At 41.6% G+C, this 52,332-nt stretch overlaps 5 protein-coding genes and 1 pseudogene across 5 annotated transcripts; all 6 read left to right on the forward strand.

Moving 5' to 3' along the window:
- Positions 1–2,387: 2,387 nt before the first annotated feature.
- LOC140934109 (uncharacterized) lies at positions 2,388–3,628 on the forward strand (annotated as a pseudogene).
- Positions 3,629–6,890: 3,262 nt separating this feature from the next.
- LOC140935594 (2-Hydroxyacid oxidase 1-like) lies at positions 6,891–14,568 on the forward strand. Its single transcript, XM_073385159.1, has 6 exons — positions 6,891–7,161; positions 8,645–8,796; positions 12,520–13,025; positions 13,294–13,455; positions 13,768–13,837; positions 14,284–14,568. Exons 1-6 carry the CDS (start codon positions 7,019–7,021, stop codon positions 14,346–14,348), a joined length of 1,098 nt encoding a protein of 365 aa, XP_073241260.1. The 5' UTR covers positions 6,891–7,018; the 3' UTR covers positions 14,349–14,568.
- A 2,259-nt stretch (positions 14,569–16,827) lies between these two features.
- LOC140935595 (uncharacterized) lies at positions 16,828–23,116 on the forward strand. The gene is made up of 6 exons (XM_073385161.1): positions 16,828–17,409; positions 18,083–18,288; positions 18,933–19,133; positions 19,905–20,149; positions 21,473–21,651; positions 22,714–23,116. Exons 1-6 carry the CDS (start codon positions 16,830–16,832, stop codon positions 23,049–23,051), a joined length of 1,749 nt encoding a protein of 582 aa, XP_073241262.1. The 5' UTR covers positions 16,828–16,829; the 3' UTR covers positions 23,052–23,116.
- A 1,875-nt stretch (positions 23,117–24,991) lies between these two features.
- On the forward strand, positions 24,992–30,594 carry LOC140935596 (uncharacterized). Its single transcript, XM_073385162.1, has 6 exons — positions 24,992–25,580; positions 26,750–26,952; positions 27,072–27,269; positions 27,608–27,849; positions 28,296–28,474; positions 30,001–30,594. Exons 1-6 carry the CDS (start codon positions 25,019–25,021, stop codon positions 30,351–30,353), a joined length of 1,737 nt encoding a protein of 578 aa, XP_073241263.1. The 5' UTR covers positions 24,992–25,018; the 3' UTR covers positions 30,354–30,594.
- A 2,586-nt stretch (positions 30,595–33,180) lies between these two features.
- LOC140934932 (uncharacterized) lies at positions 33,181–40,136 on the forward strand. Its single transcript, XM_073384487.1, has 6 exons — positions 33,181–33,744; positions 34,767–34,972; positions 35,799–35,996; positions 36,978–37,219; positions 38,018–38,196; positions 39,754–40,136. The coding sequence occupies exons 1-6, from the start codon at positions 33,183–33,185 to the stop codon at positions 40,104–40,106; spliced, it is 1,740 nt and encodes a 579-aa protein (XP_073240588.1). The 5' UTR covers positions 33,181–33,182; the 3' UTR covers positions 40,107–40,136.
- A 1,282-nt stretch (positions 40,137–41,418) lies between these two features.
- Positions 41,419–48,844, forward strand: LOC140934879 (uncharacterized). The gene is made up of 6 exons (XM_073384441.1): positions 41,419–41,980; positions 42,881–43,086; positions 43,361–43,558; positions 45,091–45,332; positions 46,134–46,312; positions 48,362–48,844. Exons 1-6 carry the CDS (start codon positions 41,419–41,421, stop codon positions 48,712–48,714), a joined length of 1,740 nt encoding a protein of 579 aa, XP_073240542.1. The 3' UTR covers positions 48,715–48,844.
- The last annotated feature ends 3,488 nt before the right edge of the window (positions 48,845–52,332 follow it).

Consider the following 52,332-nt stretch of genomic DNA (forward strand, 5'->3'; position numbering starts at 1 on the left):
TTTAGCGACTGTTGCGTGAAAATCTCATGTCGCAAGGACGCGCAACAGGCATGTTCACGCGTGTTTCACTCGCAGGAACATCCCTTGTCATTGTGACATATCGGGTATCAATTTGAAACAATGGTCACATTATAACGTGACAGAATCCCAGGGACACCCTTTCGACCTTTTTCCCCGTTGCGCTTTTGGAGTCGGAGGTTTAGATTCTTTTCCTGTTTGGGCGCAATTGGAACTAATTTTTGGATTTCAGGTAACGTCAAAAGAATAATAATATAAAGTATCCTTATTCTTGGCCGTAGTATCAGTAGTCGCGGTGGTTACAGTTACTGGCTTCTTTCAGGCACATGTCATCAGTGTCACTCAAAGAATGACATGCTGCACGTGGTGTCGACGTGGTGTCTTTCATTCAGTCCAGATTCAATCAGTCGAAATCAGACATCTCGAGAGATCACTTTGAATTTTTTTCTCAATCGATCGTTATCAATCTTTGTCAGCATGGGGAAGCACAAGAAAAAGCATGAGTCGGAAAGGTACGTACGTCTATAAATTCGGTGTTTGTGACTTTGTGATGGAAATGTTTTGGCGGCGTGGTTTTGAATAGATCAGAATGTGTGAAACAGTAATCTAAAACTTCGAGCAGCTATATCTGTCTGTTTCTATCATGTTCAGAATTATGAGCTAACTATCTTGCAAATTTATGTACAGGAGTCCAAAAAAGAAAGAGAGAAAAGCGGAGAAAGAAAAGATTAGTTCAAGGTCTGTGGAGTTGTCGTTGTTTGTTCTATTCGTGTTTTCTGCTCAAAAAGTGGTGGTTGTGCGAACACTTACTGAAGCGTTTCTGTGATCAAAATTATATTCGAAGGTGACAGCGTTTCCATACCATTTACAGACATGCTAATTAAATAGAGCGTTTGATTAATGAAACGAACATACCAAAGTGAATCCAAAGTAAATTATCGAATTTACTTCACCGTAGAGCTCCGGAAATTGCTTGAAAAGGTCTTCTTCGCCCTTGTAGTTTGTGCATGAGAGAAGATAAAGTATGCACAAGACTGTTCCTATTGGTTTGGGCCACTGACTGCGATCCCAAGCAAAATAGCTTTATGAATTCCATGCTAGCAGACAGGGCGAAGTACCCCTACCAAGTCCCTATTCCTGACTGCCCACACAACATCAAGTCAGTACGTTCTGCAGAGTTTTGGCATTGGATTGACATTGATGGATACCTAGTGAATGTAAGGCTGCTTTTGGTGCTACGTAGAGAATACGAAGACATCAAGAAATCAGTTTCATTGAAAGCAGTTCGAAACAAAGATCGGATGGATGTAGAAACAGCAGTGGAGATTCACCGGAAAGCGATTCAAGATTCCATTCCAGATGAAAGAGTGAGCACAATATTAGTTCCAGAACTGGAATTCAAGGACTGGAAAAAGAACGGGGCCTCTCTTTTAAGCTACCCGGTAGGATTGGCATTCTCCCCAAAGCATAGCAGGCTGTTTATTACCGATAGACGTCTCCATGCAGTCTTCATGGTTGACATGCACTGTCCAGCAAATGTCACATTAATCGCTGTTGGTGGTGGTGAGCCCGGGCACACTAATGGATATGGCAACAAGACCAGATTTAGAAACCCAGCTGGTATTGCGGTGAAAGAGAGCGGGAAGCTGTACGTTTGTGACCAAGGAAACGGAAGAGTTAGAGTAGTCAATTTGCGAACGCTTTTCTGTCACGCTTCCCAGATTGTACAAGGGAGCGCCGAAGAAAGCCAAAGTGAGGAAGAAGATTGCGCCGGTAGACGTATCCGTAAAGTCCATGTACACGATATTTCCCTTATTTCTGAAGGTAATGTACCGGATCTGGTGTCACCATTTGCCATATGTGCGTCTGCAAAGGGTAGCGTTGAACTGTTTGTGTCAGACGTTGGTCTTGGCAAAATTTTTTCAATTTCTGGTGTTGTAGACGATGAGGAAACTAACTGCGTCGGCCAGTTAAATGAATTGTTTTGTTTTGATCGATCTAGTTTATTAACTTCATTAGCCTTAACACGTGACGAGCAATACTTGTTAGTTGGAGACGGGAATGGTTCATGTATTCATCTTTGTCAAGTGAGAGGACGCTTGAAACTGAGAACAATTTCGAATATTCCAGGCCTCATGGGTATTGCAGTGACAGATGGTGGAACCGTGTTCTTGTCCTCCAGCAAAGAACACGCACTGTTCAGTTTGAAGGAAGAAGAGATGCTTGGGGATAAAGAAACCCTAACAAAAGTGTGTGGAGAAACTGCAGGCCATCGTGATGGTGTCCAAAGTCGATGGAACAAGCCTACTGCTTTATGCGTAAAGCGAAACACTGTTTTCGTATGCGATACCGGTAACGTAGCAATAAGAATGTTGACGTCAGCAAAGGGACTGATCCCCCTGCAAAGTAAGATGGCCCAATATGCAAACATGTTCCGACTCGACAAGAAAGCCAAAGAAGAAGACCTACCACGTACATTTGAAGATCGTGTGAAATCTGTCGAGGAGTTGGTTGCATTTCTCTCTAACTACGAACAGGAAGCCCTGGAGAGGACGGGCAAGCGAAATACCAACGGTCCCGACATGACCATACCTCGATGCACCCGACAGTCCTTCCTCATAGTGCTAGAATCGCTGACCAGCCTTACCAACACGCTAACGGAGATTGGGCATAGTCACCTTCTGGACAGGATCTGTTTCGAAAGTATGACAACTTTGGGCGTGGAATGCTATTTCAAAGGAATGCGAGCAGACCACGACATGCCTACAGTGGCTAACTACGCTTACAGAAGAGCGCGCTGCGTGGAAGACGATATGCTGCGCATTTACCAGAAGGATTTCTCATATTTCACTGAGCCCAATTCATATTATCCGGAGAAAATTATCAAAGGTGAACCCCCAAACATCAAGACGCGACCAAACAAGCTGTCAGCAATCACTGAATGAACAGGTAGCAAAGAAGAAGACACAAGGCGAGAAACTGTGATGCGAGAATTTGCTAAGGAGTATGGAAGAGGCGTAAGACAGGAAAATGTCCGCTCAAAAATGCCCTTAGTATGTGTCCCACTACCATCACAGCCTCATTAGAGGAAAGCGAAGACGTAACAACAGCCTGCCAAGTTGTGGATGCTAATGTGGCATTGCGGAGTACGGCTGTACGGGTGCAAACCATTTACCAGAAAGACGACATATTGGCAGTAAGACACAACCGTAGAAGAGAGATCTCACCCTTCTGGTTAGCAGTTCTTCTGGAGGATGTACAAATAGAAGTGAATGGTGGAAATTTTGTGCAGCAAAGAGTATCCCTAAAGTGGCTAAACCAAACAAGTGATTCACTAACATACACCTCCGGTGATGTCTGTAATGGGAATTCCCCCAAGTGCATTCTAACCCGAGTACTCGACTTTTCTTCCGATGGATCAGACATTTTAACAACAGAGGAGGATAACAGGCTCTGTCGAATTGCTAATGGGGACTACGGTGACGATGATGACAATGAGAATGAAACTGCACCACCAACTGCAGAGGATGAGGGAGAAGTATCCCTCCCGATAAGACTGCTGGGAGTTAGTTTATCAGGACGGAGAACGACACGGTTTATTCTGAGATAAACGTTTCCGTTGCCTGCGTAGCTTGTAGTATAGTAATTGGACTATCTTCACGCTATTTGTTGGTAAGCTGTAACTGAAGTTTTACATTTCTGTGTGGCAATTAAACAATTCGGAGACGAATTATGTTTGAACCTGAAAAGCACTGATTTTGGCAATGTGTACCTCTTTTGTTATTGTTGACGCCGTTGTTATTATTAAAATAAGAATAGCCCTTCCTCGTTAGTATTTCTTCAACGATGTGGACTCAGTGGACTTCAGAAACCGCTCCTATATTCATAATCCTCTCGGGTAAGGCCAAGAATTATATTTTATACTTATATTTTATATAAGACAATGTACACTTCGGGTAAAAAAAGAACAAGCTTTTTGGGTGAAAACAAAGTACAAAAGAAACGTTGAAAACCAGAAAATAGAATTTTGAAATCTGGAATCCAGCCACTTATGGAATCCGGAATCCACGGATGTGGAATCCGGAATCCACAGGCATGGAATCCGGAATCCACAGCGTGGAATCCGGAATCCAAGACTCTCTTGGATTACCTTACATGGGGCGACTTGTAACTCAGGTAAGCGTGGCACGTTTTGAGCACTTCATTCTATGACAAAAGGTGTAGTTTTTAAATCATTTACGAAATGTTTTAATTTTTTTAAGACTGCTATTCCACATAAATGTAAGCGAAACTGCTTAATAAAACGTCAATTTACAATATTTAAACAGAGTAACGCAGTAACGAGAAAACGAGTAACGGGATAAAAATCCAAGAGATTAAAAAAATCAAAAAATAACTCCTAATGAAAGAAAAAACATAAAACTGGTTGTAATATCCTAATAATGACCTTTACTAATCTCGAAAAATATGTGTATTCTAAAAAGTGCTTTAAAAAACGACGTCAACCTCCCCCACCCCTCCCCCCAGCAAAGTCAAAGGTATTTTTACGCTGAAAAGTCACCTGACTATCGAGGAGCAATCGTCAGAGGAAGGTAAGCTACAGATTTTCTTTATTATTGCCAGAGTTATTTCATTTCTTATAATAATAATAATAATAAGAAGAAGAAGAAGAAGAAGAAAGTTCTTTTCACAGATGACCTATGTCACATAATGTGGTTTTCAATAGGGCATTGCATAAAAACCAAAAACTACAGTACTAAGAATGACAAAATATTAAAATAGATGAACTAAAAAATGTCACACTAAACGAACTTATTGAGATTTAAAATTCTTAAGTAATGAAATTTTAAAAGCATTATGAGGTAGACATCTCATGTCTTCTGGAAGGGAATTCCAGTCTGTCAATGCACTATTAAAGGATCCGAGTAGACCCCAGTTCGTGTTTGATTTATGTATCGGTCAAATCGAAGCTTCAACATGCCCCCCCCGGGCAACCCCCCGGGCATTTGACTTTTTTGAAAATTATTGTTCAAATTCCCCCCTACCCGGGCTAAAATGCCGTTCAAATGCCCCACACTAGGGTCCATTCAAGTGATCAAATGCCCCCACCCCGGGGACATTTCACAGGCACAAAAATGACAGAAGGACGGCGGAAACACCTTCAGTTGTCGAACAAAATATTTATAAATATAACAAAAACTGAGAAACACTGTTAGCGTATTTACTACGAACAAAAGTCTCGTGCAAAGCGGCGGAAATCGCTGCTACAAGGTCACTGAATGCTCAGCTTTTCTTCGTCATGCAACATACAAAGCGTTCTATAAAAAAGATCCCACCTATTGAGATTACTACATCATGACCATTTCACTGACATGCATCATCGTTCACCTTATTAATTAACATACTTGCAGTAGGTCAAAGTAGTTCACTTGAGCTTTTTATCTTATTTTATTTTATGTTGTTGTATTGAATCGCCGATATAGGTATTGTATTTCATTGTAAACACAACAATAAAATACATTTATACATTCAAAGCCTGAATCCAATATTAAAAACTTTAAAATTTAAATACTTCAAATACGGCACAAAGCTTGTTTAAGCCCTTTCCTCGCAACCAATTGGCCACAAAGGCACAATCTTTTCCACCAAAATCCTCTAACACCGCGTCCCCCAAAGATTTTACATGAAATCGAGGGTGCAGTTCAAATTCCCCACCCCTAAAGCATGGGGATCAAATTCCCCACCCCCTGGAAGACTCTGATAATCAAATTCCCTCCTCCCCGGGACGGCAAAGGTGTCAAATGCCCGGGGTATGCCCGGGGGGGGCATGTTGAAGCTTCGACTTGACCGATACATTAATAGATCTAATAGTTTCCTTGGAGCGGATTTTTTGGAATACACATATTTTTCGAGATTGGTAAAGGTCATTATTAGGATATTACAACCATTTTTTATGTTTTTTCTTTCATTAGGAGTTATTTTTTAAATTTTTTTGAATTTTTATCCCGTTACTCGTTTTCTCGTTACTCCATTACTCGTTACTCGTTACTGCGTTACTCTGTTTAGTAACATCCTGCACTAGGGTGTGCATTACCTTAATTTGTCGCAAATCGTATAGTACACGGCGTTTATTTGTGCTATAAAAAAACTGGGTTTTTTCAAGCTGCTCTATATTTTTTTCTTACCTAAACGAACGCCCTCTATTTCAGTTCGCAGTGATTTCTCTCGTTCGTAATGAAGTGATTTGTTTTTCTACGTTCTTTCATACCTTTAAAAACTTTTACAGCCCAGGTTGTTGAACTTTTTGTGGTTTTCGCCTCTGCATGCGTCTGCCAACTTGTTCACTCAGGCACGTACAAACCTCGCTTGTTATTTTTAGTTGAAATTTTATCCAACTGTCAATCACTCTTTTCGTCTTTTTCAACATTTAGGAACTGAAAGCCAAGGTCAAAGCACGGAAGATCTTCAGCCTTAATGGCGCACAGGCAAAATATAAACTTCCGTGTTTGGCAGAGAGTGTAAAGTAGCTCGCGTGCATATGTTGTACTATAATGCACGCTTGACGAGGCTGCGAGCTTTATAGAGATACAATGAACTGGTCTCGACCAATCAGAATCCAATTTTAATCTTGGCTATTTTATAATAGTTTTGGAAAGGTTATCTGAGAATCCTAGTAGTTTGTTATGTTAATATGAATACAAAAAGTAAAACATTTTCGAGGTTGAAGAATTTATGTTAAACACCGTAAAAATGGCAGTTAAAATCAGTAGTTCCTTAGTGGTGCGGTTACGCTGCGGGGCATCGGGATCCGCCCCTGAGGTTCCCCTGAGGTATGGATAGGTGGTCAGCGGCTTATACCTGGCCAGTAATTTGCATCTTGTGGAATATTATTGTGTTTATGCATTTGTTTATGCCGTTTATAGTTCGTTCTGCAAGGAGTTCAGCAACAAGTGGCGGGGTATTCTGACATTGCTGTCCGTATTAGCGGAGCTAGTAAACAATGGCAAGTATCACGGACCCTGTGACAATTGATGAATTGGAGAAATACGCTTCCAACCATTTGGACAAGAACGCCTTTGATTATTATTCAACAGGAGCAGAAAATGATGTAACACTGCGTGAAAATCGCTTGGCATTTAACAGGTATCCGAAACGTTGAGCAAAAACGTAGAGTATTTAACTGGTTAGAATAAGCTGACGCTAAGACACGTTAAGGGTGGGCTTGTCTATATTATTCCGAGCAAGGCGAGGCACCTTGCTGCAAGGTTTTTAGCCCGTTCTAGGCTCTTAGATAGTGGGGAAGACACGAAAGAAAAAGGCACGCGAAACGTTGGCAGGGCGGGTAAAAGCAAAAAGTAAGAGACCTGACTATCTCGGAGCCTGGGACTGGCTATGAGGTTTTATAATCTTGTCGCTCGCGAAGCGTGCGTGCTTCCCACGAGCATCGCAAGGCCAGTGTGATTTTCTCTTTGCTATAAATCTATCAAGTTTGGTTGATGTTCGCTTTGACGTCATCAAGAGTAGTGACGTCAAAGTGCATTATGGGTTTCCAGGCAACCGATTGCCATCGATAACAAAATGGTGAGTGACAAGTGCAGGCAACTGACTGTCACGTTTTATTCAAGAAAAGCTGACGGGTTCTTTCATCTGTAAATTTGAATTCAACAAGTGGCTAGAAATCCTCGCCGGGGAAGAATTACCAACGAAACCCTGTAAGTGCGAGAACGAACGTCGACTTGAAATTCAGCGTGAGCAATGGCACAGCGAAGTCAACGCTGTCAACAAGAGACCGACGCTACCGCAACTTACAGCAACCACAAATGTGTACAGAGGCAGCAACAAAATACTGCAATTACATACTGCAATAGCCTGAATTTCATCCGATTACTTCGAGTCGTTATTACTCCCTTTCGTTCGTAATTCATGTTTAACGTTCAAAATATCAACTGTTTGCAGTACAACTCTGAACAGGTTGTAGTTCTATAGTCAAACTCGGTCGCAATCACGCAATGAAATAAACACACACACGGAACACTTAGTTTTTAATTGAAAAGAAGCTATTTGGTCCTTAACGAAGAAAAAAAAACAAGGAAACAAGAAAGAAAAGCTAACAGAATCATTACACTTGACGGTGAAAATAGCAAGAGGGTCGAATTATAACATTGATCTCAGAAAATTTCGCATAAACAAAATCACCGGCCGCCGAAACTCCGCATTGATTCTTCATTCGCAGTTCAATTTAGCATTTCAGTTTCGAAGACAAGGGCAATTTTGCTGTTTCAGATAAAGATTAAGCTTATCGAAATGTTTGAACTACAGGAAAGAATGCCAGGGATGCGATCCGCTGAATATCAAGCGACAATCCCGCTAAAATTGTTCATAATTTTGCGTAATTATGCGAACGTTTAGGCAATCAACCAATCAAAATCACTACCCGGTTTTCGGGTAGTGAGTGACGTCACTGGACGACATCAACGGCCAGTCCATCCAGACGTTACTGAGGGAGTAAAAACGACTCGAAGTAGTCAGATGAAATTCAGGCTACATCATAATTCCACGTAGCGGGTTTTTAGCCTTCTCATGTAGAATACAAAAAAATAAATATGATATCTGTTTTTATTTGTAGGATTAAACTGCGCCCGCGAATGCTACGCGATGTATCCCATCAAGACATTTCCGTTACAGTCCTTGGCCATAAATTAAACATGCCTATCTGTGTTTCACCGAGTGCATTTCAAGCAATGGCTCACCCTGACGGTGAACTTGCGACTGTTAAGGGTAACCTAATTTAAAGCGTGAGAAAATAGCTGACATTTCGTGACATCACCGCTGGTTTCCCCGCGAAATGACGTCTGAGAAATGAGCGCAGAATTCCATACTGATGACGAGCCACTACCCAGATCTGGGTAGGCTTCTGATTGGTCGTGCCGCGGTAGGAAACTTGCTTCAACCAATCAGAAGCGCAACCCAGATCTGGGTGGTGATGCGTCATCAGTATGGAATTTCTCCGCTCATTTCTCACATGTCATGATTTGGCGGGGAAACAAGTGGTGGCGCCGCCAAATGTCGGCTGTTTTCTCAGGCTACTTAACTCAGTGTTAACACTAGTAATAGTTGACACTACAGCTGCCCCTGCTCCGTATGTTGTCGGTCAATTGTAGCTTTGGTCTTTGTGTAGCTCTTTGAAATATACTGATTCAAAGTAGTACTGAAGATTTTCGCACATATAACATACAACAGGTGAGATAAAAGCAAGAAACGCAAGATTCCGTGCACTGAGTTAGGTCGATTTACGCAGCTTTGATCAAAACACTCAGTCTGAGTTGCAAGAATTTTTCACACTCGCGTTCTACAGTCAAATGACTTTTGAGACAATACTTTGCTATAAAAAAAAGCGCTATTCTCATTCGTATAAAAGCCGCCGCGTGACGATTTAATCAACTAGATTACTGCGTGCTCCCTCGGGAAGCAGTCTATTGGTCCTTTACGGTCCCCAGGGAAATTCTCTAGGGCTTTTTATACGCCCTAGCAAACAAATTCACCGTCTTCTCGCAAGTCTACTCTACAACGGGCAAGCAAGTTTCATTCTTCCGAAACGCGACCAGCGCCGCTGAAGCTCTTTCATGGCTCTTGTCCCTGTTTAACAATGCAGACCCAGCTGATGCGGTAGCTATTGCTTCGACAGACCCTCATCCAGCACCAACACCATCCACCTAAGTATCATGTTTTAATTTCTCGCTTCCCCCTTTTCTTGTCAATTTGTCACATACGTGGCGTTTATCTTTTTCACCTTTCTGTTCTGGAGTTTGTTTACGTTAGCGCTTTTAGGCGTCTGTGCAACGTACCAGAGGTAAGGCGACCCTTATTTGATTATTGTCGCGTCTTTTGCGTCTGTTACAGTAGAACGAAAACGAGCCGGAACATCAGCGCCGTAGCTAGTATGAGGCCAACCGAGGCACTCGCCTCGGTAAAATTTTGACGAATTTCGCCGATCATTTTTATTTTACATAAGCGATCATCGGATATTTTTAACGCATCATGATATTACAAAGAATTCAGCAATTCAGTCAATATACTATGAAAAAATTACCATATCATCGATCTCAAGGGGCTACGTACGTTAACTCAAAGTTTTTTTGAACAAATACTGATCAAAACCATTGGCGAGGTTAACGGTCACCCAGATTATGTAGCTTGTTTCTGATTATTGCTTTTTAAATTCCACTTAAATTAACTCGAAAAAAAGTTACCGAAAGGCCCAGAAAACGCTGCAAATCGCATTTCCGAGAGACTAAAGTTCAAAATTTCTCGGGGGGGGGGGGGGGGGGGGCATGCCCCCGAACCCCCCTAGCAACTCCCGCCTGCCTCGGTTGGCCGTTTGGTCTGGCTACGGCACTGAACATATTTACGTTGGCGCTTCGTGGCGTCTGTGAAACGTAAAGGAGAATCTCAACAGTGCGGTTCAGTGGAATGTATTTAATTACGTTGGCGCCCTTCGGCGTCTGTGAAACGTATAATGAAGAGAAAGACATTACGTTGACGCTTCTTAGCGTTTGTGAAACGTAAAGGAGGATCCCAGCAGCTCTACTCAGTGGCATGTTTTTAATCAGTTACGTTGGCGCCTTTTGGCGTCTGTGAAACGTACAATCAAGGGATAGACATTACGCTGACGCTTCTTAGCGTTTGTGAAACGTAAACGAAGATCTCACCAACGCAGTTCGGTGGCATGTTTTTAATTTCGTTGGTGCCCTTTAACGTCTGTGAAACGTACAATGACGAACAGACATCTTTGGCTTTACTTCGCGACCGTCCATCGTACATTTGGTCTACAGTCTTTGATGCTTTATGGCATTTTACGTGTATGTATTGAAAGATTTTAGAATAAGGTGGCCAGTTTTTTATTTTTCCCGTTCGTTTCCTACTCATTGTATTGTCAACATTTTGTATAATTTCTGCACATTGCATTGTCAGCATACTCCGTGCCCCCTCGCAGCTGTTCCCTTGAGACGTCTCACTTTTTATATTGTGTTTATTCTTCCTCACCTATTACACTTGTGATCTTAGAGGTCACATAGCAGAAACAGAAGGTGACGTAGCTCCTAGATATCAGTAACCACATTCTCTTTACTCTAGCGTACAACCTTAATAAATTTGCACGAGTTTCCTTGTATATTACATTTTTCTTTGGCTTTTGCTTCCTATATTTCCTTACCCCACACTTGAGTCGTGCTCAGGGGGGTTTCTAAACACACCCCTTATCCAGTCCTCGGACGGTGTTCTGACTCGACTCAACTGAGGGGTTCCCTCCCAGCCTCCCTCTTTCGCAGGGTCTTTCCTTCTTTTTATCTCCTCCCATTCGGATTTCTCTAACCGGGTTACACATGCTGCAAGTCACCCTTCAGCTTTCCTTTAGCGTATCCGGGAGGGAAAGCCCCACAGTTGGGCTGGACCACTCCCCTCCATTGAATCCGTCACATCTGGGAGGCATTACGCCAACACTGCCCATCTCTCTAAGGGAGTTTTTCTGGGTTTTTCTGAGTTTCGGGGAGATTTGGCTGTACTGCAAGTTAATGAGGTATTCTGCAATAATTTACCGTCTTTTGGATGAGTCTATAGCACCCCTGGTGTCGGGCAAAATTTTTCACCCATAACTTATCCATCAAAAGGCATAAGGTGGCTTTTATGCGAATGTGAATTAGTTACTATTCTCATTCGTATAAAAGCCGCCGCGTGACGATTTAATCAACTAGATTACTGCGTGCTCCCTCGGGAAGCAGTCTATTGGTCCTTTACGGTCCCCAGGGAAATTCTCTAGGCCTTTTATACGCCCTAGCAAACAAATTCACCGTCTTCTCGCAAGTCTACTCTACAACGGGCAAGCAAGTTTCCCCACCCTCCTCCCCTTCAGCGGCGCTGGCAAATTTTCTCTATCAGCCCACCCTATGCCTTATGCAAAATTTTTCACCCGTAACGTATCCATCAAAAGGCATAAGGTGGCTTTTATGCGAATGTGAATTAGTTACTATCTGGCAAAAGGAAATAGATCAGCACAGAATTTTACAGAATTTAATTGTCTGGGAATTTCTGTAATTGTCTACCCTGCGAGCAGTCTACATCTTCGCGTTGTGAGCTGGCGTGCGCAAAGTACTGCTACGCATTTCACACACACACACACTACAAAAATTTAGCCTCTGCTCGTGGCGCATAGTAATGTTCCATCTTTCTGCTGATAAGCTAGCTTGATTTACTCGTTCGCTTACGGCCCCAAAGTGATTTGTGTCTGGCAAATTTAAATAGTTTCCTATCAAAGATTTGCTAATACCTCTATAAGACGGACATCTACAGTTGGTTCCTTCCTTTCTTCACTCTATTTTGTTGACTCTCTATAAGATGGACTCTTAGTGCCAGTCCCAAAGGTGTCCGGAGAGAGTTCACTGTACTCAGTCAAAACAGATTATATTTGTGTGTGTGTTTTCCGTAACTTTCGTTGTTTGGTTTCAGCCGTAAGTTCTTTGGGCACAGCAATGGGTTTAAGTTTATACTCCACGACCAGCTTAGAAGACGTAGCTCTCGAAGCTCCAAACACAATCAAGTTTTTTCAGATGCAGTTGTACACTGATCGCCAGTTAATGGCGACAATCATAAAACGAGCCGAAAAAGCAGGATACAAGGCAATTTTATTGACAGTCGACTGTCCATTGTACGGCAGACATCAAGGAAGAAGAAGATTTGAGTTACCAGGACATTTGAAATATGCTAATTTCTCGTCCGTTCAGCAGAGTAAACAGTTCAAAAGCAATGCGGAGCTGGGTGCACATATCATAGCTTTGTTGGATTGCAGTGTTGACTGGAAAATTCTCGATTGGCTCCGTTCGATTACGTCACTTCCTGTTGTTGTCAAGGGCATACTGACACCGGAAGATGCTCAACTTGCAGTGCAGCATGGGGCTAAAGGAATTCTGGTTTCAAATCATGGAGGCCGGCAGTTGGATGGTGTTCCGGCGGCTGTATGTATGACTCTTGTCCAATGTTGAATGATTTTTGAATAATTATAGTACAGTCAACTCTAGCCTTGCGGACACCCCCCTATAAGGGACACTCGGATAATACAGTCAGTAGTTAAATCCGAAGCAAAAAAATAATTCACTGAGGTTTGACTAAAGTAACCTCCCGCTATTACAGACTCTCGCTAATGAGGTCACTAACTCGAGGTCCCCAAAGTGTCCGCTATAAAGGGGGTTGACTGTAATTAACATCATCTTTGCTTCTTGCCAGATTGAAGTCCTGCCAGAAATAGTGAATGCCGTCCGGGGAACTGGGGTTGAGGTGTACATGGACAGTGGCGTAAGACTGGGTACTGATGTTCTTAAGGCTCTTGCTTTGGGGGCCCGTGCAGTGTTTGTTGGCCGTCCAGCTATTTGGGGACTTGCTTACAAGGTACAGTGTACGCTAAAAAACTGCGCAAGGTTTGAATTTTGAGTTTGAACCCAGGAGTCATTTCATAAGTGGATCATGATCCCCTAGATGAGCGTAGTCCTGAATAGGACTGTTGTTGACAGTGACTGACGTTTCGACAACCTTTGTAAGGGGAAAAGTGAGACGTTTTTACAGAGGCGTAAAACTTTTGTCACAAGTGTTCTTCTTTGCAGAACGTTAACAAATGTCGTTCGTTACTGACATTACTCCCCAGACATCGTAGCTTTATCTCGCCTAGAGATCAAGACAAATTCGATCTTTCTCTTTCTCTAGGGTGAACAGGGTGTAAAAGCAGTTCTTCAGATGCTTAGAGATGAATTTAAAACAGCCATGGTTCTTGCAGGTTAGATGAGAAATAGTGAACCTTTATCATTTTTACATTCTGTACTTCATTTTTTTTTCGAAATAGCCAACTTAGCTGGAGTTTTCGTTTGGTGGAGAAACCTTCATCCTCCATCCCTTTTCTCTCGTGCACCCGTCGAGAATGAAGTTTCCCCAGTCCTGCTCGCTTCTTCGTCTCATAGCCTTCAGCTACGCAGGCTTAAAGGGACACTTAAGTTTGTCCACCAGAGCCTTCTTTCGTATTTTTATACCTTCTTTTAATGTTTTGAGAAGTTATTTTTGTGTTTCACTCAGTTTGATGGTAGCTGCGACTCTTTGAGTTTTGATAAATTTCGTGACACGGCGCCTTTCTTTATCTGTGTAATCCCTTCTGTCAGCATGTTTGTGTCCGTTTAACTGAGGTTAATATAATTATATTTGTTTTCTTGTTGTTGCTTTTTTTTACAGGATGTGCGTCTTTGAAGGACATAACCTCTTCTCTGGTGATGAGACCTCCAACCAGTCACCTCTGATACGCTATTTACTGAATACGTTAAATAAAGACCAGCGGAATGTCCTGCTGAATTTCGATTGCTCCGGTTGAGAAATGTTGCTGAATTGTAACTGCATGTGTACAGTTATTTTATGAGAATAACTATGACATAGATTACGAAGTTACTGACTAGAGTAAGCTTTAAATCCATGTAAACCAGCTTCACCGCAGCTGAAGGAATTAAACAAAATTTAACGTTGCTTCTGACTTGCTAATTTTAAATAGTAAACATTTGACTTGTTTTGTGTCTTGAGAAGGCAGCGTTTCGCTCAATTTGAGCCATTTCTTTAATAGACCTTGTCACGGTTTTCGACGCCATCTTGACGAGTAGGCAAACACGTGAGAAATTACAGTGATTGTATGAGAATCTAACGTCGAATAATTTCCGTAGAACGGCTGTTCTGAAAAAAATATGATTTGTAAACTAAAGCTTCCCTCCTAAGGATTCTCCTGAAAAAATTCGAGGGCGTTACGTGCACTAGAAGACCTAGAACCACTTTTTAAAATTTTCTATACATTTGTCTGTAAGAAAGTCTCATGAAAATTACAGACAAATATATGGAAAATCTAAAGCAAGCCTCTGGAGGAATTTAAGCACAGGTACGGCCCCAAATTTTTTAGGACAATCCTTTGCTTTGTAGCTTTAGTTCACAATTGATATTTTTTTCAGAACAGCCGTTTTACGGAACTTCTTCGACATTAGATTCTCATACAAACACTGTAATTTCTCACACGTTTGCCTACTCGTCAAGATGGCGTCGAAACCGTGACAAGGTCTATTTCACGGCGTTGAATAAAATGGAGTTCCCTATATACAGCAATTTCTTTGAGCGCCAGAACTCAAGTGTTAGTAATTGTACTAATTAGATTATGATTCTGATTCATCCACGCAGACTTTACAAAATTCTCCAAACATGGAAATACTTTGTTTATCATGGCCCCAGATCGACCTGCGATAAATAGAACCCTTTGTGCGGAAAAAGTCGGGAGAAGACGTCCATCGACTCTTGATCGATGACCTGACCAAAAACGACGTAAATAAAGTGTATCTTAACCTCTGGGACAACTGGGATATTAAAAAATTGCCTGCAAAACAGGCGTTATTAAGCCTAGTGAAAAGGAGACTCAGTCAAGCGCGAGGCGAGAGACACGCGCGGAGCGCAGGACGAGGGAAACTAAGAGGAAACTGTAACTCTCTTCTTCCCTAATCTCGCGCTCCGCTTTCGTCTCTCACGCTTCGTGCTGGGCCCAGTCTTTCTGTTTCTAAGCAACATGAAGCCTTGCTTGGTAATTTCGTCGAGTTGTTCGCCCGTACTGCAGGCTTGTGGTCAGCCCAGTTCCAATCTTGTAGAAAGCAGCGGGGAGATTGGGGAGATTGGAAAGGGGTCTGGAGCCACGACTGACGCCTCCGAAAGACAACTCTGTTTTCTTAGTGGCCTTAGCCAAACACACTACAATCAGTTGCAAAAGTACTTGAGACACTGTACCGTATTTTGGCTAAATGGCCTGCCAATTTTCTTCGTATTATATCTCACGGACCTGTGACTAGCAGCGATTTGAAGCAAGAAAGGTCTTTTATTCGTCGGAGTGTCTCAAGATTTTTGCAACTGTTTATAGTTATGGTTTTAGGGCCAGGCAAGGGAGATTGCTTGGTTCGGTCATTCACCTATTGTTTCGTTAGCTTAACAACTTGTTTTGAAAGGGTCGTGACGCTTGCGCCCAACGGGGGTCAGGGCATAAGGCCGCGCGTGTAGACTACTACGTCTGAAAGAACCGGAATGTTGAAAGTCTCCCGCATTACCTGCCTTGACTCGTCGACAACTATAGTTCTTGAGTATTTCATAACTAACCCGAAAAATTCTTGCAGTGCAGGCTATTGTACGGAGCACATAACCCGAAGCAAACAACTCTCATACTACACGGCTTAGAGCACTTTTTCCCGCGAAAATGGAAGCTCTTCTCTGTGTTAGAGCGCATTCGAAGTAAATCCTTTTTGCTGCCGATTCAGCAGTTGTTTATTCTTCGAAGCAGAACGGGCATGAACTTTGGCTAAATTTCAGGATAACTGGCCCCTTCTTTGCATATCATTGAATAAAAAAAAGTGCCTATTGTGTTATACCAGAAACCCATATGAGTTTCTGGTTATACCTCGTTCTTTAAACCGTTCCGACAAATGTAAATGATGTGGCCGGGTATTGTGAAATTGCTTCTGAACTTTCCTTGTTTTATTACTCGAAAACCAAGACACCAAAAAAGTTTTAAGATATTTATTACCAAGTGAACTCGCGCGCCTAGTGACCGGCAATGACTGGATGTTTGGGATGCAGGGCTTCGCCCGCGGGTTAGCCCGATCGCGTGACAACTGTCGTGACCTATCGTCGGAATCGTCGAACACGGGAAAGTCACATGTCTCACATGTCACAAATGTAACCAACGTCACCCTGAGGCAAACAAGGCAAACATGGCGCTGATCGAGCTGGGGAAAGTTGTTTTTTGCCTTCAGTTATTGTGGCTTGCTAGCGTAAACTGCAAACACGATCATCCCATTCCGACGTATTTCGGTCGAGTGCATCCTAACGGAACTATTGTAGACGCTAGAAATCCAGAAAACAGGCTTAAACTAAACTTTCCTCCTAAACCAACGCGTCCGGACCCGGGCGCTGTGTTGAAGGTGTCTCCTTCTTCCAACATAGACAATGGCGCGGAAGTCACAGTTATGTGGTCTGGGGTGTCATCACCAAGTGCCAAGGATGTTGTGATTCTGTATTGCCCTCCAGACGCCGAGCCACATCACTATCTAGATTTTATTTACGTCAGTAGTATCTCCTCTTACACCAAAGGTTATGGCGAATTTGCAGTTCGACTTTGGAATCTAAGAAAGGAATGCCAGTTTGGATATTACAGAAACGACAATTACACTCTCGTTGTGGCTAGAAGTGAAGTTTTGACTTTTAAAGGAGGGGCAGAGATTCCACTACAAGGACATTTGGCGCTGACCGGGAATCCCACGGAAATGAGGGTTATGTGGGTTTCCGGTTCAAGTGAGTTCATACCCCCTGGGATATATTGGAGAGTCCCCTATCCTTATTTCCATGTCAGAAGAATTGGTGGTTATGTACACACCGTAGCCTGCATAACACACACTTTATGAGCCCAGTGAGGCGAATGTGGTATTTTGCGCGAAGTGTGAATTTTTCTCCTCCCCTTGTCTCGCTCTTCACTCTCGTTTCGCGCTTCATGCAAAATGCTGTGTTCGCTTCACGTGGCTCATAAATCACCTGTTATGCAGGCTATACATACCGTAGAAAAACTTGGGAAATGTATTTGTTTATTTTCCATTGAACAACTTGTCACCAAAAATAAGGGTTTTTTTTCTGGAGTAACTACAGAATACAGTAAGATCTAAACAGAAGTTGGCTTGGTGGCTCATTAATCCTAAGCGAGTGTTAAAAAATGAGGAAGATAAGTCTTAGATAGCAAGCATGGCACATATAAGTATAAAAGAACAAGGAAAGGTGTATTTCCCAGTGGCTTGATGGGTTTTCAGTCAAGGTTCGAGGCTTAAAGAAGGAGAAAGGTATATGTTTCATTGGCTCAGGAACTTTTCAGCTGGGACTGCTGAGCTGCCAAATGACCCCACCTAATGTAAGTTTATTTTTCTTACCTAGAAAATTAGCCCTGTATTCTGTACTTTTGCTTTTTTTCTCATTTCAGAGGACACTCCCATTGTTCATTATGGAACAGACCCATCTGTGATGTCCGTCGTCCAAGGAAACATCAGCAAAACATACACTGCAGATGATATGTGTGCAGCGCCAGCTAACAGTGCACAGTTTGTGGATCCTGGTTTCATCCATGATGTTTTGCTAACAAACTTAGAGCCAGGAACACGATATTATTATTCCTATGGGTCAGAAAAGGTATGTGTAGGGTTTGTAGAACTTATATATGGCTATTTCAATTTATCAAAGTAAACCTGTTGGTAACCCGTGGATAATAATATTGTTTAGAAGGTGCTCTTGACCCCTCCCACATCTTTGACCTCAGAACTTTTGCACCACTGTATCTCAACCACAAACCAAAAATACACCAAATAACCAGCCAAGTAACTACCTGCTAGGCAGGCTACTACCAGTCTCGAGGAGCAACTGACTTTTTTGTGCGACATTTTATGATGAAAACTGTTAATAGAAGGTACAGGTTGTACATTTTAATGCCTTGATAAATTTCCAAGCTGAATATGATTATACCAGCTATGAGTGCAAAGTTAGCAATTCACTTTAAGCAAGAAGATTACCAAGAGCTATAATTCATAATAATATTATAATATGGGTATATAATTGCAGGATATAACAGATGGGTGAAGAGGATGCTGTGAGGGGAGGGTTGAGTCCATTATCAGGACTAATTTGTAAAATTGTTAATTCAGTTGGTCAGGGAAATTTTACATTTGTCTTGAAAAAGTCAGGGAATTTCAGAAACCTCTGGCTATGGCAACCATGTTAAAACAAGAGAAAGTCCTTTGTGTTTCTTAAAATCAAGTTCTGAATGTCTCTCATTTCAGTCAGTGAGTCCTGTTCACCATTTCAACACCTCACCACCAGTAGGCTCAGAGGATAAGTTTACAGCCTTAGTATATGGAGATATGGGTGTTTCACCTGTACCACGTGCTTATAAAACAGCTGAATATGCAACAAAGGAAGCATTAAGTGGAAATGCAGCATTTGTCTTTCACAATGGTGACATATCTTATGCTCGAGGATATGTAAGTGAATTTAACTGTGTTTTTTTTATCCCCCAAGGACGTGATTCCTGGAAAATTAATAATGTTTTGTTGTTGTTGTTCTTATTGTTATTATTATCATCATTGTTGTTATTATTATTATTAAAAAGGTTTGAACTCCATGAGTCCTTTTTACTTCCACAGCCAAATTATTATAAGACATGTACCATGTGATGCAAGACGAACTTCGAAACTATGGGTCTTTATTACAGTATTCCCATAGCATAACCTCTCAAATGAGACTTCTTGGGCAGTGCTTTCACATGATACTATTGTTAGTTTTTTTTTACTTGAGGGACTCCTGAGAATGAAGTGATTACAGAGTCACTGCCCTGACTGATTTAACATACTTATGGTCTCATCAAGTAGACAGGAGCTTGCTTTAGGGTTGATTTAATAGCAGGGAAAAATTATTAAACTACCAAGAGTGGTGAGAGAAATTAACACCAGTACAACAAAACTGATTAGAAATGCATCAGAATGGAAAATTTATTTCTAGACAGCTTGTAATTAAAACTGATTTGATGAACTGTAATCCCCTGTGATTCTTGCTTATAATCCTGCACTTGATCACTAAAACACTTGCTATATTTCCTCATCTAGAATCTTTCCATCTAGTCTAATGGTATATATTTAGTAGTAATTGGCAATATACAATGTACATTAGTGGATTAAATATTAATTTTTTCACGCAACACTGTCTCTTTTACCCTTGGAGGTCATTTCCTCCTTATAATTCTGTATGCATTGCAGGCCTACATTTGGGAACAATGGCATGCAGTTATTGAACCATATGCCACCATTTTACCATATATGGTGGGTATAGGGAACCATGAGCAGGATCACATGTCAGGAGGGTCCAAGGACCCCAGTGGGGCCCCAGGAGAAGGCTTCCATCCTTGGTGGGCCCCAGGTTATGGCACAGATTCTGGTGGAGAGTGTGGTGTACCAATGTATTACCGTTTTCATATGCCTGACAATGGAAATGCAGTTTGGTGGTGAGAAGAACATTAAAATTTAATGTAAAACAAGTATGGTGCAGATAAGAAGGAAAGCAAGAGTGGCAAGACCTCACTATTGTCTGTACTATACAGTCTCCTGATTGGTTTAAATAGCATTTTGTTTGAAAACCTCACAAAGCAACATCCAGATTAATCCTTAGTTTTCCAGACAACTTCCTTATCACAAAATCCCGTCTGACTCCAGATAGCAGAGAAATCCTATGGGAATTTCGAAGAACATAAACTTTTGTTGCCTGTTGTTTGCAACTCTTATGATTGGTCAAAATCTTTAAACACAAGGAAATGCCCTTTCAAAGTGGATTTTGATACATTTTATTTCGTAAACTGCCTTTCTGTAGTTTCATATATTCTTTGTGTAAAAATAAAAACATTCCTATTTGAGGAAAGCGTATTGCCTCATAATGAAAGAAATTGCTTCCTGCCTTATCCGGACCATCACTTAAAACACAATGCTCTGTTTGTGGTGAAAGTGCACTTGGCTTCTTTATCAAGTAAAGGGCACTCCATCCAAATATTATTTGAATCAAATTGGTACAAGAAATTACATAACAGTCCATCATGATTGTCCCACACTTGAGTGAGCAAAGAAGGGAGAAGGGATACATTGTAGCTACAGTGTATTCAGGCGGGCGAGTGAATAAAAGCTGGTGTAAAGCATTTTCTTCTCTGCTTGTTCACTACCTGCTGTCTGTTTTCACTGTGACAGCTGCTTGCCTTCTAGCCTGAGCCACCGACAGAACTACAATTCTGGTCTCCAAAACAGCGCCGAAATCCTTGTCCTGGGCCCACACCTGTATACCAGGATTTTCATATGCACTCTGATTGGCCTGTTAAAAAAGATATTATCAATAATATTTGTCAATCAGGTTGAAGGGAAATTTGAAATGCATAAATTTCCAGTAATCTGTTGAATCCATTGGGGCCTAGAACAAGGATATCAGCGCTGCTTCACAGACGTTACTATCCGGGGATATATTATGTTTGCGATGCTGGTAACTTGCCTTCATAACTGACTGAAGGAGGAGCTATAGCAGTCTACAATATGTGAAAACTCGTCAAAAATATTGAAACGCTTATGTGTGTTTCCCCTTCCCCAATGTTGATTGGGGTATTACAGTAGTCTCAGTGCTCCAAAATACGCGTAACCCACTCAACATTGGGGATGGAGAGGGGCACATTTGAGTAGAACAAAGGTGTGAAGAGAGAATGTAAGAAATTTTCAAGAAAATTCAAGAGAAATGGTTACTGTAACGCAGGCTGTATGCGTTATTTACTCTATCGTGTATTTGGTGTCAATAGGTACAGCTTTGATTATGCCAGTGTGCATTTCATCATGATGAGCACAGAACATAACTTTACTCAAGGCTCCCGACAGTATGAGTGGATGGAACAAGACCTGAAGAATGTCAACCGCTCCCTCACCCCCTGGGTGGTAATAGCAGGTCACAGAGCAATGTACACAAGCCAGATGGTCGAAAGTAAGCATTTACTTGAAAAAGCACCAAGCTCTTATTTACTTTCTCATCTTTTGGAGCACTGGGTCGTATTTGGGGTGTGATGCTTAATTAAAACTGCCTATTGACATATGCTTATAATAATCTCTTTTCTGTATTATGATGATGATGATGATGATGATGATGATGATGATGATTATGATGATGATGATGATGATGATTATGATTATGATTATGATTATTATTAAATTCTGAATTCTGTCAGGGTTCAGTTCACTACAAACCTACATTAAAGTGTGTCCCTTGGGGTGTCATACAAGCTTAATACTTCCAGAACTCCCACGAACATTAATCAAAAACACCCTTGTTGGTTAAACAATTTTTTTTTTTTTTCCGGTAGCCAGCTTAGCAGGCTCTTGGAGGTAATGGACGCAAGAAAAATCGGGGCGTGCGAGGAAGACTCGCGTATCTCCGTCGTGCGTCCCGTTTTTCCGCGCATATTACGTCCAAGCACCTGTTCCGCTAGTTATTTTTTCTGCAACAGACTCAGGGTTCTTACAGGTCATAGAAAACCTGGAAAGTCGTGGAATTTAAGAATTTCATTTTCATGGCCTGGGAAGTCCTGGAAAATTAAATTTTTGTTTGGTAGATTAGTTACTGAAGACGACAAAGCAAGGATAACGTAGTCGTAAAATAAAGAGGAGTAATTAAACAGAGCGAACGGCACGCATTTTAGTGGATACCAGAGTTGTTTCTGTTGAACTGTTTAAGGTAAAAAAAATTGCTAAATCAAGTAAAGTTTTGAAAATTTTCGAAAATGACAGCTAAACCTAAGGTCATGGAAAATTAGAAAAAGTCGTGGAAAAAGTCATGGAAAGTCATGGAATTTGAAGAACTCAAAAGAGTACGAACCCTGACTCAGTTAGGGCTTTCGGTACACGTTCTTACTTTTGATTGGCTAACGATGGAACAAAGTCAGCTCCTTTGCTTCAAATGTGTCTTGTATTGGTTGACTGATATTTGTCCGGTGTACCTATACGGTTGTTAGTAACAAGTATGTAACAGGTTCCTCTCCTCCCATTTCAGGCGACTACATCATCTCGCTTGGGATGCAAAAGGCGTTCGAGTCGTTGCTTCTTAAATACCAAGTTGACTTGGCCTTCTGGGCGCATTACCACAGCTACGAGCGTACATGCCCTGTGCGGTTTGGCCAGTGCACCCCTGGTGCTCCTGTGCACATCGTCGTGGGCACAGCTGGCAAGAGTTTGGATCTGGAAGATTATTTTCCTATGAGCTGGTCTTTATATCACGAGAATAATTATGGGTATGGAAGATTAACTCAAGCTAACCGCTCGGCACTTCATTGGGAGTGGGTTGAAAACACAAGTGGTGTCGTCAAAGACCATGTGTGGTTGACTAAATAGACTCCAATAAAAGCCTTCGTGTCAGGATTTTCTTTCTATCACTCTCTCTCCCTTTTTCAGTGCTCATTCTAATCTTTTCTCGATGACTGTTCTTTTGTAAAATAATTTGGTGTGAAGTAAATAAATAATTCACGTGTAAAGAAAGAAAGAAATTATGATTAAGAGTAGACTACATTGTGGTCAATCGCCTACGTCTCCGGATGGAATTGGGATTTGGAAATGTTGGGTTTTGAGGAGAGGGTACGGGAAAACCGGAGCACTCAGGAGGAAATCTCTTTTGACAAGGGTACTGAAGTACCAACAGCAAACTCAACCCATAAATGGCGTGTCGCGCGGTTAAAGGCCGAGAGGAATTTGCAAAAGCTAAGCAAAATACTTCGAAGCTAAGGTTGTTTCTTTCAGTGTGCTGCATGTGCAGAGTTGTTGTTTTGCTTAACAAACCTATTGCTATTTTGACGACCTCGTTGCGGTCGCCGTCGTTGATGCTAAAGCTTCCTTTGGTCTCAGGAGCGCTGCGGAACGCGACGAGACAAAATCGGCTGCAAGGTAGACAACTTAAACTGGGGCAAAAACAGTTCCTTGTTATTTATTTATTTATTTCTCTACTCCTTTCTTTCAGTAGTCTACGATTGCAAAACATATCTAGTAGCTCCGTGTCTTAAAAAATTTCCATTGAGGGTTAAATGGATATACTCCCGCACCAAAAAAGAAAAATATTGGAAATATTAATTACAAAAAGAAGTTGTAGAAATTGAATGTTTGTGTTTATTCATCATACTATCTGAATTGAAGCCTTCTTGGGTACTCACCAAAATACGATGAATATTACACAAGCCACCGCATTTCAAAAGGTTGGGCAGCAAGGTTTCGATACGTGGAGGCACCGCCACGAGGTCCAACTCTTAACTTTTAATACTGACCATTTTTGGCCGAAAAGGTACCCCTTTCGTATACCTTCTAGTTAAACATACCTAGTTGAGAACTTTGCATTCCTTTCAACTGCTGTAAAAGCACTGTCCTTAAAATATGAATAAATCACAAAGCCAGAACGGTTTCTTCGACTTTTTCGCAGCCATAAAATGCATCGTTAACCCTTTTGGGCCTATCCTTGCATATACTTCATCAAGTGAAATCCCTGCTCTTTAACATACCGTAAAATTCCGAAAATAAGCCCTGGGGCTAATATTTTTCAAAGGCCCTTTTTGAGGGGCTTCTTTGTGGATGCGGGAGGGGATTATCTGCGGAGGGAAATTTGCGTTTCAAACTCGATTGGGCTAGCCTTATAGTTGGAAGTAAATTTACCGTTTTTGCTTTGTTTTACTTTGTATTTGAGGGCAATTTTCCAGGTACTAGCCCCCGGGGTCTTATATTTGGAGGGGCGATTTTACGGAGGGTTTTTTGCGATACCGGTTTGAGGGGCTTATATTTGGAGGGGCTTATACATGCAGGGGCTTATTTTCGAAATTTTACAGTACCTGAAGCCTGAAAAAGGTACTCCTTCGGGCGGAGCCTCCCTAGCTGTATAGGCCATTATTGAGAGTATCCTCCCTTGTGTTGGACGCGGTCGCGGTACGGGCGCGGGGCACTATATGAAACTTAACCGAAAAAATCCCTGCTTAAATGGCGAAAACATACCTGCCAAATTTTACTACCAAAAAAATCCTTCGATCATCTCCGTCACTTTGAATCTGGAGTACCCCCACCTTGCTAGGATTCCAAATCCTGCCTCATCGGCACCTGCCTGCCTCAAAATCGCATCCCGCTCAACTTATTATTGACATTGTGTAACAGGTTTTCTTGCGCACCTGCGAGCAAGCTCTCCATTTCCGTGAGAAAACAGCTACCCCGATAGAAGAGCTTGCTGGCAGCCCTCCAACCCCCCCTCCCCTAGGGCTCGCAGGCTTCATCCTCGGGAAAAAAAGAGTCACATTGTGGTCATGTGTCAGGTTACATAATCGTAGGGAAACATGGCATCTTGGTGGGCTGTTGTGGTTTCGTGTTTGCTTCTTGGCTTATTTAGCTCAGAAGCAAAGAAAGGCCATCCAGTTCTTACATATTTCAGACGAAGTAACTCCGAGGGCGTTATTTTGGATGTGCGAGATTTAAGGAATCACATCAATTTTACTCACCCTATCGTCACCAAATTTGCTCCCGCGGCCACTTTGAAAGTCAATCCGGAACTGGTGGAAAACGGGGAGTTAGTGAATGTTTCGTGGAGTGGAATACCTCAGCCAGAAAAAAGCGACTTCATCGCGTTTTACTGCCCAAATGACGCTGAAGCAAGCCAGTATTTGGACTATTTCTATGTCACTGTGTCGGCGAATTATGCCTCTGGGTATGGATGGAATCAGGTCCATGTTTACAACATGAGGACGAGCTGCGAGTTTCGATACTATCAGAAGAACTACATTCATGCTGCAACGAGCAACCTGCTGAAGTTTAAGGGAGGCGTTGACGCTCCTTTACAAGGACACATTGCTCTCACAGGTGATCCAACACAAATGAGAGTTATGTGGGTGTCTGGAACAGGTAGGTTTTCAGGGATACAAAATTGTTTCCGCTTTTATTATATAATCTCTAAAAAAGCCGGTATGCGGTGGGTCAAGTTGTTTAAATATAAGTTCATTTCTATTGTGAAAATTTCCTCTTTTTTTTCATGTGTCGTGACTAGACTATCAGGTCATCGGATGGGGTGATGTTTTTCATTGTCGTTAGCGTGACATTTTATTTCTCTTCATGGCTGCAAGTTGTGACGTGTTACAGTCATTGTTTATCCACCAACGCACACGATCTCCAACAACAAAAAAATAAAATAGTCATCTTGCTGAATCCATGAATTGATATTTGAACCTAATTTTTAAAAACGAAAAGTTGCGCATTAAAGCAAGTCATAAGGCAAATTGCATAGCCTTTGTACAGGCTACAAGTTTGGGATTTATGGAGTCCAGAAGCGGCTTAATTAGTTAAATAAGAATGTTTTTTTTCTGCGAAAGCTTTATTCTTTCTCCTCAAACGAGGCTTTGTGGATCCGGCTTTGCTGTACTTCGTTGGAGGAGAGAAGAGAAAGAAAACCTCTGAAGTATTCACTAAAAAGGCATTGTAAGACGGACGAGTCTTGGCCAATCAGAAGCGCGAACGATGTTTTTTGCGTGGAAAAAAAAATAGTAGTTTTGTCCGATCAGAAGGCACCAACAATGTTTTGTTAATGCACGACTTCCTTGTCCATTTGCCCTCCTTTCGGTATTTTCGGCGCCTTTCCTTATTTTATCAGTCACACATGCTGTGTTTCCTGACCGTGATAAAAGAAAAAAGGTAGGAAAAAAGGATTTTCCTTGCAGATCGGAAAATGGAATGAAATAGACAGTGTCACAGAAGAGAACGTCGTCATGACAAAGCCTATCACGCTCTCTTGGTTGTAAAACAGTACTTTATGGAAAGTGCCTTAAACGGTATTTGTGAGGGCAGATAAAAGTTGGCCTGGTATCCACGTACGCACTCTGATTCTTTCGTTGCGTTACTCGTTTGATTTGTGACATAAGTCGTTGGTAAATACTCCTCTGTATAGTTACTGGGTAACTACTAAACCCCGAATATTTTCCTCGGTTGATGCTCAGCTCTACCGGCTTCCAAATAACGAAACTTATGATAATGCCTTTAGCGGGTTTCTTTCCCTAATTATTTGTTTTCTCTTAATTTAGATGATATTCCGGTTGTGAGCTATGGAAAAGACCCGTCATTGCGTCTCACAGCCAAAGGAACCTCAAAGACGTACACCAAGACAGACATGTGTGGACCGCCTGCATCGCTAAATGGCTTCTCAAATCCTGGCTACATTCACGATGTTCTACTGACAAATCTCACTCCGTCTTCAGATTATTTTTACTCCTACGGATCTTCTAAGGTTCGTGAGTCAAAATTTAATCGACCGAACTAGTAGTTTGACTGTTTGAGGGTAAATCGACAAATTGTTGAGCAGAACGCTCATATGGCCTAATCATTTTGTTCTTATTTGTTCCTCAGATGATGAGTGCTGTGCGCAAGTTTCGAAGCCAGCCAATCACAGGCCCCGATGAATCGTTTAGTTTTGTCGTTTACGGTGATATGGGAGTGACCGCTGACCCCGGTTCGCATGATACTGCAAAGTACATGATTGAAGAAGCCGCGAAAGGCCGCTCATTAGTTTTCCATGTTGGAGATATCTCTTACGCACGAGGATACGTAAGAAAAGGCTTCTAAACACTCTAGATATGCTATTATTTTTGTCTAGCTTCATCCACCTTAAAACAGACAGGACGGCGGATCTATAGTCATTTCAGGGCACATAAACGGAAGAATATATCTTGTTGCTTCCCTTTTATACCAAAAGAAAGTTCGAGATTTCATTAGCAGATTTTATAAGAGTAAAAACAAGCACTAATTTTAGCGTAACAAACATCACCTGCGGAAAATGCTTTTCAACCGCTGTTTTCATATTTCAACGAATTCACCCCTTGAATTAACAAGCAGGTTAACTTCCATTTCTTTCATATTTTAAGTCTCTCCCGTTTTTCATTTAGGCTTACATCTGGGATCAATGGCACGCACTCATCGAGCCTTTCGCAACAATAATGCCATATATGGTGGGCATAGGCAATCATGAGCAAGACCATAATTCAGGAGGCTCCAAGGACCCCAGTGGCGCTCCAGGTGAGGGCTGGCACCCCTGGTGGGGCAACTTTGGTGATGACTCAGGGGGAGAGTGTGGGGTACCCATGTACTATCGATTCCACATGCCTGACAATGGAAATGCTGTGTGGTGGTGAGTTTATGTGTTATATGTCATTTATGAACGATTACCAGGCCCCTGACAGGACGATTTTATGATATATTTTAATTTATAACCATGGCTCCATCAGCAGACACACTTGTTTGAAGCGTGTTTGAAGTCAATGACACATTAAAATGGCGTTGTAAGGCATAGCAAGCTCTCCATTTCTTGTAAGCAAAGCGAGCCGCGAGGGAACGGGCGATCAAGCGCCTCGCACACTCGCGTCTCCTTTCGCGTGCTGCTCTCGCGTGACTTCTCGCGATTCTTCCCAATGGAGAGCTTGCTGGCCGGCTATGTAAGGCAGGAATGGACACCCTGTATTCGGCCAATGAGCATCCAGAATTTCACACAGAACACGAATATTAACTGCCCTTAACCATTATATTCCGTAAAGCAATAACACTATGCGATCTTGCTAACTATCAAGTATTTTTTAGGTACAGTTACGATTATGGCAGCGTACACTTCATTATGATGAGCTCAGAGCATGATTACAGAGACGGTTCGAGGCAGTACAAGTGGCTAGAAAATGACTTGAAAAATGTCGATCGGAAGAAAACGCCTTGGGTTGTGCTCGGCGGACATCGGCCGATGTATACCAGCCAGGAAGTATTAAGTAATAACCATAGTTAAAATTTACAACGAGCTATTAGTTATCACCTACTTTGAAGACAACTTAAATACTTTTAAATGGCGCGCAAGGGTTCTTAATTCAACAATCATTTGGCTTAACCTCTTTTTGGCTATAAAACACCAATAGCTTGTGGACAAATGTCCTTCTGTGGTACGTCGGTCGATATGACGAGGTCAGTCTAGTCATCCTGGTACTGGCGAATCCTGCTTTTACGCTGGCTCGTCCCCAGTCCCTCACGATCGCGTATCTAAAGATATTTCATTTACTAAACCACTTAAGCTACGGTAAAACAGGCCACAAACATACAATATGTTTTTCAGCATTTCTGCAAAACGAGTTTAAAAGCTATGTTGCGTGCCTTTTACCATCTCTGTCTTCAACAAAGCAGGTTATAGCCGGCGTCGCAGACATTCTTAACCTTCTGTTTATAGACTATACCAATGGTTTACGCGATACGTGGGCTGGCTACAACGCAGGCTAAACAGGTTGTTGCAAGTTGCGTGAATACCGACTCCTGACTGGATAAATTTACTCGGGCGTCACACCATAAATGGGATTTACGTCACTTGCTGCAAAACAAGTTTGCCACATGGGCCAGTAAACGTTCGTGCAGCACATGTACAGATTTTGCTGCAACAAGTAGAACTACTCTCTACTTTCTGCAACAATTTTTCGCAACCTGCAACGACCTGATTTGTTCCAAGGCAGGTTTGAACCTGGGTGGTAAAACGCGCAATATCGCTATTCAAATTGTTTTCCAACAATGTCGCTCTGAAACAAGTTGCACGTTTTTGTTATCCTTTTTTCCGTACCCTTAAACTTATGTTTTGTTTTTCCAAGGTAGGTCTCGTGATGATATTCTAGAGAACTGTTGTTTCTTTTATTTTTTTTTCGTATTGACGTGCGTGTACACGTATAATTTATTAAGAGCCGAAAGGCGCAAATTGTCTTAAGACTTTCACTGGCAAAGCAAAACATATCAAGATAAAAAGGTCTATTATCATTATAGACGAGATCGAGTGGGCGAGAAGGTAGATACAGGGAAGGGAGATTAGACGAAATGACTTTCCCTTTCTTTATTTCTCCTCGCCATCTCTCCTCGCTTCTGCTCTGTGGTTCGCTCCAATGATCCCCCACTCGAGCTTCGCGCTCGTTCCCAGCTCGTCTCTCTGCTGAGCCTAAGAAAAGCCCGCGGAGGAGGCAGATGGCTACGTAGCTGGTATATCAAGCCAATCTGGTGCCGAAAGATTCTTTACCAGTGTGTGTGGACAAAGTTCAACCCTTTCCCCTCGTTTTCGAATGCAACCCGTTGCACTGATGGGCTCCTGCTGTTAATGAGTGCTGTGTTTCTAAGTTACGCAAACTACAGTACTGTTCTGTGGTGCCGTTTATTGAGCTGTACTTGGTGGCCCTTGCTTACATTGGAAACGATATGTATGCTTTTTTAATTCTGGACACTTTAGGGAGCGAAAAGATTAACTTGTAAACTTATTTTACTCCCTGTTTAGGTGATTACATCGTGTCCATAGGCATGCAGTACTATTTGGAGGAGCTTTTCCACAAGTACAAAGTGGATTTAGCCTTTTGGGGACACTACCACAGCTACGAAAGGACATGCGCAGTTTATAAGCAGACATGCCAAAGTGAAGGAATGGGCACCACACATATCGTAGTCGGATCGGCAGGATTTGCATTAGACCAAGAGGGCTATTACAAAGTGGAGTGGTCTCGCTTTCACGAGAACGATTATGGATATGGCAGAGTACTGGTGGCAAATAGATCAGCGCTTTATTACGAGTGGGTTCGAAATAAGGATAAGGTCGTTAGAGATAAAGTTTGGTTGATAAAATCAGATTCGTAGAAAGAAGTAGAAGAAGGGAAACGATAATCTCAAACGATGAAAGTGTTAATATACACAGAGAATTTTTCCAAGATTTTGGATAGCTATTATGGTAACGGCTTTACTGAAATATCAGTCACTGATTAAAGATGAGCGACATTTATACATGGTAAAATGCATTCTAGACTTATTTGGTTAGAGTTGTAAGTTGCTTCTCCAGATGGCGCCCATGTGAATAAAAAGACAATTTTCAATCTTGATAGCTGAATGTCGTTTTGTTGTGTGAGTATATGAACTGCTAATTCTCGTAAACGATTACCCGCGCTACGTATCGTAAGCGACCCCGAACACTTGTGGTGATGGTCTTTAACTTTTCCATTGTTTTTAACCTCTTGTAAGCGACCACTTTGTCGCTGATCTGTTCCCGGCTCCGAGATGGTTGGGTCCTTAAAACTGAGAAAGCGCGAACATATAAAATAAAACGGGAGGAGACTGGGGAGAGGAAGGGCGGCTTTAGCTTTTTACGGCCAGCACCAACTCCCTTTTCCCAGATCACGCGCTCATATTTTCTCGGGCCTTTCACTTAAGCCTGAGAGCCTGGAACAGGCTACCTTGTCGAATGATCTGATCTCTTTGATTTACTCTAGTGCACTACCCTAGCCTACTCAGAGTATCAAATACATAGTGGAACTACACATATCGTATACATACATGCAATAAATGCTCTTCCAAAAAGTAGATGTGTCTAAATCTCTTCTTGGAAATTACCCTTTATGGCTCAATTATCGTTAACGACTACCCGCCTTAAGCGACCACTGAATTGTCGTATTTGGGTAATCTCTTACGGGAGGACCGACTGTATAATTGTATCGGAATCTGTGCAGATTTGCAGAGGACGCGTTCGAGTTCCCGGCCCTTTTCTCCCCACGACGCCCTTGACTTTTGTTCAGAGGTTGGGAGTGCCTTAGGTGGCCATTAACCCTACCACTGTCACTTTAGATAGGTGTCCACTAAGGTTCCTTACCATAATATCAAAGTAGTGTTACACTTCAAATTTTTGTTATAACAGAGAGGTTAAGCATCACGTTTACGTCAAACTGCAAACGCGAATTTGTACCACGCTTCCCCTTTACTTGTCGTTTACTGTTCATTAGTCCACACATAAATTAGTAGTTTCAAGCAATTGTTTTGACCTATTTTTGTCTGCTCATTTTCTATTTAAAGAAATTCTCAACTTGAATCTGACGTTTGCCTTTTGCCGTATACGTGAAGCTTAATCTCCAGGGGCGGATCTAGGGGGAGGGTGCAGGGGGTGCGCACCCCCCCCCCCCTGAGATGACCTGCGGTTTTCTAATACAACTGGTATTCTCCGAAAAAAAAAACTATGTGGTTTATTGGTGTTGAAGTAGAGCAAGAGACGAGTGCACCCCCTCCTAAAAAACATCCTGGATCCGCCCCTGATCTCTCTAATAACAGTCAAACTACTTTATTTTATCAAAGATTGTAGCGATCGTTTTTGGGGGACCGTTCCTGATAAGGTTACTGCGAGCCTCTTTTTACAGTAAAAATCCGGTTCGGTTGTACCCAAAATTGCAAAGCCAGCCAAAAGGATTGCGTAAAATCTTTATCGATTATCTCTTCTTCCAAGCCGACCAATCAGATTGTACAACATCTGTATCGATTTTTAATCGATTTGCTTCTTCTGAAGAACGTTGAAATCAGAACTTGTCGCGCTTGAGTTGTCCCACTCGTGGTTTAGGATGGCTTGTTAACCAGCGAAATCCTTCGGGATACTGGCAAGTCACGAAAGGCGACCTAAGCCAAATTATTTCTTTCCCTCATGATTCTTTTTTTGTTTAGATCTAGCTTTTAAATAAGGTTTTAGTAGCGTCTGGTTGACGTTAATTGCGGGCCGTGATTTCCGATAAATTTTTCTATTCGGAGTTCGCCAGTTTTTGCCGAGCACAGCTAGAGTTTAGTTTTTTTCTTTTCTTATCGAAAACACCTTGACGATGGGAGGTTAAATCGCGGAAATTTCAACTCGTACCCTTGACGATTGGCGTTGAAATCGCGAAAATATTGTCCTCATCGATCGACGACTCGCTTTTGGCATGGTTTGGACTTCTGGATGGGACACGGATCAAGACATGAGTAAACTTCTTATACTTTGGAATCAGGGATAATCATAGGAACTATGTTCACTTTGAGACCTTGGAAACACATTGCAATTAATGTTTAACCGTATCAAGAGCATCTTGGAGTATTAAACTTTCATCTTGGATTAAAACATTGGAACTTTATTGAACTTTGTAACCCTGGGTTCGACCCTGGATAAAGCAAGCGGATGTTTTGTTTTGTTTAGAACGCCATTATGCTTCCATAGACCAACGCATTCCACGGAAACGACTTTAGGCGTCTTGTTAATGCTGCGTTAGGTGGTATGACAGTCTTAGTTAGAAGAGAAAAATCAGTCCCTTACTACTTCTTGTAGCCTGCGTAGCAGGCTCTTGAAAGTAGTGGGCACAAGAAAAATCCGGCGCGCGAGAAAGAGACACGCGAGGGGTTACCCCTCGCGTGTCTCCCTCGCGCATGCCCGTTCTCTCTTTCGCCCACTACTTCCACTGCCTGCTACGTAGGCTATACTTCGTCTATGTGAGGGTAATGCGGTTGGCCTCGCCTACAATTACTCGACCAAGCTTAAAACCGTCAAGTTGTTAGAAATAAAGTATGGTTGATAAAACCAGACGGAAGGGCAGGTGGTCTACACTTTTTCGTTGCGTGATAGTTCTTAGATCAACCCCAGATTGGCAGAAAAAGGTCACGCAAACGCTCTAGGTCATTAGAAAAAACATGGCACCGTGGTGGGCTGTTGTGGGCTTTTATTTGCTGTTTGGCATTTTTGTCACAGAATCAAAGAAAGGCCATCCAATTCCTACATTTTTCAAAAGGATCAATTCTGAAGGACTTATTCTGGATGTCCGAGATCAACGGAATCACATCAACTTTACGCGTCCCATTGTCAAGAAATTTGAGGCGGCTTCCACGCTGAAAGTTAGTCGGGACGTGGTTGAGAACGGGGCAGCGGTGATCATTTCATGGAGTGGAATACCTCAGCCAGACAAAAGCGACTTAATTGCGTTTTACTGCCCAAACGACGCTGAAGCAAGCCAGTATTTGGACTATTTCTATGTCACTGTGTCGGCGAATTATGCCTCTGGGTATGGATGGAATCAGGTCCATGTTTACAACATGAGGTCGAGCTGTGAGTTTCGATACTATCAGAAGAACTATATTCATGTTGCGACGAGCAACCTGCTGATATTTAAGGGAGGCGTTGACGCTCCTTTACAAGGACACATTGCTCTTACAGGCGATCCTACACAAATGAGAGTTATGTGGGTGTCTGGAACAGGTTCGTATTTGGGTTGTTACATTGGCGTTTGTCTCTAGTAGGTCAAGTAATTTTTTTTGCTTAGGGGCCGACCGTTTAACTCTTGACGGGGCGGGGGTAGCGGTGGGTGATTTCTGGTCATCAAGAATTTTTTTTTCTAGGAATCTGGTGAGCAGGATATTTTTTTCCCTTTTTTTTCCCATAAGCTTTCTACTACATTTGTGCTGCGTGCAATTTTTTTCTTCCGACAAGCGCTTGCAGGAAATTTTTTTGTCAAAATCACCCACTCCCCCCCATCAAGAGTTAAATGGTCGGCCCCTTAGTCAGGCTTTTAATAATTAACATTCCAGGCCGGCTTTGACCGGCAATCTCCTGACTATCAGGTGATTGAAAAGGTGTTGTCTGCAGGTGTGATATTTTATCCCCTGTCAGAAAAATGTGTTTGTATGTGTAAATTTTACTACTTCTCACCCGCAACAAAGCACGGTAGATTCTACACTTACCGGTACAGATTACGTAAACCAGATAAACACAGAAATGAACGGGAACTTCGTTTTACTTCATTTGGTTTCATTAGGAAACTCTTTTGCAATTTGCTTGCGTAATCTGTACGAGAGGATTAAGTGGGGCCCAAAGCCCCTAAGTCAAGAGGTTTTATTGAGGTACAATCAGTTACTCCACGTCCTCCATAGTCGACATTTCTTGTCTCCTGACGGCTATGTCGGTTGATTGGGTGCAAAATTGTTGTTTTTCTTCTGTTAGCATGATTTTCTCAATTTATCAGTTGATTAAAGTTATCTTGAGTTACAGCCTTTGGGTAGTTAACACGCGATGACAGGGTTTGATTGCGCTTTAGTTAAAAAATATCCCGGACCTTTCTAGCCCTAACTCTCTCCTGACCGTCAGGTGATCAGACATGGAAAGGTTTGTTGGGCTTCCCGCCAAAACTCTCAGACGCGCACAAAAAGCTACACCAGCTACGCCCGGGAGCTACGCAGGCTACGATTTTCTTTTTTCTAAATAGTCTTTATCCCTTAATTTAGATGCCACACCAGTTGTGCGTTATGGAAAAGACCCCTCCTTACCTCTCATAGCCAAGGGAATCTCAAAGACCTACACCAAGACTGATATGTGTGGACCGCCAGCATCCTTCACGAGCTTCTTTAGAAATCCTGGCTATATTCACGATGTTCTTCTAACAAATCTCACTTCATCTTCAGATTATTTTTACTCCTACGGATCTTTTAAGGTTCGTTATTGGTTGCAAGTCCCTGTTTAAGCGTTTTAAAGGGGCTGTGTCACGGCAGTCCAGTTCATTTTGTTTACTCGCCCTCAATCGCTATGGAACTTAAAGTAAGCAAAGAAATTACATGTAAATGGCAAAATCAGAGATCCGAGACAAACAAATATGTCTCTTGAGCATTATTTTTGAAGTTGCAAGCAGCAGGGATCAACTTTGAAAAACTGTTAGACTGAACAGTTTTCAAAAACCCTAATTTCAATCCGTTTCAATCTTCTTCAGTTTTGCCCATCCGTGGCATCTGTTGTTTCCGTTATGTCATTTTAACCTTCCTTTAAAGTTTTAAGCGGTTATTTTTTATGTTTCTCTTAATTTAATGGGCATTTTGTAATTTCCTAATTTGGCTGAATTTCGTGACACAGCTCAAAATGCAATAAATTGAGGACGGTTAATTCATCCATTTTTAAGTGATTTTATGAGTCGCTCCCTGGCGTAGTATTGTTTACAAATCTAGGTCTATGCCGCCGGAATTCTAAAACCCCTATCTCATAGAAGAGATCAAATTTAGGTTTCTGGAAAACTGCCAACCTACCCCTCCCCTAAGCTAACATTTAAAACACTTAATTCTCGCTTAGGGAGAAATGATGCCGTAGGGGAGGGGTAGCCGGGTAGGTGGGCAGTTTCCCAGAACTTGACTTAAATTGATCCCATAGAAGACCATTTTAAATTTGTTCTACTTCATGTTACCTCTACGCTAGACCTAAGTAATACGACTCATGTAACTTACATGAAATACCATGTTTCTTTTCTTTCTCTTTCGTGTCTTTTTATTCAGATCATGAGCGAGGTGCGCAAATTTCGAACCCAACCAATCGCAGGCTCGGATGAACCATTCAGTTTTTTAGTCTACGGTGATATGGGGATAACCGATATCCCTGGAGGGCATGATACAGCAAAGTACATGATTGAAGAAGCCGCTAAGGGCCGCTCATTTGTTTTTCATATTGGAGATATCTCATACGCAGTTGGATTTGTAAGTAGAACACTGCTGCCGCGTGAAACTAGTAGAGAGTTTAAGCAGTGACGTTTTCTGGCGACGCAAGTCAACCGGAAGTGGAGTTTTTGCACTCTTCGCCCTTGATTTTGAGTAAATTCTCGTAAAAATCGTCTCTTTAAGAGTTAGGAAACTTAGCAATACAAATTTGGTAGCATCAAGGCGTATGAAAAGAGAAAAAAGGCTCACTTACGGTATAAGTGTGTCGCTCAAAGCGTTGCCGCTTAAGCTCCCTAGTAAATACTATTTTGTTTTGGTACATTTGCTTTACTTACAGGGTAGAAAGAATACAGTTTCTTTCTGTGTACAATGCGTACCAAAAAGTGCAGGACTTGTTGCACAGACCATAAATAAATTAACAGGGTTCGTACTCCTTGAGTTCTTCAAATTTTATGACTTTCCACGACTTTTTCCATGACATTTGCCAGTTTTCCATGATCTTAGGTTTAGTTGTCGCTTTCGACAATTTTCAAAACTACCCTTGTTTTAGTTTATTTTTTATATCTAATTCAGTTCAAAAGACACAAACTCCGGTGTCTACCCAAATGCGTATCATTCGCGTTGTATAATTACTCTCCTCTGTCCTACATTGTTGTTCTCGCTAGGCGAATTTGTACCCTGTGACCAAGTTTCCTCTTCACTTGTTGTTTACTGTTCGTTATTTCTACGCCTTAATGAGTAGTTTCAAGCAATTTTTATCCATAAGAATTGTTTTAAGCGGTCTTTATATGCTCATTTTCTATTTTGAGAAATTCTCAACTTAAATCTGAGGTAACGACAGCTATCACGTTTTCCCGCCAAAATGAGGCTGGCTCACGCGCGCGCACTACTTAGTATTGAGAAAATCCAATCCTTGTAGCCGTCCTCGTCTTAGAATCTGAAGGTCTCTATTACTCGTCCCTATTGCATTTTCGGGCAGATGTGGTTTTGCTTTGATATTACCTGTGTTTCTATATACAGGGTTACATCTGGGAACAATGGCATGCACTCATTGAGCCTTACGCAACAGTTATGCCATATATGGTGGGCATAGGCAATCACGAGCAAGACCATAATTCAGGGGGCTCCAAGGACCCCAGTGGCGCCCCAGGTGAGGGCTGGCACCCCTGGTGGGGCAACTTTGGTGATGACTCAGGGGGAGAGTGTGGGGTACCCATGTACTATCGATTCCACATGCCTGACAATGGAAATGCTCTGTGGTGGTGAGGTTGTTAAACATATTTACATTAGGGTGCAAACAGGTTGTCTTTGTATATTATATTTCAATGATTAAAATTAAGAATTCGAGAAAACAAAATGACTCAACTTTCTCAGAATTTAACCTCTCTCCCCTCAATCAAGTGGCCGAATAGAAGCTGAGACCAAAGTCTGAAATGTCATACGTCTCCACCCCCCAACCCGTGGGGGGCGCGGGGGAGAAAGACGTCTGGATTGCGAGCGTTATATTGGCGTCCGGTGACGTTACCCAGTTTTTCTCCTCTGCGCCCCCAGCGGGTTAGGGGGTTGAGACATGTGACATTTCGGACTACTGTGACCACAAAATCAATGAGGCAGAATAAAGTCACGGGTCCCAGTTTCGTTTTGGATTTCGTGATTGATGTGATAAAAAGTTATTTTTATTCTATTAAATCAACAAGAACACTGCTCCCTTTTATTTTCATGATCATATTTTATTTCCAAACGTATTCATATGCATATTTTCCTGCGCTTGAATAGCGAATATAAATGAAATATCTCTTTAATATTATTTCTCCAGTTTTAATTAACTCACAAGAATTCCCTTGGCGCTTGGAGGGAGGAGAGCTTGGTCGACCATATCAAAGCACGTTAAGAGAACTGATTTCCGGACTGCTTTAGGCCTATTTTTCATGATTGGTGGACTTTAGATCTTCAAAGGGTTACTACAAGAGTTCGATTAAACTGTTCCTTTAATGTTACCGGCTACAACAATTATCTGATCTTCAGCCATACGATATTACTAACCATAAGATATTTTTTAGGTACAGTTACGATTACGGAATGGTGCACTTCATTATGATGAGCACAGAGCATGATTTCAGAGAGGGTTCGAGGCAATACAAGTGGCTAGAAAATGACTTGAAAAATGTCGATCGGAAGAAAACGCCTTGGGTTGTGCTCGGCGGACACCGGCCGATGTATTCCAGTCAGGAATTACTAGGTAATGACCGGTTATGACTTATAAGGTCGCTAAGCCTTCTTTTCTGCCGTTTTTTCGGTGTATGTTTCGTTAGTGTTTAGTGAAGTAATAGATACAGCCGCGTAAAGCGTAAACGAGATCAAACAAGAAAACCAGGAAGTTCCCTCAAGGAGTGGGCGAGGGAAAGAAGACAGACCGAAAAACCACCCTGGCTTCTTTCTCTCCCCTCCTCCTCCATCATTTTCTGGTTTGACCTCTTACTTTACGAAGCACGTAAAGGTTGTCAAGAGTTGTTTTTCTCATACAAATCCTTCTTATTTTCGGCGGCCGCTGCAATCTCTACTTTTGAGATCAACGGGGGAAAATTTACAGGATACCTAATTTTAATACGCTCTTTCAGCTCGTGCTAACGAGTGACGGTGAAAAGCAATAAGTAGAATCGTGGTAGTGGTGAAGCAGTTCGGGGAGGGGGGAACAATAAAATACGTGAAGGGAGTGGTGGATATTTGTTATCATTATACTTTTCTTGGAAACTGACCCACCTACTCCTAAGCCAACATTTTGCCCTAAGTGATAAGTAAGTGTTGATGTTGGCTTAGGGGAGGGGTAGGTGGGCAGTTTCCCAGAAGAGTATAATGATCAAATTTGGTGGTGGTGGAAAAATGTGTTAGAGCAGGGAAATAACAAAAATGTAGTGGTGATGATGGTGGATGGAAACCGCTTAACTGCGTAGGTTATGGACTAAGGCAATGGAACCGTGGAGGTAATAAGGGTGGATTGGTATGTGATAACAGAACTTATTTGCTTTCGTCTTAATTAATACGCCCTTTCTGCTGGTCAAGTATCAGTAATCTGGAACCTGGTACAATAATGCGTCAAGGAAATAAGTAAAAGGCGAGGGAAATTATTAGGATTTGGACAAAACGCAAGTGAAATTATTCTCTAAGTTTACGAATATACCATTTGATTACCTATTAATATCATGGGTGACGAATTACGTTAGCAATCTTGGATTTTTGACATGTTTATCCTGGATCGTATCGATCAAGAACTCCACTCTCTTAAATGTTTATACCTTAAATTTGGCTTATAAAGTTCAGAATCTGCCAGACTTTTTCGGAAAATACCTGTTAGAATCCATCTTGATGTTCTCTTGTGTGTTCAGGTTTTCTAAAGCGTCTTTTTGTGCCCTGACATCTTCATTCACGGCATTTTAAAACTTCGTCGCAATCTTGACACTGAGATGTACGGAAGGGTTGTCATGGCAATTTTGTAATTTCACATGTGAAATTTCAAATTAACGCTGAAATTTCGCGCTAAAATTAAGAAGTAATTCGTCACCTATGATATTACAAAAAATAAAAAATAAAAATGAATGACTTCAACGCCGTTAATGTATTCCACAGCACTGAACTACCCTCGCTAACGGTAATTTTTGCCAGAAAAGAGTTTAGTTGGGAGCCTTCCCTACTACTATTGTTAACTCTTCAACAGTTGCATATTGGAAATTGATTGTTGACTAAATCAATTAATTCTCTTTTGGTTTATTTTTATTTTCTTTTTAAACACTCTTATAAGGTAACTACATCGTATCTCTTGGAATGCAATACTATTTGGAAGAGCTTTTTCACAAGTACAAAGTGGATTTAGCCTTCTGGGGACACTACCACACCTACGAAAGGACATGTCCAGTTTATAAGCAGACATGCCAAAGTGAAGGAATGGGCACCACACATATCGTAGTGGGATCAGCAGGATACGCATTAAACCTCGAGGACTATTTCAAGGTGGAGTGGTCTCGTTTTCACGAGAACGATTTTGGATATGGAAGAGTACTGGTAGCAAATAGGTCTGCGCTTTATTATGAGTGGGTTCGAAATAAGGATAAGGTCGTTAGAGATAAAGTTTGGTTGATAAAACCAGATTCTTAGAAAGCAGTGCTAGAAAGAGCTGGAAAGGAAGTATGAGAATATTTTAGCTTGAAGAAAAAGTCATCTCCTTTTGCATTAAAGAGAGAATTTTTGCAAGGTTTTCAATAGCTTTGATGGGAATTTCGTGACTGAAATAAAAACTACTGAAGAAAGATGACGAATCATTAAATGGTAATACTGCGCCTTTTTATATGGCTGAATCTGCTAGCGGGCAAGATGAAGCGAATCCTGCGTTCTGATTGGCTACCCAAGCGGGTAAGATTGGCCATTCCTGCCCCCTCGGGATTTCCCGCGTTGGTCCTGCAAGAAAAGTTCTCTTGTTGGCCATGTAATAAATCCCTTATTGACCAAGCTTGTTCGGTCAAGACGGTTTTATAAAATTTGGTTCCGTTCTTTTTTGTGGTTTTATCATTGACCTCGACTTTCAACCATCTTGACCTGACGGTTAGTCAATAACTCATATTTACAGACCCGCCAGCCCCACGTGATGGTCACGTGAATCAAAGTACATACTTAATCGTGTCAGTCTATTCTCACTTTGTTACGTAAAATTGAAAAGCACTGAGAACCCGTGCAACGTTTTGGTTATCCTCTGTACGCAAAGACATATAATCATATGACCTTATCTAGCTTACGAAAGAAGTCTTATTGGAAAGGAAATGCATCACTATTTTGCTCCCATTTCATAAACCTTGTTTTCACTTTATTTTAAGCTCCCACCCGGTTACATCATTTGTAATAGAAAGAAAGTGTATTTCAGTATCCCAAGAACCTTGTTACATAATTTCTTGATTTCTCCTTGCTTTGATTCGTTGAAACTCCTGATCTATAAAGAAAAAAACAAGGAATACAGAGCAGACTAAATAAAGTCAAACAATTATTAGAGAGATTTAGAGTCACTTTTGCGACAAACGGCAAACGTCAGGTTCAAGATGAGAATTTCTCAAAATAAAAAATAAGGAGATAAAATCAGCTGAAGCAATTTTTATGTTTCAAACTATAGCGTGAATCCACTGATTTCCGAGTAATTATAATAAACAGTAAACGGCAAGTAAAGAGAAAACTTGGTTACGTGGTACAATTTGTGTTAAATGTGACTCTATAAAATCTCTCTATTATCAGCGTCTCTGCATTTTTCCACGCGAAATGAAGGTTCTGAAGAAAATATGAGGAACTTGACTTACTTTTATGGTTTATTTTTCCCCTTTATTTGCGTGACAGTTCTTAGATCAACCCGGAATTGGGAGAAAAAAGGTCACGCAATATGTGCTATAAAGGAAGGAAGCCCACCCTCCAGGTCATTAGAAAAAGCATGGCACCGTGTTGGGCTGTTGTGGGTTTTTATTTGCTTTTTGGCATTTATGTGACAGAATCAAAGAAAGGCCATCCAATTCCTACATTTTTCAAACGGATCAATTCTGAAGGACTTATTCTGGATGTCCGAGATCAACGGAATCACATCAACTTTACGCGTCCCATTGTCAAGAAATTTGCGGCGGCTTCCACGCTGAAAGTTAGTCCGGACGTGGTGGAGAACGGTGCAGCAGTGATCATTTCGTGGAGTGGAATACCTCAGCCAGACAAAAGCGACTTTATTGCGTTTTACTGCCCAAATGATGCTGAAGCAAGCCAGTATTTGGACTATTTCTATGTCACTGTGTCGGCGAATTATGCCTCTGGGTATGGAAGGAATCAGGTCAATGTTTACAACATGAGGTCGAGCTGTGAGTTTCGATACTATCAGAAGAACTACATTCATGCTGCAACGAGCAACCTGCTGAAGTTTAAGGGAGGCGTTGACGCTCCTTTACAAGGACACATTGCTCTCACAGGCGATCCAACACAAATGAGAGTTATGTGGGTGTCTGGAACAGGTAAGGTTTTCAGGGGTACAAAATTGTTTCCACTTCTATTATGTAATCTCTAACAAAGCCGGTTTGTGGTGGGTCAATCCGATCCAACACGGATGAGAGTTTTGAGGGTGTCCGGAACAGGCCGGAACAGGTTCGAATTTTGGTTGTTACATTTGCTTTTGTCCCCAGTAGGTCAAGTAATTTTTTTTGCTTAGTCAGGCTTTTAATGATTAACATTCCAGGCCGGCCTTGACCGGCAATCTCCTGACTATCAGGTGATCGAAAAGGTGTTGTCTGCAGGTGTGATATTTTATCTTCTGTCCGAAAAATTTGTTTGTATGTAGATTTTACTACTTCTCACCCGCAACAAGGCCCGGTAGATTCTACACGTACCGGTACAGATTGCGTAACCCAGCTAAACACGGAAATGAATGGGGACTTCATTCTACTTCCTTTGGTTTCATAGGGAAACTCTTTTGCAATTTGCTCACGCAATCTATACAAGAGGATTCATGAGTGGGACCCAAAGCCCCCAAATCAAGAGGTTTTATTGAGGTACAACCACTTACTCCACGTCCTCCACAGTCAACATATCTTGTCTCCTGACGGCTATGTCGGTTGATTGGGTGCAAAATTGTTGTTTTTCTTCTGTTAGCATGATTTTCTCAATTTATCAGTTGATTAAAGTTGTCTCGAGTTACAGCCTTTGGGTAGTTAACACGCGATGACAGGGTTCGATTGCGCTTTGGTTAAAAATATCGCGGACCTTTCTAGCCCTAACTCTCTCCTGACCATTAGGTGATCAGACATAGCAAAGTTTTTTGGGCTTCCCGCCAAAACTCTCACACGCGCACAAACAGCTACACCAGCTACGCAGGCTACGATTTTCTTTTTCTAAATAGTCTTTATCTCTTAATTTAGATGACACTCCAGTTGTGCGTTATGGAAAAGACCCGTCTTTACCTCTCACAGCCAAGGGAATCTCAAAGACCTACACCAAGACTGATATGTGTGGACCGCCAGCATCCTTCACCAGCTTCTTTAGAAATCCTGGCTACATTCACGATGTTCTTCTAACAAATCTCACTTCATCTTCAGATTATTTTTACTCCTACGGATCTATTAAGGTTCGTTGTTGGTTGCAAGTCCTGTTTAATGGTTTTAAATGCAATAAATTGAGGACTGTTAATTCATCCATTTTTAAGTGACTTTGTGAGTCGCTCCCTGGCGTAGTATTGTTTACAAATTTAGGTCTATAGATCTTAGAGGACCATTTTTGCTCGACTTAATTTTACCACGCTACGCTAGAGCTTAGTACGACTCATGTAACTTACTGTTAATAATAATTAGCAGATTAAATACCATGTTTCTTTTCTTTCCCTTTTGTCTTTTTTTATTCAGATCATGAGCGAGGTGCGCAAATTTCGAGCCCAACCAATCACAGGCTCGGATGAATCATTCAGTTTTTTAGTCTACGGTGATATGGGGATAACCGATGTCCCCGGCGCGCATGATACAGCAAAGTACATGATTGAAGAAGCCGCTAAGGGCCGCTCATTTGTTTTTCATATTGGAGATATCTCATACGCAGTTGGATTTGTAAGTAGAACGCTGCAGCCGCGTGAAACTAGTAGGGAGTTTAAGCAGCGACGTTTTCGAGCGACGCAAGTCAACCAGAAGTGGAGTTTTTGCACTCTTCGGCCTGATTTTGAGTAAATTCTCGTAAAAATCGTCTCTTAAGAGTTAAAAAAAACTTAGCAATACAAATATGGTATCGTCAAGGCTATTAAAAGAGAAAAAGGCTCACCTCCGGTTGACTTGCGTCGCTCAAAAACGTCCTGCTTAAACTCCCTAGTAATTGCTATTTTGTTTTGGTACATTTGCGTTAATTACAAGGTAGGAAGAATACAATTCCTTTCTGTGTACAATTCATGCCAAAAGGCGCAGGACTTGGTGCACAGACCATAAATTACTAACGTGGTTCTTACTCCTTGAGTTCCTCAAATTTCATGACTTTCCACCACTTTTTCCATGACATTTTCCAGTTCAAGTTTCCATGACCTTAGGTTTAACTGTTACTTTCAAAAAGTTTCAAAACTATCCTTGTTTTAGGGTATTTTTTAAAAATCTAATTCAGTTTAAAAGACACAAACTCCAGTGTCTACCAAAATGCGTGTCATTCGCTCTGTTTGATTACTCTCCTCCATCCTACATTGTTGTTCTTACTTTGACATCCGCAATAACTAATGACTTTCCAGGACTGACAATTAAATTCCATAACTTTCCAAGCCTGGAAAATGAAATTCGTAAATTTCATGACTTCCAGGTTTTCCATGACCTGTACGAACCCTAAGTAACAGACCTGGCCAGTACCTTTCGCATAATAAACAGGACATGTAGAAACTACTTCAACAGTTCAACAGTTTTTGTTTTCATCACTGCATCTGACTGACAGTCATGTTTGAGACTTAAGATTTGAATACGAGGTCGACTACGACTACTAGATTTGAATTCAATTTTTTTTTCGCGTTTTCTCCAAAAAGACATCCCGGAAAGCTCCAATTTACTTTTTTTGTTGCCAGAAACGTTAGCGCGGTTATTTTTATTGAAGGAGGTTAAACCCTCTCTCGATTGCAAAATGATCAGAATTGTAACATTTGATAACTTGTTTCCACTACTAAACCCTTAATAGTGAGGTTAAACATCACGTTTACGTCAAATGGCAAACGCGAATTTGTACCTCCTGACCAAGTTTCCTCTTTATCTGTCGTTTACTGTTCGTTATTTCTACACCTAAATTAGTAGTTTCAAGCAATTTTTTATCCATAAGAATTGTTTTAAGCGGTCGTTATCTGCTCATTTTCTATTTTGGAGAAACTCTCAACTTAAATGTGACTTTTACCGTTTGCCGTATACGTGAAGCTTAAACTCTCTAATAGTAGAATAACGACAGCTATCATGTTTTCCCGCCAAAATGACGCTGGTTCACGCGCGCGCACTACTTAGTATTGAGAAAATCCCATCCTTGTAGTCATCCTCGTCTTAGAATCAAAAGTTCTCTATTACTCGTCCCTATTGCATTTTTGGGCAGATGTGGTTTTGCTTTGATATTACCTGTGTTCTATATACAGGGTTACAACTGGGAACAGTGGCACGCACTCATTGAGCCTTATGCAACAATAATGCCATATATGGTGGGCATAGGCAATCACGAGCAAGACCATAGTTCAGGAGGCTCCAAGGACCCCAGTGGCGCCCCAGGTGAGGGCTGGCACCCCTGGTGGGGCAACTTTGGTGATGACTCAGGGGGAGAGTGTGGGGTACCCATGTACTATCGATTCCACATGCCTGACAATGGAAATGCTCTGTGGTGGTGAGGTTGTTAAAAATATTTACATTAGAGTCTAAACAGGTAGTCTTTGTATATTATATTTCAACGATTAAAATTAAGAACTGGAGGAAACAATCAAATGGCCGAATAGAAGCTGAGACCAAAGTCTGAAATGTCATACGTCTCCACCCAACCCCCCCCCCCCCCCCCCACCAACCCGTGGGGGACGCGTGGTAGAAAGACGTCTGAATTCCGAGCGTTATATTGGCGTCCGGTGACTTCACCTAGTCTTTCTCCTTTGGGCCTGCAACAGGGTAGGGGGTTGAGACATGTGACATTTCGGACTTCGGAGACCACAACATCAATGAGGAAGAATAAAGTCACGGGTCACAGTTTCGTTTTGGATTTCGTGATTGATGTGATAAAATTTTTTTTATTCTATTTAATCAACAAGAACACTGCTCCCCTTTATTTTCATGATCATATTGCATTTCCAAAGGTATTCATGTACATATTTTTCCTCCGCTTGAATAGCGAATTGAAATAAAATGTCTTTTGAAAATTATTTCTCCAAAGTAGTACTGGACTAGAGGCTTTTAATTAAGAAGTTTTAATTAACTCACGAAGAATTCCCTCACCGCTTGACTGGATTACCATGCAGGGAGGATTTGTTAGGTTGACTTTATCAAAGCACGTTGAGAGGACTGTTTCCCGGACTGCTTTAAGCCTGTTATCATAATTGGTGGCGTTTAGATCTTCAAAGGGTTACCTTTAATGTTACCGGCTAAAACAATTATCGGATCTTCAGCCATACGATATTACTAACCATAAGATATTTTTTAGGTACAGTTACGATTATGGAATCGTGCACTTCATTATGATGAGCACAGAGCATGATTACAGAGAGGGTTCGAGGCAGTACAAGTGGCTAGAAAATGACCTGAGACAAGTTGATCGGAAGAAGACACCATGGGTTGTGCTCGGCGGACACCGGCCGATGTATTCCAGTCAGGAATTACTAGGTAATGACCGGTTATGACTTAAAAGGTCGCTAAGTCTGCTTTTCTGGCGGTTTTTCGGTGTATCTTTCGTTAGTGATTAGTAAAGCAAGGGGAACAGCCGCGCAAAGCAGAAACAAGATCAAACAAGAAAACCAGGAAATTCCATGAAGGAATGGGCGAGGGAAAGAGGAAAGACTGAAAAACCTCCGTGGCTTCTTTCTCCCGCCTCCTCCTCCATCGTTTTCTGGTTTGACCTCTTACTTTACGAAGCACACGAAAAACACACCGAAACGTTGCTTGTTTTGGAATTATAGTCGGTTCTTTTTAATGCCGACAATGACGTATCGCAGTGACTGCATTTCAGAGGTGTCCGTATTATAGGGTCGGAACTGTATGCAGTTTGCTATCCTTGGGATCAAGATATTGTCCATGATAGATCGGTGTCCGGCAGGAAATTCATAGGCGAGGACAAGAATTCATGAAAGTCAATTATGTCATGAGTAAAATAGTGTGAAATGAATTAACGTTTGTAGAAGCACGGACCGATTGTGTTCAGTGCGGACGTCCGCGGAGACAGTTTTTGGCGGAAAATTGTGGTTCTAAAAATAGATTGAAACGAGAAAGGGTTGACTCAAGGCTATAGCATATCTGAAGGCTTCTGTTAATAGGCTCCTTTTAGAGTGGGACAATAGAAATATGGCGGTAGTCTAATGGGTCAGTTTCAAATTATTGAAATTCAAAGCTGGGTCCGAGGCTGAGGGGATAAAACAAAAGAAGTGAATAAGCCTTTTGTTTTAGTTGATTAGCTCAAATCTCCTTTAATTCATAACAGGCACTTTGAGCCCTTAAATGCGTAAGGAGTTGTATGGAAAATCATTCAAGCGTGGCTGGGTGGCAAGAGTTGTTTTCTGATTCAAATTCTTCTAATTTTCGGCGGCCGCTGCAACAAGTCTACTTTTGAGATTAACGGCTGAAAATTTACAAGATACCTAATTTTAATATGCTCTTTCAGCTCGTGCTAACGAGTGACGGTGAAAAGCAACAAGTAGAATTGTGGTAGTGGTGAAGCAGTTGTGGTGGAGAGGGGGAAGGGGGGTTGGGGGGACAATAAAAGACGTGAGGGGAGTGGTAGAAATTTGGGATCATTATACGTTTCTGGGAAACTGCCCACCTACCCCTCCCCTAGGCCAACATTTTGCTCTAAGTGAGAAGTAAGTGTTAATGTTGGCTGAGGGAAGGGGTAGGTGGGCACTTTCCCAGAAACGTACAATGATCAAATTTGGTGGTGGTGGAAAAATGTGTTAGTGGAGGGAAATAACAAAAATGTGGTGGTGATGATGGTGGATGGAAACCATTGAATTGCGTAGGTGGTGGAGAGACTAAGACAGTGGAAGTGTGAGGGTAATAAGGGTGGAGTGTTATGTGATAACAGAACTTATTTGGCTTGAACTACTTGCAAAATGAGACATCACGTCTTTACCACATTCGACGCACGTATAAGAAATGTAAAAATAAAAATGTTCTAAAAGTTTTTTAAAATTGTTAAAACTTCTAGAACATTTTTATTTTTACATTTCTTATACGTGCGTCGAATGTGGTAAAAACGTGATGTCATATTGTGCAAGTAGTTCAAGTTATCCGAACACATTCCTAGTCTCGGCATTTACAATTTCTCAAAAAAAGAACTATTGGCTTTCGACCTTTCTGCTGGTCAAGTATCATTAAACTGGTACCTGGTATAAAAATGCGTCAAGGAAATAACAAAATATAATAGCAAATTTACATAAAGGTTCAGAAGCGCGTTTCATTCTCGACTTCATGACTTCAACGCCGTTAATGTGTTCCACAGCATTGAACTACCCTCGCTAACGGTAATTTTTGCCAGAAAAGAGGTTAGTTGGGAGCCTTCCCTACTACTATTGTTAGCTCTTCAAACACTTGCATATTAGAAATTGATTGTTGACTAAATAAATTAATTCTCTTTTTGCTTATTTTTATTGTTTTTTAAACACTCTTAAAACAAAAAAAGGCTAACTTGTTACCTTTTTTTTTTTACAATTTCCCTACTAGATGACTACATTGTATCTCTTGGAATGCAATACTATTTGGAAGAGCTTTTTCACAAATACAAAGTGGATTTAGCCTTCTGGGGACACTACCACACCTACGAAAGGACATGCGCAGTTTATAAGCATACATGTCAAAGTGAAGGAACAGGCACCACACACATCGTAGTGGGATCAGCAGGATTCGCATTAGACCTCGAGGGCTATTTCAAAGTGGAGTGGTCTCGTTTTCACGAGAACGATTTTGGATATGGCAGAGTACTGGTTGCAAATAGGTCAGCGCTTTATTATGAGTGGGTTCGAAACAAGGATAAGGTCGTTAGAGATAAAGTTTGGTTGATAAAACCAGATTCTTAGAAAGCAGTGCTAGAAAGAGCTGGAAAGGAAGTATGATCTCAGAATATTTTAGCTTGAAGAAAAAGTCATCTCCTTTTGCATTAAAGAGAGAATTTTTGCAAGGATTTCAATAGCTTTGATGGGAATTTCGTGACTGAAATAAAAACAACTGAAAAAAGATGACGAATCTTTACATGGTAATACTGCGCCTTTTTATATGGCTGAATCTGCCAGCGGGCAAGATGAAGCGAATCCTGCGTTCTGATTGGCTACCCAAGAGAGCAAGATAAGCCCTTCCTGCCCCCTCGGGATTTCCCCGGTTGGTCCTGCAAGAAAAGTTCGCCTGTTGGCCATGTAATAAATCCCTTATTGACCAAGCTTGTTCGGTCAAGATGGCTTTATGAAATTTGGCCCCGTTCTTTTTTGTGGTTTTATCATTGACCTCGACTTTCAACCATCTTGACCTGACGGTTGGTCAATAACTCATATTTACAGACCCGTCTGCCCCACTTGATGGCCACGTGAATCAAAGTATACTTAAGGATCGTGTCAGTCTATTCCCACTTTGTTACGTAAAATTTAAAAGCACTGAGAACCCGTGCAACTTTTTGGTTATCCTCTGTACGTAAAGACATATAATCATATGACCTTATATAGCTTACGAAAGAAGTCTTATGAGAAAGGAAATGCATCACTATTTTGCTTCCATTTCATAAACCTTGTTTTCACTTTATTTTAAGCTCCCACTGGTTACATCATTTGTAATAGAAAGAAAGTGTATTTCAGTATCCCAGGAACCTTGTTACATAACTTCTTGATTTCCCCTTGCTTTGATTCGTTGAAACCCCTGATCTATAAAGAAAAAAAAAAAAGGAATACAAAGCAGACTAAATAACGTCAAACAATTATTAGAGAGATTTAGAGTCACTTTTGCGACAAACGGCAAACGTCAGGTTCAAGATGAGAATTTCTCAAAATAAAAAAATAAGGAGATAAAATCAGCTGAAGCAATTTTTATGTTTCAAACTATAGCGTGAATCCCCTGATTTCCGAGTAGTTATAATAAACAGTAAACGGCAAGTAAAGAGAAAACTTGGTTACGTGGTACAATTTCCGTTAAATGTGACTCTATAAAATCTCTCCATTATCAGCGTCTCTGCATTTTTCCACGCGAAATGAAGGTTCTGAAGAAAAATATGAGGAACTTGACTTACTTTTATGGTTTATTTTTTCCCCTTTATTTTGTAAACCAAAGGACAGGCTCGTTTTGCGATCGGATCCACGTGCTTCAAGACTTGCGTAAAGTTTAACTGGATAAACAAGTCCTCTGGACTGCTGGCTATCTCTCCCAGCTCTTGTTGCTGTTTTTTCTGATTCTTACGGTCGTACCCCTTGCCGGTTACACCCACTGCTATAACATGAGCAATTTTCTTGAGTCTGGCAGAGGCGGCTCTCAATCTTTTGACGTCCTTTTGGCTGGTCAGACCATCAGTCAAGACAACAACTGCCTGAAATATGACGGGAGGTGGAGATAGTTTCTTGTTTATTTGCTACCTACTTAGTCTGCTCAGAAACTCATATGGGGTTGACGTTTTGTGTGCTAGTCAACATACATTTTCGAAAGTGATCTAAAGTGACCGTCACAGATTATGACGAGACTACAGTCACTACGATGTATGGATGACAAGCATCAGAAACGTTACCGCTGTTTGTGTTTTATTTTTGATTAAGTTACGATGGCCATAGTCGATCTCCTTCGCAGCCCGCGGGCCAGAGTCACGCAATACTCGGGCGGGGAGCATTGCGTGACTCCCAGCGACTGCGAAGGAGACCACAAAGGCCCAAGAACAAAAGTCTTTACGATACCTGTTCATGTTTAACAAATCTTCCACGAAGCCTCCTCTTTGATCTTGTAAGCAACGTTTCAGCCAATGCTATTGCTTTACCCGTATGCGTTCCTCCCTTGGTGTACTTCATTTTTAGAATCGCCTTTACAACTCCACGGTAGCCATTTCTCTGTGACTTGCGCAGTCGTAAAACAGCGCGCGCGCGAGTGGAGTATTTGACGATACCGATTCTTGTATGGTAGGAACTGACGGAGAAATGTCGGATAATCTTCAGTAAGATTTTTTTAATGATTCTGAAGTTCTTTATGCCGATACTTCCCGAGGCGTCGACGACGAAAATTAAATCGACTGCGGTCGTGCAATCTAAAAATAATCAAAAGGAACGGAGACGACAAGTTATCTGCGGTCGTAACCATTGACTAATTGTTTATAGACTGCTGGCAGTCTCTCTTTTTCTTCAGATTTGGTGAGGAGAGTGCAGCGCCGAGCGGCGAAGCCGCGAGACGTTTGAATCGCGCCTCTCCCGTCTCGCACCTTCAGTCACGCGCGTTGTCATTTTCGTGTCTCGCGCGTTTCGCTCGATGGACTAAGAAAACAGAGAGACTGCGCGTAGTTTAAGTTGTTTTAAATAAAATTGGACTAGTTTTCGTCTTTGCAACGCTTTGGAAAGAGATAATTTTAAGTTATGTACAAAACTAGAAATACGTGTCTCCCAACTTCTCGCGAAACTAGGCCGGTTGTACTCAAGTACGCCCCTGTCGGGAGGGGTTAGGAACTGGCTGTGTGACCAAACACCGGCGAATATCTTGTTGCGACTCTCAGATACGTTACCAAATTGACCGAGAAGACCTAAGAAGACGTCGTACAGGACCAGGAGCCATCGACTAGGCAACGTATTAAAAACCCAAGTAGCATTTTTCAGATACTCCATTTCCGAGTTCCGAAAACTCAATTTCAAAACGAGGCTGAGTGCAAAACCTTTCATGTGGAAATGAGTTTCATTTCATTTTCGCACTTAGCCTCGCTTCGAAACAGAGGCTTGGGGCAGCTCGGACTGAAATGCCTACGACCTAGACCAAGTTTTACGAGCCCGCGAGACTGAGCACCCCCGACCCAAACCCTTGTTTTCACTAAAACCGCTGGACGCCATGCACAACTTGCTTGAGGCCATTGCTATCTGAAGGTCTTCGTAACTCCCTTGAACCATATAGGATGAACAGATAAGATAAAACTTAATCTTTTTGTATTTTTACGTGACCGCTGCATATTATCTCTATTATCGTCTATTCCAATCACAGTTTTCTTTATTTTTTGTCTTTTTTAAGTATCGTTACCGATTATTCCATTTTTTCTTTGCCTTCCAGACCCTGATGAAGGTTGAGTTTTGCCTGACCGAATTATTGGGCTATAGATTACCCTTCATAGCTGTCCGATAAGCCTTGCCTTTGAAAGAACTTTGTCATTCTTATTTACCTTTTTACCGTATTGAATTCATTCGATTTAAGGAGTATTATAGGATGCCCAGGGGGCATGAGCACATTTCGTTTGTAGTTTCGAGGGCTTTTCGGGACATTTTTTCTTAATGTTTTCTAAGAATAAGATTGTAATGGGAAACAAGATCCTTGCGCCGTGTTTGGATGTAATACATAGTGAAAGACCATATTTCTAATCCTAAACTAGAAAAAGGCGATCATTATTACATCCGAACACGGCACAAAGATCTTTTTTCCCATTACAATCTTATTCTAAGAAAACTCAAAGAAAAGATGTCTCGAAAAGCGCTCGAAAATAT

The sequence above is a fragment of the Porites lutea genome, chromosome 4 (genome assembly GCF_958299795.1).
Source record: "Porites lutea chromosome 4, jaPorLute2.1, whole genome shotgun sequence".
Classification (NCBI taxonomy): Eukaryota; Metazoa; Cnidaria; class Anthozoa; order Scleractinia; family Poritidae; genus Porites; species Porites lutea.

Bases quoted from the DNA above. Each gene is read 5' to 3' on its own strand.
- LOC140935594 (XM_073385159.1), top strand. From the start codon at position 7,019: ATGGCAAGTATCACGGACCCTGTGACAATTGATGAATTGGAGAAATAC. The intron at 7,162-8,644 runs GTATCCGAAACG...TTTTATTTGTAG, and splicing joins AATCGCTTGGCATTTAACAG to GATTAAACTGCGCCCGCGAA. The intron at 13,026-13,293 runs GTATGTATGACT...GCTTCTTGCCAG, and splicing joins TGGATGGTGTTCCGGCGGCT to ATTGAAGTCCTGCCAGAAAT.
- LOC140935596 (XM_073385162.1), top strand. From the start codon at position 25,019: ATGGCATCTTGGTGGGCTGTTGTGGTTTCGTGTTTGCTTCTTGGCTTA. The intron at 26,953-27,071 runs GTTCGTGAGTCA...TTTGTTCCTCAG, and splicing joins ACTCCTACGGATCTTCTAAG to ATGATGAGTGCTGTGCGCAA. The intron at 27,850-28,295 runs GTGAGTTTATGT...AGTATTTTTTAG, and splicing joins AATGGAAATGCTGTGTGGTG to GTACAGTTACGATTATGGCA.
- LOC140934932 (XM_073384487.1), top strand. From the start codon at position 33,183: ATGGCACCGTGGTGGGCTGTTGTGGGCTTTTATTTGCTGTTTGGCATT. The intron at 34,973-35,798 runs GTTCGTTATTGG...CTTTTTATTCAG, and splicing joins ACTCCTACGGATCTTTTAAG to ATCATGAGCGAGGTGCGCAA. The intron at 37,220-38,017 runs GTGAGGTTGTTA...GATATTTTTTAG, and splicing joins AATGGAAATGCTCTGTGGTG to GTACAGTTACGATTACGGAA.
- LOC140935595 (XM_073385161.1), top strand. From the start codon at position 16,830: ATGGCGCTGATCGAGCTGGGGAAAGTTGTTTTTTGCCTTCAGTTATTG. The intron at 17,410-18,082 runs GTGAGTTCATAC...TTCTCATTTCAG, and splicing joins TATGTGGGTTTCCGGTTCAA to AGGACACTCCCATTGTTCAT. The intron at 21,652-22,713 runs GTAAGCATTTAC...CTCCCATTTCAG, and splicing joins CACAAGCCAGATGGTCGAAA to GCGACTACATCATCTCGCTT.
- LOC140934879 (XM_073384441.1), top strand. From the start codon at position 41,419: ATGGCACCGTGTTGGGCTGTTGTGGGTTTTTATTTGCTTTTTGGCATT. The intron at 43,087-43,360 runs GTTCGTTGTTGG...TTTTTTATTCAG, and splicing joins ACTCCTACGGATCTATTAAG to ATCATGAGCGAGGTGCGCAA. The intron at 45,333-46,133 runs GTGAGGTTGTTA...GATATTTTTTAG, and splicing joins AATGGAAATGCTCTGTGGTG to GTACAGTTACGATTATGGAA.